Below are 69640 nucleotides of genomic sequence, written 5' to 3'. Positions count from 1 at the left end.
AATTCAGAAACAAGTTCTAAAAGTGATCAGGAGGAACACCATCAAATACAAAGGAAAGGAAATTCAAATAATGCAAGTCTATTTTGCACCCAGTAGAAAACATAAGGGGAAATAGAATAATGTGTTCCAAAGAGCACTGGGTCTCAGGATGAAGCTTATGATGACCTACTCTGTAAATCTGACTTTAAATTATACACATACATAGGGGGTAAAAAGGTGGACATTCAATAGTAAAGAGGCTTTTGAAATATTCCTGGAAAGAAAACAAGAACTGAAGAGATTATTTGCTTTTCAGACACCTACAGAAATGCAGAAGTAAAGAAATGCAGTTGTTGGGGGGAGGGTGGCAGCGGTGGCCAGGCAGCTAGGTGGCGCAGTGGATAGAGCACCAGCCCTGAATTCAGGAGGACCTGAGTTCAAGTGTGGTCTCAGACATATAACACTCACTAGCTGTGTGACCCTGGGCAAGTCACTTAACCCCAATTGCCTCACCAAAAAAAAAAAAAAAAAGATAATAGCAAAGAAGCAGGCATGGTGCATTATGGACAGAACCTGGTTAACACTGTCTAGAGGTGAATCAAAGTTTTGTTTTCTCTTTTTTTGTGGGACTACATTACATTACATTGGTGGGATGGAAGTGGGGAACAGAGAGGAAGCAGGAGGACAGAGATGGGGACTTTGCACTGGGGAGATACTGAAGAATCTGGTGCTTGAAAAAGTCCTCTCATCTTGTAAATGCTTGTTCCCTTTCCCTTTCTAGTCCGGGGGTTCCCAGCTAGAGTACACACACCCCAAGGGGTATGAGAAGCTTGTCAATGGGAATATTTGGCAAACAACTATATTATTCGATTGTGATTATTCTCATTTTACCTCTTATGTGCATATGCAAGGCAAATTCTAGAATTTCTACTCTAGAAATAAATTCTAGCATTTATTCTAAAATAAATACTAGATTTTATTTTCTTTAATATTAAATAATGGATATAAGAAGGTATACCAAAAGCCAAAAGGTATAGGGACCAAAAAAAAAAAGACTTTTATAAGCATCAAATGATGTGTATTTGTAGCTTGCCTTGCTTGAAGTAGAGAGATTTAGGGGACAGACTGACCTAGATTCCCAAGCAAGAAGGGAAGACTCAAACCAAGTAAGCAGGAAGGAATTTGTTCATCTGTGTAGGAGCAAGCAGCATGCTGAGAGATAAAATGTGAGAGAGCCCATCAGAAGATATGGGCTGACCCTTCCATAGCCAGGACAACCTCGACAGAGAGACATGGATCTGAGGCAGTGATAGCCTGTCCAAGGGACCTCACTAATACAGGAGCATCATTTAATCCCTAGCAAAGCCTTTTTACCCCTCTTCCAGCTAGCCAAGTGTGCTAGGTTCTGTTCTGTATCTGTTATTTTCAACTTATATCTTATTTATGTAAATGGGCTCACTTTCTACTTGATTACTATATTCACTCCCACCATCCTGAGTTCTAGGGTAATCCAAAGGTATGTTTGAGTATTTCCCCATTAAGTATTCATTCACTTCTCATTAATTAATCAGTTAGTTAATTAATTAATTAGTTAATCAGTGACCCCACTTCAATTTATCAAATATTATTTAATAAATTATAGAAACCTCTTTGGCCATAAGCAGCTCCTCATACCGAGATATCAAAATCTCTGATCTCCTAGCATTAAATCAATATTAAAGTTGCTAACTATACAATCCATTAACAAGGTAACAAATGATACTTCAAAGACAAAAGAATTGTTTAAAATATTTTTAATCATAAGCAATATCACAGAGTCACCTAAAATCATCATTGAAACTTCTGATGATTCTCCTTTCTTCTGAAAATATGATCCATCAATTTAATTAACTAAAGATACCAAAATCTTTTCTTAAAAATTCTGTTCACTGCGCAAGTCACTTAACCCCAATTGCCTCACAAAAAAAAAAAAAAGAATTCTCTTCATCCTCTTCACAAGCTAAAGGTTAAAACAGTTTTGTAAGGAAAGAAAGTCTCTCTACCTTCTTTCTCTATCTTCTAAGATCTCTCTTACACTGCCTCCATTAACTTCTCAGTCTCTCAAAAACTATAGAAATTTATAGAATTCTCCTTATAATGTTTCTTCATAAAATAGCAGCTAAGATTGGACATAGTGGTGAATACCTGTAGTACCAGGGAAGCTCAGACTGATGGATCACTTGAGCTCAGGAGTTCTGAGTTGTAGTGGGCCTAGAAGTTAACTTGATATCTAAACTGAGATTGGTACCAATTGTGGAGGAGGGGATTGAAAGAAGGGAGGAACAGGTTGCCTAAAGAGAGCTTAACCAGCCCCTCTCCCTCCAGATACAGAACCAATCAAAACTACCATGTCAATCAGCAGAAGGATGAGGTCTATGAGTGGCTAGAGCTAGACAGAGAGAGACAGTATCAAAAAAAGAAAAAAAGTTTTAATAACAACAGTTAAGGCAGTTTCCCCTAGAAATGAGTTTTGCCTCATTCTATTTCTGTCTTCCCTACCATATTTTTCAAACCATCTCCATTAACCCTCTATTTTCAGTTTCTGCCAAATCCTCAACATTCTTCTATTTAAGTCTTGTTTCCCTGAGCCTCAGGCTGAAGTAGGAATGTTTCTTTCTCCCTACTCAAATCCAAGCTTTCCCCCAAATCATTATCAATGCCATCATTGACCACACAACAAGGATTAGTGACCACAAGGATATACACACATACACACATATAGATAGATAGATGGATAGATAGATAGATAGATAGATGATGGATGAATGGATGGCTGAGTAGGTAGATAGATAGATGGATGGATGATGGATGGATAGATGGCTGAGTAGGTAGATAGGTAGGTAGATAGTTAGATAGATAGATAGATAGATAGATAGATGATGGATGGATGGATGGATGGATGGCTGAGTAGATAGGTAGATAGATGGATAGATTGATTGATAGATAGTATAAAAAGAAATGGCAGTTAACAATGAGAGGAAACAACTAAATCATTTGGAGATAAATCCACCATTGGTTCCTAATGCCTTGGGTAGAATCTGATTCCTCTGCTTTTAACTCCTTGCCCATGTTGCATATGTGGAGAATATACTTAAACTTCACTATGATGGGGAAACATTTGTCATTCTCAAAACAGAAAAAAAAATCTTTTCTTCTGTTATTATTGGTTCTGGATGTTAGGAGGAGGAAGAAACAAAAGTCAGAGGTGTTGGTCAGTAATAAGAGTTGTTCCCTTCCTGTCATGGAGGCAAGGATAAAGAGTGTTGTCCAGAGAAACTTGAATTATCTCACCAACTATTACTCTGAGTTCTCCAGTCCCACTTCAAGAGACCAACCGGAGTAACAGCTTTACTGTGGATAGCATCACCGACATCCTCTCAAAGTCTCAGAATGTAAAAGCAATGGAATACATACCCAATGATGTGACTCCGTACTCAACTTGCCTGCTCATATGGTCCCAAGATGCAGAATGGTATCCTCTCTACCAGAAATCTCCAAAAACAAAAACATGGCTCCAGAAGTCCAAAATCCACAACAAAAACAATTGAATTCTGGGATAAATGTAGGCCAGGGCTGGGGAACCTGCAGCCTTGAGAAACATGTGGTCTTCTAAGGTCCTTGGGTGAGACCTTTTGACTGAGTCCATGTTTTACAAACAAATCCTTTTATTAAGGGGATTTCTGTGAAGTTTGGATTCCGTCAAAGGGTGGCACTTGAGGAACTAGAGGGCCACATGTAGCCTCAAGGCCACCCTGGTGTAGGCACTTCTCTACTATAAAATCCTGTTAACCAAAAGAAATGCTCAACTTTGTGTGTGTGTGTGTGTGTCTGTGTGTGTGTGTGTGTGTATGTGTGCTATTCAAAGTTTACAAACAGGGAAAGGGTAAGGTAAGAAGAGTTCCTTACTTTAATGAGACAAAAGGTTTGGTCAAGGGCTGCTCTGGGAACTTGAGGCTATTAGGACAAAATAAAAGAAAGCTTCTGAAAGACCACCCAGGTCTGATATGAATTTGGGATGTAGCTACCCTGAGAAATAAATCACAGACTGGTGAGAGCAACTGGCTAAAAGGAAGCAATGCTCTCTTTAGTCTCCTAACCTACAGTCACCATTCTCGGTGGGCTGGACTCTCCCCCTACTCACTCCACCTCAAGGAGGAGCACAAAGAAAGAAGGATATAACTCCCCCAGTGTAGCCTGCCTCCCTCACCAGCATCTCTTGCTGCCTGTATGTGTAAAACTCTTCATAAAACATTCTGCTATTTGTTTGCTTTTGGTCTAGACCTAAGATTTCATTGGTCTAGGGTGTGGAAATGTCCCCTACCCATGTAGCTTGGTAACTCACCTGTACTTTAGAGTCTTAAAGGGTCACCCAGGGCATTAAAAAGTGACTGTGTACCAAGTTCCAAGGCTGGTCTCCTAACCACTGTGACATCCATCCTCTCTGATAAACCTTAAGGTTCTAATATGGCATGGGGAAAAGAAGATGGCACCTGTGGGTATTAATATGGGGAAACTCCGTTACTTACCACTTCAGATCAACCAATACCTACTCTGCAACTTGTAGTCTTAGAGAATTATCTGGGACAGAGAGAGGTTAAGTGACTTGCTGAGAGTCATACAGCCAGTATGTGATTTAGGCAGGATTCAAACTTGGGCCTTCCTGACTTCAAGACTAGTCCTCCATCCACTATGGCAAGATCCATTTTAATATAAAGTGAAAACCTTAGAGGACTATAATATATGCATACATATTAGTTATTATTCATTAACAAACATTCAAAAATTTATTAACATCAAATTCATCAAAAACAAAAATTCATTAACAATTTAGAGGTTATGATTTTTAAGGATGCTCTTATTTTGCTTGTTTGAGTTTTTGTGTTCAATAGTAGTTACTATTTAGAATAAAAATCTTTTTTTAAAGGAAATCATGTGTTATTATTACTCTGTATTTAACTTATTGCTTTGATACTTTAGTGGATCTGTTACTTCATGAGTCAATCACTAAGCATTCATTAAACACCTAATATGTACCTACTATGAGTCAGTCACTGAGCATTTATTAATCACCTACTATGTGACTATGCCAAGCCCTAGGAATACAAAGAAAGATAATAGATAGTCCCTGATCTCAAGGAGCTCACAGTCTAATGAGAGTAGACAACATGCAAAAAACTATGCACAAACGAACTATATACAGGATAGATTGGAAATAACAAACTGAGAGAAGGCATAAGAATTAAGGATCAGGAAAGACTTCTTGTAATGGTGGGATTTTAGCTGGAACTTCAAAGAAGCCAGGGAAGCCAGGAGGCAAAAAGGAGAAGGGAGGACATTCTAGGCATGGAAGATAGTCAGTGAAAATGTCTGGAGTCAGGAGATGGAATGTCTTGTTGGAAGAAGCCAGTATCACTTGATCAAAGACTATGTGAGGGCTGGGGGAAAGAAGGGGAAGACATAAGAAGGCTAGAAAGTGACGTGGGAGGGGGAGGTTAGGAAGAGCTTTGAGAGCCAAAAAGAGAATTTTATATTTGATCTGGGAAGTGATAGAGAGTCACTGAAGTTTATTGAGTAGGTAGATAATGTGATCAGACCTTTCCTTTAAGAAGATAAGTGTGAGCCTTTTCTCCACCAATAAAGATCACAACTGATCACCAGTTCAAGTCACAGATCCATGCCTTCTCTCTATCATCATGCTACTTTTAGACTGCCCATAAATGTTAATTTAATTATGGATGCTCTTAATGTAAAAACCTTGTCCAATGACTGGTGAATCGATATGCATCTGAAGGAACCACACCACAATCATACCAACAGTCTTGCTATAAATGAAGCCATAACATATAAGAAGTTACAGCTAAATGACAGAAGGGTGAAATGTTTTGAAAGCAGGGCCCTTCCCACACTCACGAATAAGGGTGAAAGATCTATGATTTCCATAGAGAAATCTATGGAACAGAGCCTGAGAGCTAAGTCAATAAGGACTTTGATACCAGGTGACTTCAATACTAAGGTGTGCCCAGGGCAGAATGCCAAAAGAAAGAAAGAAAAATATGGTTTGGGACTAAAAAAAGAAAGAACACAAAGGCTGCATCAGTATATATGTATGTGTATATATATATATATATATATATATATATATACACACACATATATTTATATATTTGCAAAAAGAGTAGGATGATGTTGGATATGGAAGCACCAGAAAACATAATTTTTTAATCTCACTTAATCAACAGGACATGACTGATTATTGCCACAGAAACCACTTCAGAATCACCTATCTGTGTGCAACCAAACCATTGACTAAGTAAAGCGAAGGCTGTTTCCTAAAGACAAGAAGGACCAGCATGGTTACAACTCCAACCCAATGTATTTATACACAACAAATAATAGAAAATGAATAAAAATAAAGACCTTGATTCTGCCTGGCACACAGTAAGTGTTTAATGAATGCTTGTTAATTGGTTAGTGGATTACCATTTCTTATAAAGGTCAAGCCTCAACTGGGCTCTCACTCACAGTATCACAGATTTAAAGGCTGAAAAGTGCCTTTAAAATAATCTAACCCAATCCCTTGATTTTACCCATTAAATTTTCTTTTTTTAGTTTGTTCTTATTCTGAACTTAACAAACACCAAATAAAATGGGGATTTCTATAACCTCTTCATTTTGAAGAAGAAGCAACTGTAGCCAAGAGAGGTTGAGTGATTTGCCCAGGGTTACATAGTTAGCAACTAGCAGAACAGGAATTCAAATCCATATTTTCTGACTCCTTATTCTTTCCCTATTAGATTCTTTCCTTAGGACATACAATCCTCAGTTGTTGTTCCAAGCCTTCTCCTCAAATCCCCATATCTCTCAGTAGATGACTTTGTCTTCTACTTTTACATTTCCATTGCTACTCACTTCTCTATCTTCCTTTCCTCTTTTCATCTCATCCCTGAGGAAAAGGTCACCTTTCTCCTTGTCAAAACTAATGACTCTACTTATGCCCTTGATCCTATCCCATATGGTCTTCTCTGGATGCTTGCCCCTTCCACAATTATCATTCTCTTTCTCTTTCATCTTCAATCTCTAAATATCTTTCCCAACAAATAAGCTCGGGTGACCCTATCCACATGTAATACTGTAGATAGCATACCCCTCTGTTTTGCTCCAGCTAAAGCCCATCCCATGGAATTCTAAACCTGATCCCTAACACTTCCAGGGAAATATGTTTCTCAACCCTGAAAGGCTTGGTTACTTTGGATTCTTGGTCCCCCAACACCATGAAAGCTGGAGGACGGTAGGAAGTTATGTCAAAGCTTCATCAGAAAGAACTGGTCACTAAACCAGAAGACTCATTCACTTATAAGGAGTAATAACTCTCTCTCTCTATCTATCTATCTATCTATCTCTCACTGTCTCTCTCTCTTTGTCTCTCTCCATGTATGTGTCTGTGTGTGTCTCTGTCTCTCTGTCTCTGTCTCTGTCTCTGTCTCTATCTCTTTGTCTGTCTCTGTCTCTCTGTTTCTCTGTCTCTGTCTCTCTGTCTCTCTCTCTCCCTCTGTCTCTCTCCACCCATGTCAATCAATTTTTGGAGGTTCTCCTTAGACGGTTAAGGGAGAAACTGATGCCCTTGCCCACTATAATAGCAGCATGTTGGCTGTAAGCACGTGCCAACTAAAGCACATGTCCTACCTAAGCAAACCTGAAACTCGGACTTGAGCCACTTCTCCTGTTTTGTTTTTACCCTAAGTATAAGTGATGAGCAAAAATCTTAATATGGACTTTTCCAGCCTTGGCGGCCACCTTGTGAACTAGAGAGGTTGGGAGTTCTTGGGTCCTCAGTCAATGCAGGTTGCTTTTTGGGAGGAGACTGATTCTTCTTAGTTAAAATAATTACAAGCAGAAGATCAACCCTGATCTGGCTTACCAGAAGACATGGATCTGTAGGGATTTGTTTAGACCGTGCAAAGTCAAGGTGAAGGTGAAATGTTGATTCAGCAGTCACACAAAACGCTCCATATTTGGTGTTTTATTACTGCTGCTTATTTAAGTATCCTACACCTATAATAATAAATGAGCACTGCTCACTTACTCAGGAGTTCATAAACTATCTCAATTTTCCCCTAATTAATTTTCTTAAAGCATCACCATTAGTTACTCTCAGATTCAGCATGTTTTTTCTTGAATGATAATAATTTAAACAGCTTGAGCCACAAGAAAAGCATAAAGCCAAAAGCAAAATTTCCCATTACAGAAAGAGCTACTATAAATATTTTTGTACAAATAGATTAAAGAAAAGGGAAAAGGAACCATGTGTACAATAATATATACAGCAGTTCTTTTTTGTAGTGCCAAAGAACTAGAAACTAAGGGGGTGCCTATCACTTGGGGAGTGACTGAACAAATTATGGTATATAATGATTATAATGGAAAATTATTGCATCATAAGAAATTATAAAAGAAACATTTCAGAAAAAAATTGGGAAGAGGAATATAAACTGATACAGAGTGAAGTGAGCTGAACTCAGAGAACAATTTATACAATAACAACAACGTAAAGAAAGACAACTTTGAAAAATGTGAGAACTCTGATCAGTGAAATGACCATCCATGATTCCAGAGTGCCAATGATGATGAAGCATGCTACATACCTCTCAACAGAGAGTGATGGATTCAAGATGCACACACACACATACACACACACACACACACACACACACACAAAATCAAAAGTGAATGCTTCAAATTATAGAAAACAATAATGCTTGAAAGAATCGATATGAGAAGACAGCCCAAACCCACTCCTTTGAAGAAGTAGGAGGTCCACAAGCATGGTATATTGCATATATTTTCAGACTTTTTCAAGTTATTGATAAATTATGCTGATTTTTCCTCCCCTTTAGTCTTTTAAAAAATATATTTGTTACATGGTCTAGCTCTCTGGGAGGAGGAGATAGAATGATTTGGGAGAAATTATAAGAATAAAAAACTTAATAAGAAAATTATTTTTTTTAAATCTAATTCCTCTTCAGTACGTAATATATGACTATATATGCTTACACACACACATAGATAGGTAGATAGGTAGATAGATAGGTCAGGAAGTGGGACCTAGTCATTCTGCAATCATAGTCCAGTGGGTAAACCCAGCATATGGCTGCAGGCTGCCTCTGGTGTCTTTCTCAGGAGACCTAAAGGACAAAATGAAGAGCAGCTGACAGCTGTCATCATAGTCATCATCATGATCCAATGGATTTGGGTTTCCAGGGTCTAGGAGACCATGCCCATTGCCCCATATTCTCATCCACTCTTACTTTCTCCCAAGACCACAGCTCTACATATTGCTATAGTCTACCTCTCAGGTCTCAAAAATACCCATTTTCAATGTCCCACCTTCTAGAGCTTCCTTGGGCAGCTATGTGGGACAGTGGATAGAGTGCTGGGCCTGGAGCCAGGAAGACTCATTTTCCTGAGTTCAAATCCAGCCTCAGACACTTCCTAGCTATGTGACCCTGAGCACATCACTTAATTCTATTTGCTTCAGTTTCCTCATCTGTAAAACAAGCTGGAGAAGGAAATGGTAAACCACTCTAGTATCTTTGCCAAGAAAACCCCAAATGGGGTCACAGAGAGTCAGACACAACTGAAAAATGACTGAACAACAGAGCCTCCTTGCCAATCAGAATTCTTGCTTGGTGATATCACCATGCTACTGGTTCCACACACATACCAAGCATTATGGGAAATGTCTCTTAAATCATCACTGAAGAATCTTCTTTACACTAGATGGTGGGTAGTCAAAGTGTTAGCAATACCTGCTGGTTACCAATTATATCTAAAATAAAAGGGACTGATAGGGAGAGCTTATGTTTTCCAAGTATTCTAGCATGCATTCTTCTCAAGTGAAACTATTTTTTCTTAAGGGCAGCTAGGTGGGTGCAGTGAATAGAGCACTGGCCCTGGAGCCAGGAGAACCTGAGTTCAAATCTGGCCTCAGACACTGGATACTTACTAGCTGTGCGACCCTGGGTAAGTCACTTAACGCCATTGCCTAGCCAAAAAAAAACAACTATTTTTTTCTTTTGTGTTTAGGGAAAGAAAAAAGTACTAGCATTTAAAAACATCTTTGCTAGAATGGCATATCTACGGATAGAGAAAATCATTGATGAAACCATGAAAAACACCAATTGCCAAGTTTTCTACGGCAAACTACAACTTCACAGTGACACTGTTGATTAAGTCATAAAGAATATAAAATTTTTCTGTGATTACTGTTTGTAGATTGCCCCAAAAAAGCATTTGATTGAATGGAGAAAAATTCAGTCTTTAGGTCTTTCAAACTACTTGTTTTCCAAGTCCACAATGAGATCATACAAGAGTTCATGATAGCTGCAAACACAAAGACAATTTTGTCTCTGAGAATTGAGATCAAGCTGGTAATAAAATATGGAAACATATAGACACATGAGTATAGGAGTACACCAGGTGTTCACCAGCATCATGGAAGATGTCCTGTGCAAAATCCACTTGAAAAATGGATCTTCCATATATGATGAGTTTCTCTAGATGCTTCTATTTATGGATAACATTTCTATGATTACATCAAACCCCAGAACACTATATGATAACTCAAAAGAGAACTGCCTAGGCATCCACATAAGTACTACCAAGGGGAAGAAGAAAGGATATGGCCTAGATTGTGGCATACAATTGGATGGGTAGCCCATCATATGAGTCAATCAATATGCATTTTTTAGATTTACACACTGCATAGACAATAAATGGCACCCATATAATTATGCAGTGCTTTCAGTGATTGCAAACATTTTCCTACTGCAAACACCTTTATTTCTCTAGTGATGTTATATGATCCAAACCATGGAAATCATCTTAGAGAAAAAAAAAAATTGGAATTGACTCAAAAGGCCATGGAAAAATGCATTGTGGGGGAATGCCGAGAGCTTTACAAATATTATCTCATTTGATCCTCACAGCAAACCTTTCAGGTAGGTACTGTTATTATCCTCATGTTGCAGTTGAGGAAACTGAGGCAAAAGGCGAACAGAGGTTAAGTGACTTGCCCAAGGTCACAACGTCAGTAAGACTAGTGTGGAGTTAGATTTGAACTCAAGTCTTTCTGACTTCCAGACCTAGCACTCTATCCACTGCACCAATTAGCTGCCTCTGAGGATAGGAAAGCTTCCAATGTTTTGGGTAGATCCCCTACAGAAAATGAATAGGGAAATGTGGAAAAGAATCTCATAGGATAAAGCAGCTTTAGGTTTAAAGAATAGATCTAAAGTACTGTGTTATAAAACTTTCAAGACTAGGCTATAGATGAACTACTAAGTACGGGTAGGGGGTGCCCGTGGAGAGGAATCACTCTACAAATGAGAACATAGGTAAACCACCCAGCACACCTAGGCTAGCACGAGTGTGAAATGGACATTAGACCCATCTAGTTTTAATTACTTCAATTTTCCATGGTGGGGAGAGAATGGAAGCGAAATTTGATAAGTTAAAATCTCCTCAATTAAAAATTAAACCATGGGTTCTGAGTACTGAGCCAGTTGAAGAACTGGCTTTCAAGGATGAAAATAGCCAAGATGCATAGCAAAAAATGTAGTGAGTCCCTCTTAGACTAAGGCAATAACGCGAGACAAAGAAAATAAGCTTCATCTAAGTACCAACCATAGGTACACCCAAGGAGTGTGACAGACTACTAATCCACAAATAAAGGGTCAGAGGCAAGAATGGGCTATAGAAATAGGGCCACCAGGGTTTAACAAAAGACTAATAACTAAAGATTTGACTTTGTAACAAAAACAGTTCTATGCTTCTGGACGTTATTTTGTATTGCCCCCCATGGTTCCCTAGTGTGACCTCGTTACTACTAGTAACTACTACTAGTTAGTTCCCATATATGACATTGTTATATGAGGTAAACTCATAGACACAAGAATAGTAAATGCCTGTGATGTTGTATTCTGTTGAAGTATTGGCTCATATTTGCTGTTAACATAGGCTTTAAAAAAAAAAGCTAACAGGTTTGAATTATCTCAGAATGCAATAGCTGAGTAATTCACCAAAGTGGAACTCTCCTCAAACTGTTCCCCTAGGCCTGCCATGCTTACAACAGTCTTGTTGGCTCACAACACTTGCTGGCAGGCTAAAAACCTGAACAAGCCCGGAAGACTTTCCTCATTCACAACATGGCATCTCCCTGGCATTCCCACCCCACCCCCATTCCCAGGTTCCACTGTAATCTAAGAGATGAAATGTTGATTAAATATTAAAATATGACATCTGCTATTTGCAGTTGAGGCTCATTGTCTCCAACCCTTAATGATAGTTCACTCTCTCAGCTCTCTTCTCTCATCACCCATAGACTTAGACACTTAGGATGTTGTGACCACATTGTTTTTAATAAAAGGAATTGAAATGCAAAAGACAATATAAATTCTTCTTTTCACACTCTGTCCTTTTAAGATCTTTGGTGTGGATGGAAAATTCCCCCTTCATTCATACCTGGCTCATAAAGAAGAAAGATTGGAGAGATATTCACTCCACCATTTTAGGTTCCCAGATTAAAGAAAAAGAAGAAAGATGAAATCCCCCATTCCTAGTTCATCAATAAAATATGTACATCTATAAGATATGTAATATCTGTGAGTCCTTAGCCAATCTTGGGCAATTCTGGTTGTGCTAATCAAATACCTTAATATTTGTAAAGCACTTAATAAGTGCCTGGTACATAGTAGGTGCTAGATAAATGCTTATTCCCTCCTCTCCCTCCTTGCTGCATCATCTGCTCTCCCTGCTCTCACTCACAGGTCAGCCTCTGGCTGCTGTAACATTCCTCACCAAGCTCGTCACTGATGCTACTTCTGCTTGTCTCCCAAACACTGTCAACTCCTCTACAGAAGTCTGAATCAGAATGATGAAAGAAAGAAGAGAAATGTGAAAGAGAGAACATATAGGAGTGATGGATTGATCAAGGTTGTTCAACCACTTCTATTTGCTCTACACCTAAGTACTTTTTAAAATTATTTTCTTCAATTAAGAATCACTCATTTTTTCTCCCTCCCAGCTCCCACTAACCCCTGAAAAAAGAAAAGCTTTATAACAAACAGCAAAACAAATCCCCCCATTGTTGTTGTGTTGTTTTAGTTGTGTTCGACTCTTTAAGACCCGTTAGGGGTTTTCTTGGTAAAGATCCTGGAGTGGTTTGCCATTTTCTTCTCCAGATCATTTGACAGATGAGGAAACTGAGGCAAATAAGGTTAAGTGACTTGCCCAGGGTCACCTAGCTAGGAAATGTCTGAGGCCAGATTTGAACTCAGGTCTTCCTGATTCAAGGCTCAGCATTCTATTCACTGTACTACCTAGCTACTCCATAATGAATTTTTACTGAATTTTTACTGAAATTTTAACAATTGGTTGTCATGAACCAGTGTGAGCTGATTCCAGCACGCCCTTGATTCTAAATATCTGTACAACATCAGGCCACTGAACAGTGTTCAAGGCCTCAGACCAGGCCCCCTTCCCCCAATGTGGAAAAGTATTATTTTTTTAAAAAGGGGGGGGAAGGAGGGGAGCCTATTGCCTTCTGGAAGAATTCCAACTAAACTCCACCTCTTTCCCCATCTCACTCCCATGGTCCATTTAGTTCTGTTGTTTAGGGAATGAGGCCCTGTAAACAGAGAGTAAAGTTCAAACCATAAACAAACATTATAGTGGAAATAGAGACAAGAGTTTAGGAGTTTAAATAGTGCCAGGCTGAAAGAAGAAATCTACTCACAGAGCAACAGAGAGCTCACACAGGACCCCACTATGGGTATCCTGATTTTTGTTCTCCAGACGGTCCTGTGTATTCTGACTCTGCCCCTTCACCTGCTTGCCCTATTCGGCTACTGGCAACCTATATGGAGTAAGTACTTTCCCTATTTCATGGCGACGCTGACTCCCAGGGCCAACCAGAAGATAGGGGGTAAGAAACGGGAACTCTTTAGCCAGATAAAGAAGTTGGCTGGAGCCTCTAGGAAGGTGACTTTGCTAGAACTCGGCTGCGGCACGGGTGCCAACTTTGAGTTCTACCCAGCCGGCTGCAGGGTCACCTGCATAGATCCCAACCCCCACTTTAAGAAGTTCCTGATGGAGAGTATGACCAAAAACAAGCACCTTCAATATGAAGAGTTTCTAGTGGCTCCAGGAGAGGACATGAGGCAAGTGGCTGATGAATCCATGGATGTGGTGGTCTGCACCCTGGTCCTGTGCACAGTCCAGAGCCCAAAGAAGGTCCTACAGGAAGTCCAGAGGGTGCTAAGGCCGGTGAGTAAGATGGCTACGGGCATGGGTGTGAGGGCCATGAAGTGAGTGATGAGAAAAGGCCCTGAGACTGCAGAGGTGCAGGGAAATTAGGTCAATGATAACAAAGTCCTTATTTCTAGAGATAATGGAATCAGAGGAGCAAGGCCATCTTGAAGGAAGCAGGGTAGTTACCCAGTCCTGTGCTATCATGAGATCCTTGTGCTTTGGGGACCAGAAACTACAAAGGTCAGGGAGGAGGTCCTTACTTGGTGTTTTGAAAAACCCAAAATATTTATTTGAATACAATTTTCCAGGAGTGGTGAGGTAAGGCCCTAAAGACTAGGTTGGATGTCCTGATATCAACTCTTAGAAAATAATGGGGATGGGGCACACAGTCCGGTGTGCTTAGGGCATAAGAGCTTACATGTCCTCAGATCCAACTCCCTCGTTTTACAGAAGGGGAAGCCGATATAGAGAGATTAAGTGACTTACTCCTGGTCAAGCCAGGCTACTCACTGTCTCTCATTAGGTCAGCTGGAACAAAGGATGGGGTAAGCCTGAACAAAAGGAAACCTTTCATCCTACGACAATCCCCACCGCCCATCAAGGGTTCCTACAACCTCCTCTTCCCAGCCCCAATAGTCCAAATCCCAATTACAAGGGGACCAAACGGCTTCACTGCTGAGAAGGACTGGGTGTCACTCTGAGTATCATCATAAGATGAAAGATTTAGAGTTGAAAAATACCTTATTGATGAGTGAGTCAATCCTCTCATTTTATAGACTGAGAATCAAAGTGACTTGCATAATAAAATAATAATAATAATAATAGCTCATATTTAAAAAGAGTTTTAAGGTTTTCAGTGTTTTCCACACAAGCCCACAAAATAGATTTACAAGTACAGTGATGCCCTTTTTACAGACAAGGAAACTGAGTTTCAGAGAGAGTGATTTGTTCAGTTACACAGGTAACTGTGTTACTGAACGGGTTTGAGTCAACACTCAAACACAGGTCTCCTGACTCTAGGTCCTGAGTTCTTTTCATATCCTGGTAAGCCCCTGAGGAATTAGAGGAATATAATGTGGGTCCCAGGTACCAGACTCCCACAGAACTGAAGGGATTGTCACTGAACTAAAGGGGGAGATGGGGGCAGAGGAAAGAAAAAGAACATCTGCCCCAAGGGTCTGTGTGGAAGAAATAGTACCTCAATAAACTTAACTATAATTAAAAACTTGGCCCCTCTGTCATAAGCTCTCGCATTTGCATAACTCTTAATCTGCCAAAGTACTTTCTGAATTATGAGCTTATTTGACCTTCCCGACAGCCTGCAAAGAGGGTAGGGTGGATGTTATAATCACAAAATCTCAGTGTTAAAAGGGACCTGAGTGTTTCAGGATTTCTACCAATCCTGGTTCCTCAGGTGTTCATTAAACATGACATTTTGAGGAAATGACCACACACCCCCTCCCCATCCAAGGCACAAATAACTTTAAAATATCCTCAACAAGTATTCATACAGTTTCTACTTCCGGGGATGAGCAACTCAGTAACTCACAAGAAAGTCCAAATATCTGGGGAGAGTTCTGGGGATTAGCAAGTTTTTCCTTATATAGAACCTTTCCATAACTTTCACCTATTTTCACCTATTAGTTTGGTCTTCTGAAGTCACACAAATTAAGCCTAATAATATTAATCTCGTGTTCATATATCATTGTGAGGTTTGCAAAGTCTACTCCTCACAACCACCCCTGTGAGGAGATAGTATAAACATTTTGATTCCTCTTTTACAGATAAGGAAAATTAAGTCCTGAGAAGTGTCTTGTCCACCTTCACACAAACTAATAAATTTCTGAGGCTTTGAACCCAGGTATTTGAACCCAGGAGGTGGTGCAGCACATAGAGTGCTAGGCCTGGAGTCAGGAAGACTCATCTTCCCAAGTTCAAATCTGGCCCCAGACACTTACTGGTTCTGTGTCCCTGGGCAAGTCACTTAACCCTGTTTGCTTCAGTTTCCTAGTCTGTCAAATGAGCTAGATAAGGAAATGGCAAACCACTCCAGTATATTTGCCAAGAAAACCCCAAATGGGGGCACAAAGAGTCAGACATGACTGAAAAACGACTGAATAACAATAATTTGAATCAAAATATCCTGACCCCAACCCTAGCAGTCTGTCTCCCGTGCATTTCTACCTCTCTAATGCATCTTAGGCAAGATGGCCCTTCAAATATTTGAAAACAGCTATGTCACCTCCTACCCACACCCCACAAGTATCTTCTGCAGGTTAAGCATCCCTACAGCCCAGTTTCTTCAATTGACAAGGTTTTGAATCCTTCCTAAAATGTGGAGATCTGAACCAAACACAATACACCAGATGAGGTTGAACCATTATCCCAGCTATTCTACCAAACTCAACACACCATCTCCAGCCCGATAACCTCCACAAACTGACCCCTCCCTCCCCCATCATGCTTGACCTTATTCCCTCCTCCTCCTCTTCCAAATCCTTATCATTCTTTGAGAATGTTAAGGCACTTAGGTCATGGGCTGCCATTTCCATGGTCTCCTCTGGTTCCCCCCAATTCCTGATGCTCTCTTCCTCCTCAGATTTTCATAGAACTCTTTGTCAGATCTCTCCCTTTATTCCTTCACCCTCTGTCTTGTATTTGCTCATCTGCGAACGTATTGTATGGGGTTGTTTTCATTGGCTCCTACCACTACAGTACCTTGTACGTGGTAGGCACTTAGTAAATATTTGAAGAATCAGAATTCTTGGATGAAAAAACTAAGACACCAAGTGGTTAAGAAATTTACTCAAGCGAATTCATGGCAGAACCAAGATTACAAACTAAGACCTCTGGCTGGGCAGAGGCAGGGGCCTTCCCACTATGTCCGCAGATATACCTACCATTCAAATATTTGTGAATTACAAGGAGCAAGGACTTTGACTCAGGGGAGGGAGGTGGGTGGAGGAGGAGGAGGACTAGAAAGGACTAAAGGGAAAAAAAGTCTCTGACTCTACCCTATCTTTCCCAAAGGTTATAGTCCTCATTTTAAAAAACACCTGGGGTTGGGGGGGTGGAGGAGTTGAAAAAGGCCCACCCCTGAGTGACTTTGTAACTATTCCCCTCCCTGACAAAGGGAGGCATCTTCTTTTTTTGGGAACATGTGGCTGAGCCCCCTGGAAGTTGGGCCTTGATGTGGCAGCAGGTGGCCGAGCCCACTTGGAAGCACATTGGCGATGGCTGCTATCTCACCAGGGAGACCTGGAAAGAGCTGGAGAGAGCCAAGTTTTCTGAACTACAACTAGAATGGCAACCCCCTCCCACCAAGTGGCTACCGATTGGTCCCCACATCATGGGACTGGCTGTGAAATGATCTTAGGGCACCAAGCGACCAACTGGATTATTCTGTGCCTCTCTTTGCCCACCTGGCCTGTTCTCTGTCTTACAGAGAGGACCCCACAGAAGGAGATGCCATGACCTTTCATTCTCTATGCTCACTTCCCGTTTCTCCTTCCTTAACTGGGCCTCCTCACTTCTCCTTCCCTCTCTGCTGCTATCTCACCAAGCCCCCTGGTCCTCTTCAACACCCCCTCCCAATAATCCCTCCTGCGGCTCGACCTCAAGACCTCTGCGCCTCTTCATCTGATCAGTTCTTCAGGAACTGATCCCTATAATGAAGTGTAGACCTATCTATACATATCTCTCTCCTTTCTTCTTCTCTCCCCTCTCTCTCCTCTCTTTCATCTTCCTCTCCTCTCTCCAGGCTGCTATTTCAATCTTCCTTCCTCCCACCCAGATTTCCTCTCCTCTCCCCAGCCCCAACCTTACTCATGTCATCTCTCCCCTATCTCCCTAATAAAGCCTGTGTCCAGAAATCGCTGGATTGATCTGTCAATTCCACCCCACACCCAGGGTGATGTGGAAAATATAGGAGCAAAGAACTAGGCCAACAATATCGGGGGGCATGGGGCAAGTAAAGGGGGCCCTTTGTATGGTACTTAAATATTTTTTAATAAATAGACAAAAGCCACTGAGACAGCCCAGAAAAGTGGGATCTAGGGTTTAGGGGTGAGTCCCAGAGGCAGCCTCTCCCCCTCCTTCCTACTAGGGCTAAGGCACTTCCAGGGAGGCACTAGGGATTTGGTTTTTCAAGAATTATCAGAAGTAAAGAGAACCATGATTCTTTCTCTCTCCCCATCTAAGTCAAGATATCCTTGACAAGGTGGTCCTGCTTCCTCTCTCCTGGATACTGCCTCCATAAGTTCCCAGAACCAAGGAGGATAGGATGATGAAGGGAGAGAAGGGAGAGAGATCAGCAAGGCAGGGGGAGAGTCAGTGATCCTGGACCCCTTGGGTAAGCCTGCTCTGTGGACAACCACTCTCTCTGCATCCATACTCCCCACGTTAAGGAGGCATCTCTAGGAAGATGGAGGGAGGCAGACTGGCTTTAGGATCAGAGAGAAGGTAAGTGGCAGAGCCATGCCAGGGAGAAGTGAAGAGCTGAGCTAGGCACTTCCCAGGTCCGGATGTCCACTGGTTCTCAGTTCCGAGTGTCCATCAGGACCCAGGATAGGATGTCCATCAGTACTCTCTCTCCGGGGGCTGCCCCAGTTGTTCCTCAAGATGGTTCCTGTCTTCTCCTCCTTGAATTGCTGCCGGTCCTCACGGGGTATCTTTACCGCGTGGTATTGGGGTACTGTGGCCTCGGGGTACCGTGCCCGCTTGAAGAATCCCACCTAAAGGAAGATCCCCAGAAGTAAAAGGTTAGAAAAACCATGGCCCCAGGGGCATAGACACCCTGCTCCAGTGGGCAGCACCCCCTCTCCTTCCTCAGGGCAGAGGAAAGGTACACGTGTTTCAATTATAGCAGGAGCAAGAGAGGACAGACCACAATCAATACAGGCCCACAAATATTAACTGGCAAAACAGATATAAGTACTGTCTGGTCTGAGTATACATGGGCCAAGGAAGCATTCTCTCAGAGTTCTTCCTTCTCCATGGGTCAAAGGGATCTGAGATTAGGGTGAGGAGCCAGAGATAGAGAAAGAAAGGTGAGGTTAGGGAAGTTCCTGTGCTATAGCCATAGGAAGCTAAGTAGCTGAGTGCACAGAGCTCTAGGCCTAGAGTCAGGAAGATGAGAGTTCAAATTCAGCCTCAGACACTAACTATGTGTGACCCTGGACAAGCTACTTCGCCTCTATTTGCCTATTTTTCCATCTGTAAAATGGGGATGATAATAGCACCTACCTCCCAGGATTGTTATTATGGATAAAACGAGAGAATATTTGTAAGGCGTTTTACAAACCTTAAAGTGCTGTATAAATGCTAGTTATTATAATAATTAGAATTCTCACCTTCCTCGACACCAGGGGCCCCATGGTAAGACATCATGATCCTCTTTCCTCTGCCAGTGGCTGAGGCTATTTCTCACACAGACTGACTCCTGTCTACTTCTCCGGCTGGGGTGTCCCACTCAGGAATTTCCCATCACTTGTATACTTACCCCTCTATGCCTCCTACTGAGGCTGGCCCATTATACCTGCACTTGGGCCCCTTACATGTGCCTGAATGGCTCCACTGGACCCCTTTTCAGGCTCGCTGGTACACTCATACTTCTATAGCACATTAAGGTTACAAGGTTATTTTCTCTCCACTAGCCAATGAAGAAGGGAGTGTCAATCTTGTACCCGCATTTTACAGATGGAGAGGTTGAGACTCAAAAAGATACAGTGGTCACACTGGTCTTAAAACTAGACCTCCTGACTCCAAGCCTAACACTGCCCACTACACCATACCACGTGGGCTTATATGCAGCACATTTGTAGACCCTACACGTTCTCAGACTTGCAAATGGGACAGAGAATCCTGAGACTAACCAGAATCGTGACCCTTGTATACAGCAGCTGGGGACCAAACCACATGCTCAAACTCCCACAATCCTGTGCCACCCCTCCACAGGCTAGCTCACACTCACCCCTATACACTCATGCCTCCTGGAACATACATGCATGTTATCTCCCAAATCTCCCACATGCTCACACTTTCCAGGTTTATGCACACTTATTCCACCATCCCCAAAGCTGTATATACTCACCCTTCCACACTCAGGCAAGGTCCTTCCCTCCCAACTCTTGCAGGCTCACACACACACTCCTGCCTCCTCGTTTCCCTTTGCACACTCGTGGCCCCTGAATGCTGAAGGGACCGCCCTCCCCCCAGGGATATGTGCACACATACACACAAAGTTCTATTACCCCACAGTGCCTGGGCCCCCTTGGTCTGCGGCTGAAGGCTGCACAGCCAGATGGGCCTGGTGATAATTGGTGGTAAAGTACAGGCCTTGGCTGCTCCGATGAAAGAAACCACACTGGAGTATTGGAGGAGGAGAGGGTCAAGAGAGAAAAGGGATGGGAAGGTCCAAGGGTGGGGAGGGGGATGGAGGGAGCAAGGGGGCTGGCATTTCTAGAATCCCTGGAATATTCTGTTTGTCTGAGAGAGTCACATAGTTCCATAGGATTCCTGCAAGTTTCAATGGGAACAGGGGGTAGAAGTCCCAGGGTTGACTTTATGAGGGGTCACCCTCATCAGACAAGTTTTATCTTCTCCAAAAAGTTCCAGACCATTCCAAAAGCCCATCAGAGCTTTAGTGTGGATGAGGTCAGACAGGCATGAGTCTTCATCAACATGTGTGTCTCTTTTACCTTCATACGTGTGATTCTGTGTTCAGTCCCTCCTACAGAGGATTCTCTGTCCGTCCCTTGACTGGGCGGGGGGGCGGGGGGGGGAGTTCTAAGCTCATTTTCCATGTGTGCCTCATGTGTTTCTAAGTACCCTCAGACTTCCCCGGGGTCTGGGAGCCCATCAGGGCCACCAGGCTTGCTGACCTGTCCCCAGCCTCATTCTCACCTTCCACATGAGAAGAACCAGCAGAGCCAGCACCAGGATGCCAGCCAGCACAGCCAGGAAGATGACCCACCAAGGGACCCCGCCAGCCACCACAGCCATGGGGTCTAGGTACACAGCCACAGGGATCTGCAAAGAGAACAGTTAACCAAATGGCAGGGGGAAGAAGGGGAGAGGTAAAGACAGGAAGCAAGAAACTGTTCTCCTCCCACTTCCAAGCCCTGGGCATCACCTCTGTAGAGAAATCTCTGAACTTCAGATTCTGTACAGATGACTTGACAGTGATATTGGCTCGGACAATCAGATCCAGGGACTTCACTTCTGTGTATTCCTGGAATTGGAGGACAGAGAGGACAGAGTCCAATGACACCTCTCCCTACACACACACACACACACACACACACATACACACACACACACACACACACACACACACACTGTATCTAAACTCCCATGCCTCTCTAGGGTCCCATCTCCTAATCTCCCAGAAGTTCCATACAATTCAACAATGGTAGTTATTAAAATACCTACTATGTTCAAGGTAGGATGTGCACAGACGAAAAATAAACAGTTTTCCAAGGTTTCAGAGGTCTTTAAATTAATCCACAGTTCAAGTGAAAGCCAGCCCAGTGAAAACAACTGTCTGAGTTTCTAACAGAGCAGGAAAAAATGAGGTAGCCTCTGGTAGAGGAAAGTAGCTTTGCTGCTCTAAGGTCACCTGTTCCTACCCCTGCTCTTATCCTGAGCTGTAACAGTGTTTGGGGCTGAGATGAGGAAGGCAGAGAAGGCAGGCCCAGAGGTGCAGAAGTACCAAACAACTTGGGAGGTTCAAAGATGCCACAGAGAGAGGGGAAGCTCGGGTACCCTTGACACCCAGTACCCTTTACCTCCAGGAAAGTGCTGTTCCATAGGCGGCCCCAGACATGGAGCACAGCCTCCCGGTCAAAGCTGTAGAGTGGACAGCTGTAAACAATACAGTTGGCAGTGCCGTCCTTACAGTCCTAGGGACAAATACAGAAAGGCTCTATTGTCTGACCTCACTACACACACAGATATCCAAAACCACCAGATCACCTTCTTCCCACCACGTTATTTGCTCCAGGCTCAGAGTTTCCCATAGGCCACCCCCACCCCACCCTCCACTGCTGTTTCCAACACTTCACATTTTTCCCTTTCCCCTGTGCAGGGAAGGGAGGACTGTTCTCAGGCATAACAGATCACTTTGGCAGTCTGATGACGCCTATGGATCCTTTCTCATGAATAGTGTTTTTAAATGCACAAAATAAAATACACAGGATTCCAAAAATAAACCAACCATAATGAAATATAGCTATCAAAATGTTTTTTAAAAATAAATTCAGAGGGGGCAGCTAGATGGCACAGTGGATAGAGCACCAGCCTGGATTCAGGAAGACCCGAGTTCAAATCTGGCCTCAGACACTTGACACTTACTAACTGTGTAACCCCGGGCAAGTCACTTCACCCCATCGCCTAACCAAAAAAAAATTCATAGACCCCAGATTAAGACCCCCCCAAAAAAATCCAAGGTAATAATTGACTTGCTCGTTTAGCCCCAAAGAAGAAAACCAAGAGCAATATGGATGAAAGTTGCAAGGTTTGATGTCATTAAAAAAAACCCTTCTTAACAATTTATAAATATGTGGTGGGAAGCTTCAAAAGTAGCGGGTTTGGGGGAGTCTACCTGCCAAGACAAACCCAGGAACTATATGAACACAATTACAAAACACTTTTCATACAAATAAAGTCAGATCTAAACAACTGGAGAAATATTAATTGCTCACGGGTAGGCTGAGTCAATATAACAAAAATGACAATTCGACCTAAATTAATGTACTTTTTCAGTGTCACACCAATCAAGCTACCAAAAAATTATTTTATAGAGCAGAAAAAAAACAATAAAATTCATCTGGAAGAACAAAAGGTCAAAGAATATCAAGGGATTCAACGAAAAAAAAAATATGAAGGAAGGTGGATTAGTAGTACCAGATCTCAAACTGTATTTTTTTTGGGGGGTGAGGCAATGGGGTTAAGTGACTCGCCCAAGGTCACACAGCTAGTAAGTGTTATGTGTCTAAGGCCAGATTTGAACTCAGGTCCTCCTGAATCCAGGGCTGGTGCTCTATCCACTGCACCACCTAGCTGCCCCTCAAACTTAATCATCAAAACCATCTGGTATTGGCTCAGAAATAGAGTGATGGATCAGTGGAACAGATTAGGTACACAATACACAGTAGTAAGTGAACATAGTAATCTAGTATTTGACAAACACAAAGATCCAGGCTTCGGGGACAAGAACTCACTACCTGACAAAAACTGCTAGGAAAACTGGAAAACAATATGCCAGAAACCAGGTATAGACAAACATCTCACACCATACACCAAGATAATGGCAAAATGGGTACATGAGTAGGACATAAAAGGTGATATCACAAGCAAATTAGGGGAGCATGGAAAATTTTACCTGTCAGATCTATGGATAAAGGAAAAATTTATGACCAATCATGGGAAGTAAAATGGATCATTTTGATTACATGAAATTAAAAGAGAGGTTGTACAAACAAAACTAATGCAGGGAAAACTGGAGGGGAAATTTTACAGCAAGTTTTTATGATAAAGGCCTCATTTCTCAACTATATAGAGAATTTAGTCAAATTTATAAGAATACAAGTCATTCCCCAATTGATAAATGCTCAAAGGATGTGAACAGGCAATTTTCAGAAAAGGAAATCAAAGCTATCTCTAGTCATGTTAAAAAATGTTCTAAATCATTATTGGTTAGGGAAATGCAAATTAAAACAACTCTGTGGCATCAACTCATACCTACCAGATTGGCTAGGACAGAAAAAGGAAACGACAGATGTTGGAGGGGATGTGGAAAAATTGGGACACTAGTGCACTATTGGTGGAGTTGTGAATTGATCCAACCATTCTGAAGAGCAATTCGGAACTATGCCCACAGGGCTATCAAACTTTGACCCAGCAATACCACTACCAGGTCTGTATCCCAAAGAGATCAAAGGAAAAGGAAAAGGACCTATATGCACAAAAATATTTATATTTTATATATTTATTTTTTTGTGGTGGCAAAGAATTGGAAATTGAGGGCACACCCATAAATTGGGGAATGGCTGAATAAGTTGGGGTATATGATTATGATGGAATACTGTTATGCTTTAAGAACTGACAAACAAGGGCCAGTTAGGTTGGCACAGTGGATAGAGCACCAGCCCTGGAGTCAGGAGGACCTGAGTTCAAATTCAGCTTTAGACACTTACTAGCTGTGTGACACCCTGAGTACCTCCAAAAGGAAAAAAAAAGAAAAAGAAAATGATGAGCAAGATGTTTTCAGAAAAACCTGGGAAGACTTATATGAACTCATGCAAAGTGAAATGAGTAGAACCAGAACATCCTACACAGTAATAGCAATATTACAATATTATATGATGATTGACTGTAAATAATATAGCTATTCTGATCAACACAATGATCCAAAGTAATTCCAAAGGACCCATGATGAAAAATGCTATCCACCTCCAGAGAAAGAACTGATGGAGTTGGAATACAAAGGGATCCAGGATACCAAAAATATTAAAAACCCTACTCTGTATCATCCATGTGTTGCCCAAAATGGAAAAAATTTAAACAATTAGAACTCAAGTCAAGAAGACCTAAGTTCAAATCCAGCCATCGGCACTTACTAGCAGTCTGACCCTAGGTAATAATAATAATAATAATAATAATAACAATAACAATAATAGCTAACATTTATATAGCACTTACTATGCACTAAGCACTTTATAAATATTATTTCATTTGATCCTCACAACAACCCTGGGAGGTAGGTATTATTATTATCTCCAGAAGAAACTAAGGCAAACAGAGTATAAGTGACTTGCCCTGGGTCACAAAGCTAATAAGTGTCTAAAGCCGAACATGAACTCAGATCTTACTGACTACAAGCTTGGCATTCTATCCACTGCACCTAGCGGCCTTACTCTCTGATTCACTTCCCTTATCTATAGAATGGGAATAATAATGGCACCTATCTTGAGGATCAAATGAGATAATATTTGTAAAGCACTTTGCAAACCAAAGCATTACATCAATGCTAGCTATTATCATTAGAGACCGCTAGGTGGCGTAGTGGAGAAAGCACCACGCCTGGAGTCAGGAAGACCTGAATTCAAACGTGAAACGCTCAAACATGAAAATGCCTCAGACATTTACTAGCTGTGTGACCCTGGGCAAGTCACTTAACTTCTATTTGGCTCAGTTTCGTCATCTGTAAAATGGGTTGTCGTGAGGATCAAATGAGATAATATTTGTAAAGCGCTTAGCACAGTGCCTGACACATAGTAAGCACTATATACATGTTAGCTATTGTTATGATTAAGTAGTTGCAGCTTCTGGACGAGTTGCAAATTCTGATCCCTCAGAGCCTGAAGAATTATTGCAAAGTCTCCACAAATGCATATCCACACCAAGCATGGTTATTCTTATCTTTCTTTAATACCAACAAAATATGCAGCATTATTCAATACAACAAATGAGCAAACATACCTTCTGCGGACAGAATAATGCCTCTCAAATAATCATCTTACTATTTTTCAAATGTATATGTGGTCGTGAAGAGAATATACATTTATTTAAAAGCATTATTGAATTCATTTATTTTCTCAATCAACAAATACTGATATAACCCAATTGCTATCACGTAGTGATCCTGGAAATTTTTTTTTTTACATTAAAAAGAGTCCCTCATTGTTCCAAACGCTGAACTTCTACCAATGGACCCTAAGATTTCATTAGTAATTTTGGCCACCATGATGACTCTTACTGAGTTTGAAGTCTACAGGTCTTTTTTCATAACTAACTACTGTCCAACTGCATCTTCCCCATCCTATACTGGAACAGTTGATTTTGCTTTGACCTAAACGCAGGATTTTGTATTTATTCCTACTACATTTCATCTTGTTTCCTCAAGCCAATGGTCCAGCAAAAAATATATGTGTGCCATTGTTGCCCTCATCCAAATCACTGTCAAAAATGAGACAGAGAAAGAGAGAAAGAGACAGAGACAGAGAGACAGAGAGACAGAGAGAGAGCCAAAGGATAGAGTCCTGTGAAATCCTACTAGAGACATCCATCCCAATTTACATTGATCCATTAATTAGTACTCTGGATCCAGACATTCAGCTGGCAGTGCAACCTAACTGTACTAAATAATCCAGCCTACAACACTCCATCTTGTCCACCTCCCTTCAACATTTATATGCAGTTAGCTTTCAATTATCTAAAACAAAAAAAGGAAAAATCTTCCTTGATTTTTTTCCTTGATATGATTTTTTTTTTAAATATATATTGACCTTCCTAATTCAGGTAACTATTAAATGAGTCTACAGTCTCTGAGCTCAAAATGGCAGGGTCATGGGAGGTTGCCTAAGATACTGAGGAGGCTAGAGAAAAATCAGCTCAAATTAAAACCTTACTTGCACAAATAAATCAGAACTAGCTAATCAGCTATCATCAAATATATATTCACTCGTCCATGCATGCTTAGTAAGCCTCACTGAATCATTCTGTGGGCATATGTTGCTTCTTCTAATCTCAACACCCAACCTCCTGGGAGCTCTCCCAGGACGAGAAAGCTGTCATCTCCTGCCTCTGGACATCCTTCTCATCTCTACCCACCATAAGGCTCTGTCCACATCATGGTGCTGATTTTCACTACCAGGTTATGCTGGGCACCTGCCCACTACAGGCTCATAAGATTTAGAGCTAGAAGAGATCTTAGAAATCATCCATCCCAGCATCTTGTTTTACAGATGAAAAAACCGAGAACCAGAGAGGCAAAATAATTTGCCCAAGGTCGCACCTGTAGAAAGTACTAAAAGCAGCCTTGAGCAAAGATCCCGTGATTCATAATTCAAAACTCTTTACCTGTGGCATTCACCCAGCTCTCGCGTCTTTCCTGCATTGTCCTTACCAGGGTGATCTTTTTCTTCTTCTCTGCAGAGGCCACAGGCCACCAGAGGCCTGAACTACTGGATGTGGGCTCTAGCTGTTCCAGCTCACGCCTCTTTCGATCTCCACTATCCCAGGCCTAGAGAAGGAACACAAGGAGTCCCAAACTCAGGGCCTCAGGGGAATGCTCACTCTTTTTCCTTTCCCAGGTTAGATGAACACTGGGAGGGACCAAGATTAAAAGTGTTGTCTTCTCCACCCCTAGACCTATAAGATATCCTCCCCAAGAGTTTAAGCTCCATCTACTTAGCTCCAGCTACCACCAATCCCAAGCCTCTTCCCTCAACCCTAGCCCCAACTATACCAGTCCAAGGATGTTGGCTTTGGGGATACAGTTCCCCTGCTGCCCAGGTGCTCGACCACCCTCCAATTCCACTCGCATTGGATATAGAAGCCACTTCCCATTGGCAATCTCGTGTGGCCACATGATATTCAGGAAAGCTGAGCCCAGAGTGTTCAGTGACTGGCCCTGGTTAGAGACCTGTGGGGACAAAGTAGAACATGGAAGAGGGATTCAGTGACTATGCAGGACCTGGCACTGCCTGCAGAGTATACAAATATGTGTGATTGTAAAAAGGTAGAGAACTGGGAAGAGAGGCCCAAAGTGAATGGGAGGACAGTGAGAGGTGGGCCAAGAAGGGGAGAAAGGGGTCAGGGCAGCGATTCCATTGAAGATTCAAGAACCAAGCCTGTGTACCGAGTACTATGACCTGGAGGGAAGGCTGGAGATCACAGCAGGGCAGGAAGAGAGATCCAACCTTGATAAGGACAAAAGTCTGGGAGGCGAAACAGACATCCCCTCCTCCCACTCCAGTCCCCCACCTAAGGGATCAGGGGAAATGCATGTCTCTTCACTGTTCAAGGGCCACCATTCCTCTAGAGCAGGAATTCTTAACCTGAGGTCTGTGAATCTGGCTTTTTGAAAATATATTTTTGATAACTATTTCAATAAAATTGGTTTCCTTTGTAATCTGATGTAACTTTATTTCATGCCTTTAAAAACACATTTCTGAGAAGTTGCCTATAAGCTTTATAACACCATGGCCAAAGGGGTCCATGACACCCACAAATAGGTTAAGAATCTCAGGGGCAGCTAGGTGGCACAGTGGATAGAGCACCGGCCCTGAAGTCAGGAGGACCTGAGTTCAAATCTGGCCTCAGACCAAACACTTGACACTTACTAGCTGTGTGACCCTGGGCAAGTCACTTAACCCCAAATGCCTACCAAAAAAAAAAAAGAATCCCCGAGGGGTGAGATCGATTCAATCCAACTGAATGAATATTTATCAAGCACTTGCCCCATACAAAATACTATGCTAGGCCCAAGTCTAAGCCACCTCAATCAGGCCCTTTTCCTGGAGAGAATCCCCTCCCTTTACAGGTGAGGAAATGGAAAGCCCAGACCAGTTAAGTGATGTGCCCAAGGTACACAGGTGGTTAAGAGGGAAAGTCAAGATTCAAGATTCCTCCAACTCTCCTGCATCATTCTCCTTACAAGGAGTCTGGGGTGAGTAGAGCAGCGCTGGGCCTAGCCCTGGCCCAACCAAGTTCGTGAATAGAAACGGACAGAGTGGGAGAGGATGGGTCTGAGGATCACTCACCATGATCTCATATTTGACCTTGCTGCCCACGTCCCTCTCCGACTGCATGGCCCTCTCACCCCTCACCACACCAGAGAAGAAGAGTTTCTCAGGGATTACTTTCCTAGGGAGAGAGAGGGGAGGTGGACACAGGACATGGAAGAGGAGAATAAGCAGAGAAATTAGGAGGAGCTAAGTATGGCAGTGAGGGAGCAGTGAGCACTCGGTTAAGGTTGAGGGCCCAAGGGGAGGAGAATTAGACGAAGTCAGAGCATAGAAGCCCGTAGAGTGTGCCCCACCCCCATCATACTTCCCACTCAGCAAGATATCCTCCGAGAACACTGGAAGTACTCACCCGGCTATGGACAGTGGTAACTCAATGACTACTCGGGCACGGGCAGTGACGGGATGCAGCTCCTGCTCGCTGATTCTGGGGGGGTGGCAGTGGAGACAGGGTTGCTGGAGGTGAAAGTATAAACAACACAGGCTTCCAAGCCCTGTCCACCCTAGAAATGGCAGGTAACCCTTTCCACTTCTCTGTGACTTCTCCCAGCCCCCACATGGCAATGCCCCTGGTCTTACGTGGCCAGCAATATCTCCACCTCTAGTTTAGTGGTTTCAATTGTGATGCCTGAAGTTCCAAGGATAAGGTAGAAGGTAACCTTAAGGGCGTGGGGAAGGGAGAGTGAAGAAAAAGGACTGAGTTTTGAGCAGTCCCCATACATGAGTACAGGGGGCAAAGAAGTAGTCAGAGATACTAACCTGGGCTCCTCTCTTCATGGGGTTCCCCAGCTCACACTCCACTCGAGAAGCATTCTCATTAGACAGACAAAGAGGCTTTTCCTAAAAGGTAGACAGAGTCATGTTAAACTGTCGGACATCCCAATCCCTCTACTCCTTCCCAAGTGTCTATCATGGGGCCCTTACCGCAGGCTCCAGAGCCCGCACCCCCACATAGTGCAGAGAGGTGGGAAGGGAAATTAGGAGCTGAGCTTCATGGGCATCATCTCCATCAGCCTCAGGGTGGGCCGGGTCTGAGGGCAGATTGGTGACAGTCAGCTCCAGACCAATGACTGGCTGACCACTCAGGGCAAACTCAGCCGTTCCATCTTTATCCCTGGAAGAGTTAGAGACGACCTTCACTGCAGAAGCCATTCTCCATATCTCTGTCTGTCTCTGATCTCACCCCACCCAACCCCAGTCTTTCTCTGGTCTCCTCCCTTCAGACTCCTACCCCCAGTTCATCCCTCTTTCTGCCTCCTTTTCTTCCACCCTATCTTTTCCCTCAATTCACCACATACTCCCTGCTACAAACTCACAACCCAGACCCAAAATATGGGATCAGCATTTGCTCTGGAGGAAAGCCCATCAGCACCCTTTACTCTGGCTCACTTAAGGCTTTACCCTATGAATGAGAACCTCCTGGTTAACCGCTCTCCATTCTGCTGCTGTCTTAGTCCCTCTCATCTCAGTCTGTCTTATTTGGGAAAAGGAATGGCAGGTCTTTCTTCTTCAAAGACTTCACATGTAACCCTACCACCTCTGAGGCTTCTATTCTGTGACCCAGACACCCTGGCCTCTTCACTTCTCCCATCCCCTCCCTCCCCCACTTTCTCACATTGGCAGTGGCTGGAACTCTGTGTCCCCAACCCGGGCACAGAATCGGGCACGGGTGAGCTGCAAGTTGCTCTGGCAGATCTTATCTTCTCCGCAACCTTGCTTGAGGAAGTGAATCTAAGGAAGATAAAGTAGAGAAAGAGGGGAAAATCACTAGAAAACGCTCCTTCTAGCGATGGGTCTTCCCACCCAAACACACAGAGCCCCATTCAGGGCAATGATCACACACACACACACACACACACACCTCTGCCCTATGGGTACTGGGCTGGTGGGCATTAAGGATGGGCGCCAGTGGAAGCAACTCTTGTCCGGAGACCTGACGCTGGACTCGGGAAGGCTGGAGGCTGTAGGATAGGGTCACTATGACAGCCCGAAGCTTGTCCTTGACATTCTCCTGGGAAGGCAGATGACAACAGGGAAGAAAACAGGTTCAAATGGGGCATACATGCAGTCCCCAAGTCTTCAGTCTTCCTCATGTCCCAGCCAAAGGCCCAGTTCTGACGCAACTTGGGCTAAAGGAAGCTGAGAGACGCAAGAATGAGGCAGGCTGAAGCTAGAGAATGTCCAGTCTACAGAAAGGAGGACTGGAATGCTCTGGACATTGCCCTGGATGAAAGGTTCTTAAAAAAAAAAAAAAAGAGTTTGGACAAACTGTGTATAACAAAAATTCACAACTGCAGACACGTCCCTTTTCTATTCTTCTTTGCATATTGTCAAGTTCATAATAAAACAAAAGAATGAGTCTATGGAAGGAGCACAGCCTATTAATCCTCTGGAGAAAGATCAAGAAATAATTTTCTAAATTTCCAAGAGGTCCATGGATGAAGATACCACTACCAGTAATAACTATATATATATATATATATATATATAATTATATATTAGTATTAATAATAGTAATAAAATTAGGATGTATCAAGAGATACATGTAACTAGAATAGTCTTTCAAGGTTTGCAATATACCTTCCTCACAACAACCTGACGAGGTAGGCATTGCAAGTATTATCATCCCCCATTTGGCAGATGAAGAAACTGAGGCTCAGAGGTTAAGTTTACAGCTGAAAATGATACTCAAGGGCAGCTGGGTGGCGCAGTGGATAGAGTACTGGCCCTGGAGTCAGGAGGACCTGAGTTCAAATCTGGCCTCAGACACTTCACACTTACTAGTTGTGTGACCCTGGGCAAGTCACTTAACCCCAATTGCCTCACCAAAAACAAAAAAAAAATGATACTCAGGTTTTCTGACTCTACCAGTAGGCCTCTGGGAGAGAGACAGAAAAGAAGCAAAGGGAAGGGAATAAGCATTTATGTAGTACCTACAATGTTCCAAGCACTGTGCTAAGCACTTTTTGCAAATATTATTTCATTTGACCTTCACAACAACTCTGCAAGGTAGATGCTATTATTAACTCCATTTTGCAGTTGAGAAAACTGAGGCAAGCAGAAGTTGAGTGACTTGCTTAGGGTCACATAGCCAGTAAGTGTCTGAGGCTGGATTTGAACTTGGGTACTCCAGGCCCAGCACTCCATCCACTAGACCTCCAACTGTCAAGAAAGGGGAGTGTCTCTATATCTCCTAGCATGGGAGAAAATCTCATCCATATGGACCTGGGGCACAGACGCAGAAGGGAAATGGAATGATCCTAGGAGAGGATCTGGGGACATTTTTTGAGTATTGGATAATAAACAGAGAGATAGGGATGACTGGAAGAGGAGGGAGCTAAAGGGGAAACAGGAGGAAGGGATGGGTGGAGGGCCTGCTCACCTGCAGCTGGAATGTGGCACTCCCACAGGCTCGGTCATTCTGGTGCCTAAGCCACACAGTGCCCGAGCTCTCGTGTTTCGAGTCAGCAGGGTTTCGATTCAGGAAAGACACACGGGGAACCTGACCCCGTAGCCGCCGATCTGTGTCCCCATCCAATATGTAATTCAGGCCTGGTAGACCGGGAGAAAGGGCTGAGAAACAATCCCAGCCTGCCCCTGTCCACCGCCCACCCCCTCTGCATCCACCCTCACCCACCCAGCCCAGAAAAAAAAAAAAAGCAATGGTCTTCACTCACCAATACTGGGATTGTAGCTGCTGGGATTGGCAATATAGCTGAAGCAGACACTGAGGTCCACGCTACGGGCAGAGGGAAAAGTTCCCTAGGTCAAGTATTGTGAGGACTCAGAAATCCAGATCCTGCCCAGCTCCTTTCTAGGGATCGGCCAGCCATGTACTTGATGAACCAAGTCAAGGTGAGGGAAACCACATTTGGGAAGCAGGGTTAAGGGAGGGAGGAACTGAAACCCAGAGTGTCCAGAGCCACTGGCGCTAGGACCTAACTCTCTTAGGATTTAGAGCTAGGTGGATTAGAGGTTATCTCATTCAACCTCCTGGTTTTAAAGTAAGGTCCCTGGAGATGAAGAGGGACCTTTCACAAGGTCTCTCAGTTTGTAAACATCAGGCAGGGTCTGGACTCCTACCTAGATCTTCTGACTTTCACACTCAGCGCTATTGCTCTGACACCAGCTGTCTCCCTCAGTTGAGCCTGTCCCTCCCAACTCCTCCAGGGGCCCAGCCTCACCAGACCATGTGGCCATCAGCACAGTTAGGCAGGTCTAGATCAATGGCTCGAGGTGAGATAGAGATGTCATGGGAGACATGGAGAACTGGATGGGACCTAGGGATTGGCATGATGGTGCAAGGTGGAGGAGAGTTACATAATTAAAAAGCAGGGAGAGCATAAGGAATACGATATTAAGAAAAGTTACATTATTGCCATAAGAAATGAAGAAAGGAACTGCCACTTTCTGCAGATGATACGATGGTATACATAGAGAACCCTAGAGAATCAACTAAAAAACTGGTTGAAACAATTAACAACTTTAGCAAAGTTGCAGGATATAAAATAAATCCACATAAATCATCAGCACTTCTATATACTACCAACAAAACCCAGCAGCAAGCAATAGAAAGAGAAATTTCATTTAAAGTAACTACAGACAATACAAAATACTTGAGAATCTACCCACCAAGACAAACCCAGGGACTACATGAACACAATTATAAAACACTTTTCACATTACAAAAGACAGGTCTAAACAAGTGGAGACATATTAACTGTTCATAAGTAGGCTGAGTTAATATATTAAAAATGACAATTTCTACCTAAATTAATTTACTTATTCAAAGCCATACCAGTCAAACTACCAAAAAGTAATTTTATAGAGCTAGAAAAAGTAATAATAAAATTCATCTGGAGGAATAAAAGGTCAAGAATATCAAAGGAATCAATGAAAAAAAAAATTTGAAGGAAGGTGGCCTTAGAAGTACCAGGTCTCAAACTGTATTATAAAGCAATAATCATCAAAACTATCTGGTACTGGATCAGAAATAGAGTGGAGTTCAATGGAATAGATTAGGTACACAATACACAGTAGTAAATGAACATAGTAATCTAGTGTTTGACAAACACAAAGATGCAAGCTTTTGGGACAAGAACTCACTATTTGACAAAAATTGTCAGAAAGACTGGAAAGCAGTTTGGCAGAAACTAGGTATAGATCAATAGCTCACACCACATGCCAAGATAAGGTCAAAATAGATACATGATTTAGACATAAAGAGTAATATCAATAGCAAATTAGAAGAACGTGGAAAATTTTCTTTGTCAGATCTGTAGATGAAAAAAGAATTTGTGACCAAACAAGAGATAAAGAAGATCACAGGAAGTAAAATGGATCATTTTGATTACATTAAATTAAATAGGGGTTTTTATAAACAAAACTAATGCAGCCAAGATGAGAAGGAAAGCAGGAAACTGGGGAAACATCTTTACGGCAAATTTCTCTAATAAAGACCTCATTTTTAAATATATAGAAAACTGAGTCAAATTTATAAGACTACAAGGCATTCCCCAACTGATAAATGCTCAAAGGATATGAACAGGCAGTTTTCAGAAAAAACCAAAGCTCCCTATAGTCATACAAAAAAATGCTCTAAATGACTATTGGTTAGAGAAATGCAAATTAAAACAACTTTAGGGTACCACTTCATACCTATCAGATTAGCTAATAGGACAAAAAAGGAAAATGACAAATATTGGAGTGGATGTGGGAAAATTGGGACATTAATGCGCTGTTAGTGGAGTTGTGAATTAATCCAAACGTTCTAGAGAGCAATTTGGAACTATGCCCAAAGAGCTATAAAACTGTGCATACCCTTTGACCCAGAAATACTACTACTTAGTCTGTATCCCAAAAAAATTAAAGAAAAAGGAAAAGGATCTATTTGTACAAAAAATATTTATAGCGTTCTTTTTGTGGTGGCAAAGAATTAGAAATTGAGGGTGCGCCCATCAGTCGAGGATTGGCTGAACAAGTTATGGCATATGATTATGACCAAATATTATTATGACAAGCAGGATGCTTTCAGAAAAATCTGGGAAGACTTATATGAACTCATGTAAAGTGAAGTGAGCAGAACCAAGAGAACATTGTACACAGTAACAGCAATAGAGAAGAATTTGGATCTCAAAAAAGTTTTAAATGAACGTTAAATATTGTTATGTTTAATTGGAAATATTTAAAGAAATATACTAAAATATATTTTTAAAATTATGAAAGAAGTGGTTTCAGAGAAATTTGGATGGATTTCTATGGACTGATGTAAAGTAGGAACCAGAAGAACAATTTATACTATACCATCAACATTGTAAAAACTTATAATTTTGAAAGACTTAAGAATTCTAGTCAACACAATAATCAACAATGATTCCAGAAGACCAATGATGAACCATGCTACCAACCTCTTGACAGAGTGGCAATGAATGATGCCAAACTAGGAATCTATTTTATTTAGCTATCCTTACTGATTACAAGGGTTTTCTTTTTCTTTCCCCAGTGGGGAGAAGAGGTGAGAAGAAGAAAAAATGAATTAGTGATAATTGAAAAAAAATTAATTTAAAAAAGAGAGTAGGGGGGAAGACAGTGGAATTGGGGCCCAAGTCAGTGATCAAAGATATAGTCAGATCCTTACCTGAAGAGGGCAACAGTGTCAGCCAGTGACCCCACCAACAGGTCAGGATAAGCATTCCCGTCCACATCCAGGCCCCCGGACAGTGAATAACCAAAGCTCTCTATGCCAACAGCCTCACCCTCCAGAACCTGGGAACCAAAGACAGAATACTACCCTTGCTTCAGCCTCCCATCTTTTCAAAACTTCTCCAATCACCTCTTCCCACCCTTTTCAGGCCCCTACGCACCCTCACCCCTCCCTCTGAAGCCTGATCCTCATTCCTCTGGACAACCCCATCCTCACCTGAGCAGGTTTGGGGACAACCCCCAGGCTGCTCCCGTGATAGATGAAGACCTTCCCTTGTCCATCAAAGGGGGCACCTACAGCTACATCTGAGAGGAACAAGCAGGGATGGGGAGGCTCAGGCAGGAAAGACAGTCTAGGCCCCCAAATTTCCCTGACCCAACTTGAGTGTCTCTCATCCCCTGACCCAGCCCCTCCCATCCCATCCTCCATTCCTCTGGCCTCTTTATTTTATTATGTCACTCTCTGCTCACTCATGGACCTACCTGGAAAGCCATCCTGGTTGAGGTCCCCCAAGGTGACCACACTGACCCCAAACATGGAGCCAGGAGATCCAAAGAGCCGAAGGGGAGAAATCCCTGCCCAGCGCCCTGCCTGGTTCACATACACATACACAGCACCCCCCAGCTCCTCCTGGCGCTCGAAGAAATAAGGGGCACCAACCACCAAATCTGCCCATCTGGGAAAGGACAGAGAAGAGAGAGTCAAGCTTGGAAAATCCTGCCCAGAACCTTTCCCAGTCCAGGAGGAAGTGGCCAGAGCAAAGAAACAGCAGTCAGAGGCCTGTGCCCTGAACCCTTCCCAGCTAAGTCCTTAAACTCTCCCTGCCCTTAAACCACTACCAGCTAACTAAAATCCCAGAGCCTGCCTTCCCAGTGCCCAGCTGTGCGAAGTGGGCACCTGAAGCCCTTCCGACTAACTCTGGCAGTGCCCCTTATATGCCTGACCCCTCGATATGCCCCGTCTTACCCATCATTGTTGAGGTCAGCCACAGCTAGGGAATAGCCAAAGCCAGATGTCAGGCGATCCCCAGGCAGCACAGCCTCGGGCACCAGACGGCTGGCGCTGTCCCTTCGAAGAATCACCACAGCACCTGTGTGGTTGGCCCTCGGGGCCCCTGCCACAAAGCTCAGCTCATCTGCCCTCATCAGGCCCTTCCCCGAGTCAATGGAAAAGCCTGGGGGTAGGGATCAGAAGCAGGAGAAAAGCTGACAGATAAGCACCTTCACTACCCCCCAGCCTCCATGCACTTCTCAATGCCAGATGTAAGGAAACACCAAGGGAGCGGTGGCCCACCCACTGCTCCCAGGCTTCTGTCCTAGATTCATCTTCCCATCCCTCCTCCAATTGCAAGAGTACAACCACACACTCTCTCCTCCCAACTCTAAAAGGCAAGAGAACTGGGACTCAGGGCTGCCTTCAGCTGCATTGTCGGGGGAAACATCACAGTGGGTGTGGTGGGGACAATTCCAGGGTTCCAAAAAACCCAGATCCCACAAGGCCAAACGGAGTAGGCAACAGAAAAAGTACACGGGGTGAGGGGCAGAGGAGTCAGTTCTACCCCAATTTTTAGATGGATGGGGGGAGAAAAGCCCCTCTCCCCATTCCATACAATGCCCCAAACTCCACGCAGCCCTGAGTATGAATCAGTGCTTTATCTTTCCTGACACCGTCCCCAACTCTTCCTTCTATCGCCCTGAGTAGGAAGCCCTCCAGAGGTTGAAACGCCGTTAGGCAAGGCAGATCTCCCTTCATTCCCACAGCTCCTCATTCCCTCCCCACTGGAGGAGGTGTGGAGATAAAACAGGAAGAATAACTTACCAAAACCCAGGGTGATTCAACCGCATTTTTTTTTCCTTTCTCCCTTTGCCCCCTTCCCATAGGGTCAGGGAACTTTCCTGTGACCTCTAAGGAATGAGCTACCCCACCTCTCCTTACATCTTTGAGTCACCCAGATTACCAGAGAGTTACCCGTGTTGGCCAACCCTCCTCGAGCCTGCTAAACACAGCACTTGCTCTGTTCATAGCAGGGATGGGGAATGGTAGCTCTCCCCTTTTGGACACACCTATAGAATGTTTCCTGAGTCTCCATTCTCCCCTCAGCCTTGTCTTCTCCAAATGCCCCCACACACACACACACCCCCACCAGCTCCATTTCTGTCTCAGAGCCCAAAGTTGGCATCATCTTGGTAAATGGGGAGAAAGGAGTGAAGACCAGTGTCACCCAGGAGGAAGAGGGAATCCTATATGGGTGAAGGCCTCAACAGACCAACAGATGGGTGGGGTGAGGGGCTTACAAACCTAAGTAGCTATTGAGGGCCAAGTCTCCAGCTGGTCCCGTGAGCCGGTCAGCGGGTTCCAGGGTTTTATACACCAGCTGGTCAGGATCTGAGCTATCAATGTTGGTCATAAAGAGTAACCCTGCGGGAGGAGGAGCGGAGGGGGAGAACACCAGGGAGAGGAGGAGAGGACATCCAAAGGCAGGAGGGAGGGACATCGATATGGGGATGAGAGATGGGGACAGAGAGACCAAGAGGCGAGGTAAAGGAAGATAGAAAATGAGAGAAAAGGGGTAACAGAAAGAGAAGTATAAAATGAAGGACAGGAAAAGACAAAAGAGAGAGACCAGTACAGAGACAGAAGGAGGGGAGCATAGAGGGGAGGAAGAGAAAGGAAAGCAAAGGGTTAGAGCAGCCCTGGGCTAGAGAGCCCCATACCAAAGTAGCTGTTGGCAGGGACAGGGATAAGGCGGGGGTCCTGCTCCTTTTCTCCCCCCGCCTCGTAGGGCCCGTCGTCCAAGTGGGCCAGGTCCATGGAGCCCTGGGCACAGAGTTCCACCCGGGCAGTGCCTGTAACAACATTCCCATTTAGTGCCAAGGAGGAGCCACTCAGTCTGAACCCTGAGCAGACCAAACAACTCCCCACAGTCCACCCAACCACCCTCATCCTTACTTCAGCCCCGAGCCTCCTGAAACCCTGCAAACTCAGCATTGCACTCACCAGGCCTCAGCTCAGCCAGGAGCAGCGTGCAGAGAGAGCGTGGGCTGGAGTGTTCATGCATTTGATGCTGGCTTGTGCATGTGTCTGACCGTAAGTGGACTTATCCATGCATTCAAGTACTCATGCTGGGACATTTATTCGTGTGTGTGCTTGTAGGTCCGGGTGTATTTGGCCAGAGGAGGGCACGTCACATGTGCATACATGTGCTGGCCCATATATGCACACACATGTGGCCCGTGCCACCAGGACACATGATTGTGTACATACTGGCTTGTCTGGCCATGGACTGGCCCTTGGCTCTCTCTCTAGAGCAGTAAAGGGTGCAGGCATCCCAAGATCCCAAGGGTAGGAGAGAAGAGTTAGAAGAGGGAGACTGGGGACAGCTTCTCCCCCCTCCATAAGGAGAGACTCACCCTTCCAATTGTAGGTGCCAGGCGCCCCAAAGAGAAGGTAATGGTTGTCAGGAGAGAAAGCAGCTGAAGTTCCCTGCTGACAGAACCCAAACTGGTCGTGGCCCTGGGGACGCCCCTCGCAGAATTTCCACTCCCCTCCATCCAGCTCATCCCGAATTGTCAGGTCCTCACTCAGCACGAAGCATCGGCCAATCACATCTCGAGTCTCCAGGGTCTGGGCCACGCGTTGCCTTGCCTCATACAAGTGGGCACAGGTCTGCAGAATATGGGGAGTCAAGGGTGTCAAGGCTCCTCACACCCCAACACTGCCAAGGGTACACAGATACAGACAGGGCCTCCTCATACCAACACACTAAAGTGCCAACCAAAAACTGGTCACAAGCTACGTCCTGACCAGTACTAGACGCCCTGACCCACCTCGTGACACATAGCCAAGCATCATGCCTATATGAGGTGCTTGCATGCACACACGGCTTGGTGCATCCCAGAGGCTTACATGTTCCAGACTGCCCCAGACATCCACATGCACAAAAAAAACCCCACACAATCAACTGGCTAGGTACACACACATGCAGCTGTAGACATATTAATAACTACATTTGCCCTTGCTGTCAATAATCATACAGAAGTCATAGATTCAGAGCTGGAAGAGAAGTTATCTAGTTCAACTAATCAGTAAGCACTTAAAAAAGTGTTTACCAATGTGCTAGGCAGTGGGCTCTGTGCCGAGATACAAATACAAAAGGGAGACAGTACCTGCCCTCAGGAAGCTTACATCTTACTAGCTAATACAACACGTTTACAGATCAGTAAACACAGTATACTTACAAAATAAATATGCTGTGCATATAGAATGCATATGCAGTGCATGTTACAAAATAAATATGCAGGAGGTGGATTAGGAAAGACACCTTGAAGGAGGTAGCGCTTGAACTAAGCTTTGAAAGGAGCCAAGGGTTCCAAGACAGAGGCAGAGGTGAGGTTCCAGGCATGGAAGACAGATAGCCTGTGCAAGGCATGGAGGTGGGAAGGTGGGAAATGTCTTGTACGTGGAAAGAACAAATAGGCTATCCTGTCTACAGCATAGAGTGAATGTGAAGTGGTTACATGTAATCAGCTTGAAAAAAAAAAAAAAAACGGGCTGGAACCAGATTGTAAAAAGGCTTAAAATGCCAGGAGTTTGTACTTTATTCCAAAGGTAATAGAGGTACTAAAACTTTTTGAGCATTAGAATGACATAGTCAGGCTTGTGCTTTAGGAAAATCAATGTGGCAGCCTTCTGGAGGGTGCACCATATAGGGGAGAGAATGAATAAGTAAATTCAGAGAGACCTGCCTCTATATCATTCCTACCCTCTCTTCTCTGCTTGCGCAAATCACACCCGTCCTTCAAGGCTCCGTTCATGTTCTGCAATCTCCTTCATGAAACCTTCCAGGAAAAATCCAGCCTGCCCTTTCCTGTCCCTCTCTAGCAATTTACTGTCCCTTATTCATCCATTAACCACAACCTACCTGGTGGTGTTAGCACAGTTTGCAGAAAAAAAAAGTAGGGTCCTTGAGGGCTGCCCACCTCTTAAAGCCCCAGGGTCCAGGACAGCACCTCGCATATATTAGGGGATCAATAAACACTTGTTGAATTAATAAATGATCTGGTACTATTACATAATCTTGGTACTGTTAGTTAACTTTTCCCACCCCTCCTCCACTAAAGCCCAACTTCATTGCTTCCCCCTGGCATGGATACGATCCCTGGATGCCATCAGCAGAGCGGAGTCCCTGCCAGGTCCCCCAAGCTGGAAGGATTCACAATGCAGCACTCAGGACAGGCTGTCTGTCAACAGGGCACCAGCCTAGCTAAGTTTGGAGAGGCTCAACAGGAGAAACTAGGCCAGGAGGTTAGGCTTTTTTTCCCCACCTTGACAACTCACAAAGATCAACTGTCTAAAATGTCCATAGTTGGGGCAGCTGAGTGGCGCAGTGGACAGAGCACCGGCCCTGGATTCAGGAGGACCTGAGTTCAAATCCGGCCTCAGACATATCACACTTACTAGCTGTGACTCTGGGCAAGTCACTTAACCCCATTGCCTAGCCAAAAAAAAAAAAAAAGTCCATCGTGAAACAGTGGATGAAATATCCACATCCAATCATGTATTCTTGAAAAACTCAGCTGGGTGATACAGTGGATAGAGTGCTGGATTTGGAGCCAGGAAGATGAAAGTTCAAATACTGCCTTAGATACTTACTACCTATGTGACCCTGGGCAAGTCATTTAACCTCTTATCTTAGGCTCATCACTCAGCCTTAGTTTCCTCAATCTGTAAAATGAGGATAATAACAGCTCCTCCCTCACAACTTTGCTATAAAGTTCTCAATATAAATGGTAGCCCTTAGGTATGACTATCATCAAAATTTCAAAGTATTCCAGTGTTTCTCCTGTTTTATCTCTTGCATCAACCCTGTATTCCAAGAAGAGGGGCAGCTAGGTGGTGAAGTGGATAGAGCACAGGCCCTGAAGTCTGGAGGACCTGAGTTCAAATCCAGCCTCAGACCAAATACTTGACACTTACTAGCTGTATGACCCTGGGCAAGTCACTTAACCCCAATTGCCTAAAAAAAAAAAGAAGAAGAAGAAGAAGAAGAACGTAAGATCCTTCAGGGCAAGGGTTGAGTACATTTGTGTTTGTATCTCCAGCACCTAGGATAGTACTTTACAATACTGAGCGATAGATTATAAATTTCTCAAGAGTTTTTGTGTAAGAAGCAGCCCCATGCAGTGTTAAGTCAGAGCTCAGAGAACACTTGCAGAATTGATGCAGAGCCACTCACACACAGCAAACACTCACCACAACCTTGCCCCCAGGGCCCTGGCTCCGAAGGCTGACACCCAACCACTGATTCTCTTTGCTCTCCTTCTGCACTTCAGCTGTGGACAGGACAGCAGGGAATGAGGGGGAGAGAAGCCAGGCTCAATATTCCCACTCTCCCCCCTTCTCCCTCCAACCCACGTGCCCTCCCAGCCTCAAACCTCCTTGGTCAATGTCCACTCGGTAGCAATCATTCTCATCACGAGTCAGAGGGCAGGCATAAAGACCTCCAGTGCGGTTAGCTGCCTGGCCTGGGAGGGCTACTGCTTGGGGGGCACCTACCAGAAGCCTGCAGAATGGGAGGAAGGAAGGGAGGGAGTTAGAAGAGTCTCGTTTATCCTCCTGACAACTCACTATGGAATGAACGTCCAGGGTGACAGGCCCTTGGACCCCAGGTGGCAGCCTGACATTGAACACAGCTGAGCACTGGATCTGGAGTCAAATCCTTCCTCAGACACCTGTGAGACCTCAGAAAAGTCCCTTGTGCCTTAGTTTCTCTCGATGTAATATGACTATAACAACAGTTATCATTTATTGAGCACTTTAAGTTTCACAAAACGTTTTACATAGACACTGAACAACCCTGAGTGGTAGATGCCATTTTACAGATGAGGAGCAGGAATCAAGCAGAGGTTAAGTGGCTGGCCCAGGGACACAATTAGCAAGTGTATAAGGCTAGATTCACTTCACCACCTAACCACCTCTAGACACACAGATGTGTCCAGAAACACCAGAGATGCCTGCAAGAAGCCCCACACACCCTGACCCAATTCTTCCCACAGCAACTTCACCCACAAATATCTCCACTCAAAGGGCACAGGACACATGTGTTCCCTCTCCACTCAATACTGTTAATTTGAAAGAACCGCTTATTCCTAGCACCTGTTCCTAAACGCCCCACCCCCTCCACAGGCCGGGACTCCTTTGCCAAGTTTGCCCCCTCTCTCTGACCTAATTTGTTCCCTACCAGATGCCAAGAATGCAGAGGGCGAAGACAACAGGTGACCACAGCTGGCATAGAGAGGCGGTCCGGATGCCCCATTCCAGGAGAAGCAATAACCACCATCCCCCCAGTTCCCCAGGATTCTACCAGTCATCTCTATTGTTTAGAGTTAGGCTGAGGGTGAAGTGAGAAAAGAAACAGAATGGTTTCCCTGCCTCTCAATAAGGTTCATTCTCCAGCCTCCACTCTCCCTCCTCATGCCCCTTCCCCTCTCTCACTCTTCTCCTCATTCCAATGGTTCCCCCCCCATTCTAACACGATTCCCTTTCCACATCCCTCTATATTCTCCCTATTTTCCCTTATCCCCTTCCCCATTCTTTCTCTGTCCCCTTTCTTCATCTCCACATTTCCCCTCCCTCCTTTTACCCTCAAACTCTCCACCACCACCACTCCTGCTTTCCCAGCTACAATTTTTTTGGCCCAACAATTTTCCATAGTCACAGCCAAGGCTCTGGCCCCAAGGGTGAGTTATGCTGGGAATGGAGGATGACTGGGCCCCCTGGGGCAAAGTAGCAAAGAGGCCAAGAGTGGGAGTGTGGGGGTTTGCTTGGGAGCTAGGGGGAGATTGAGAGGGAAAAATAAAATGTGCCCATTGAACCACATAAACTTTCCAGGGCTCAGAACAAGGAAGCAAAGGCAGGATTGGGGGGAAAGAGTTTTCTTCGACACTCTTAGGGTCTTCTGACTCCTTACTCCACCTCCCATACCAGTAGTGATCACTAACCACCCACTCACTCTCTCTTTCCAGGAGCAAGGTCGGTGGCAATGGTGAGCTGTGTGACAACCATTTGAAGAGAAGACACTGTCTCTTCAGGGGAGCCGGAGGAAGAGAGAGATAATTCAGGAGCTGTCAACCTGTCAAAGTCCGTATCTTTAAGGCCTTTGGACAGGGCAGTGAAAATTCTAAGGCAAAGCCTGTACCTTTAAGACTCCAGACTGGGCAGTAAAACTTTTAAGGTAACTGAGGGTCAAGAAAAGGGAGCCAGTATGACACTTCCCTCCAAGAGGGCCCTGGGTCCTAAAGGACCGTGTGGCTCTGTGTCAGTGAGTACAGATCCACTCTAGTAAACATGCACACCAAGACTGAAAGCCCCTCCAGTGTTTAGAATGCTAACATAGTAATAATGATAATTAGCATTTATGTAGTGCTTTATGGTGAGGAGGCCCAGTTTTGCATTACCTGCAGCATTTAGCACAGTACTTTGCACACAGGGCTCAATATACATTTGTGGAATGGATGGATGGACAGACACGTGGTCAAGTCAATACAGATGAAAGACTCAGCTGCCTCAGAATAGTGTGCAAATGTACCCAGCAAACACCTGGGAGCCCTTTAACTGCACACATATGCCAAGCCCTGGTTGCTGGAACTAAAACCTGGATTTGCAAAGGGCAGGGGTTGTGTGGAGGGGGCTGGAAAAAGTCTGTCCCTTAGGCTCCTCTGGGGACAGAAAAACTAAGTGTACAGATGGGCCCAGTCCCATGGGAGAAGGGGGAAAAGGGAGGAGTCTAAGTAATGGAGAAGAGACTCTTCCAAGGACACAGGCATAGACACACACAAACTTGGGCCTTAACACTCTCTCACCTTCCTTGGCAACCCTCCACCCTTCACTCCCCAATCTTGACTCAGGCTTTCTGGGCTCTTGTCAGCTCCTAGCTCACAAATTCCCCAGCCCCTGGCTCGCTCCAGCCTCTGGATGGGACAGTAGCTGCAGAGGCGGCCACTGCCGGGAGAAAAAAAAAAAAAAAGAAAGAAAGATTCTCAGCGTTTGGGAAGGATAGGAAGGCCAGGGGCAGCATGAACATGAAGACATTTGTCCATGTCACCCTCCATTCCTCCAGGACACCACCACAGAGGAGCCTGGATTGACAGGTCCTGAAGTATACAGGTCTCTCCCTGGGGATGGAGGGGGAGGGCAAAGAGAAGTGTCTTTCTGTGTATTCTCATGCTTAGGGCACCCCCTATATGGGGGTCTTTCAGTCTGAGGGGAGCTTCTCCTGGACCCTTCTCTGTGGATTCTGCTGGAGGAAACACTATGAGATCTCTCAGCCTGGTGAGGACTTACTTCTTTGGGGTCTCCTCTGTGGGTTTTCTCAGTATAGGGGGGTTTCTTCTGTGAAGTCTCCTCTGTAGGATCTCTCAAGCTAAAACTTCCATCAATCTGGGGGCTTTTTTCTGTGGGGTCTTCTCCATAGGTTCTCTCAATCAAAGGATTCTCTTGGTCTGAGGGGGCTCCCCTCTATGAGGTCTCTTCTGTATGTTTCCTCTGTAAAGCCTCTGTAAGGTCTTTCAATCTAGGAATTCCATCCATCTGGGGGCTCCCTTCTGCGGGGTATCTCTGTAGGTTCTCTTAGTCTTGAAATGCTTTCCCTCTGTGGGGGGGGGGGGGTCTTCTCTCTAGATCTCTCAATCTAAGAATTGTTTTAGTCTGGGGGGCCTCCCCTCTGAGGGATCTCTTCTGGATAAGAGGGTCTCCTAGTCCAACAGCTCCACTCAAGCATTCCTCTGTGAGCATCTCTCAGTCCAGGCACCCCTCTAAAGTGCTGGGCAGCTTTTTTCCCCTAACAGGGGAAAGGGATAGAGAGAATATTTGGGGTGCATAGAGAAGAACAGCAAATATGAAACTGCAAAAGGAAGAATTTCTGGTGTCTTCCTATCTTGCCACTCAACAATAGGTGTCTAGAAACCTCCCCTGAAAAAATCTTTCTGTCATTCTAGAATGAGGAGGGGGCCCTGCAGCTTAAGCAGAAGAATAGCAAAGATAATCTTGGAGGTGTATGCTCATCCACCAAATTCCCACCATCCAGGGCCAGCATAACCTAGGGAAGAGGAAGGATCAGGCTCTACCTTCTAAATCAGTCCTCAGAATGGCAATGGGGGGAGGGGGCTAGGAAAGTTGGGATGGGGTGGGGGGAAACTAAGCTGGTAAAAATAACAGAATTTCCCTCAAAATAACAGTGTTCATCATGTCCTAAAAAGGCCTCTAAGTCTGGAAGACTTGGGAATCTGGCAGACAGAGGGCTCCATGCGGGAGAATGGGAGGGACTCCAAAAGAGGACAGCCACTCCTCACACACACACCCTTACACAAGTTTTAGGGACCCCTGGATCCATACCCTACTCTCATGTGACAGGGAGCAAAGAAAGAGATAGGAGCCAGCTTTCTCTCTCTAAGGAAAAAAGATGAGAGGACAGCATCTCCTGGTACTCTTGCCCCAGCCTCTTCCAGAAAGATTGATTGACATGAGGGAGGAGGTCCCAGAGGGCTGGCACTGATCATAGTAATGGACTCTATATGACTTGGGGGAGGCTCTGGAGTGGTGAGCTGGGGTAAGCTAAGACCCCAGCCTTGGGGCAATCAGGGTAACAAACCACATGAAAGAAAAAGGAAGGAGGATCCTGGTGCCGGTAGATTTTTTTCCCCCTTCTTATCTTTATCCCTCACAAAACAACCCCCACTCACACAAGTAGCTAAAGAAATGTCCATAATATACACAAATTACACAGGAGTCCACCCTGCACCCGATGGAGGCACTGCAACTGGTCCGAGGGGATTCAAAACTACCCCCTTTCCCACCCCCAATCTTCCTACAGAGAAGATTCTATGATGCTAAAAGTTTGGAGTGAGAGGAGGGAGGAATAGGAACATAGCATCCTTCCTGGGGTCTAAAGGGAAGCTGAGGTTCGAATTACTTGGATCCTTTTTTATAGCTCCTTCTTTTGAGACCCTGTTTGCCTGGACTACTGCCCACCCCCAGCCAGAACAGTGAATCATAGCTCCCAAAGCCCATTCCATCCCTCTGCCTGCCGTACCCTAGCCAACAGAGGTGCCAGGTCTCTATCTCATTTTTTAAAAATTAAAACAAAACAAAAAAAAAAAAAAACAGACTCCTGGAAAGGTGCCTCCATCAGCCTTCCTCCCCTCCAGACAGCCTACCTCTCACCACTCTGATTGCTGGGAAGTTATTTCTGGTGTCTAACCTCCATGCCTTCCACTGGAGTCTCAGCCCCTTCCCCCTCTTCGGAACAGCCTGAGAATGGTATGTCTCCTCCCTCTATGGAACCTTTTCTGGTGAGAACTGGGTACTCTCAGTTACTGAGTCAACCCAAATAACACGTCCTAATACTATTAAGGTTGCTACTAGAATAACACCCAGTCTCAGGGCTGAGGGAGGCAGATTAGGACAGGAGGCTAACTAGCACGTCATAGGAAGACTCAAGATTCCAGATTCCCAGTCCTCAGATAATGTAGAAGTTGGGTATCGTAAGAATATAGGAAAGGAGGGTGGGGCTCTGTGAAGAACACAAGAGCTGAGGTAGGAGGGGAAGAGCAGGAGCAGATGGGGGAAATGAAGGTAGGGAGATAAAGATGGGTTTAGGGCTGGGGGCAACCCAAGACCACTAGAACTGAGTGACTCACCAGCTCTGGGGATGGGGCCGAAGCTGCTGATGCAGGGCCACGGAGAAGCCAAACAAGCTGCCAGGGTCTCCCTCCTTGCGCTGCGCACCCATCACGTCTAAGTTGAAGGCACCGGCCTCTGAAAGCAGCCACCCCAAGAGCAGGGAGACCCAAAGGCAACAGAACCGCGGGGGGCGAGTTCCGGCCATGGGGACCGTGGACCGTCGAGCCCCTCTCCAAGGACCCAGATCCGCGTTCTCCCCTCTCGTTTCACCGAATCTCTCCTGAATTCTCTGATCTTCAGAGCTCTGCCTGATCGCGCTGTCCTATGCTCAAGTACCCCTCTTGCACTCTCTGTCCCTCATTCCTTTATACCCCGGCTCCTTCTCCAGCTCTCAGTGTCCGGCCCAGACTGCTGACCTGCTGAGCTCTGGCTCGGGCTCCCACTCCTGTCCTATCCCCCGGGGGCACCGCCCCTGGCCCCTCCCCTGGCTCCTCCCTCAGTCCTAGCAGGTGGAAGGAGCCGGTAAGGAGTCAGTGTGAGAGGGTACCCTCTTAGTTCTACTTCAGGACTCAGCCACGCCTTCCCCACCCCACCCCATCCCACCCCCGCACAAAGCATCGGCGGCCCGGGCCTCCCCGCTACCCACCCCTTGGTGAGAGCTGTGCAGCGGCTGCCGGCCTGGGGTGGAAGCGGCGCGCAAGAGCCCGCGGGGAAGAGGAAATTTAGAAAGGAGAGAGGGCTAGCCAAATTTGGGAGGGAGAAACAGAGAGGGAGAAAGAAGACTGAAAGGAAAGAGGGGGTTGGGGAAGAGGAGGGGCAAAGAGAATGTAAGATAGACTCACAGGAAAACCAGAGGGAAGATAGACAGGGAGTGAGACAGGCAAAAGGATAAGGAGCCTCTATGCCTGAACATAATTTGGCCTAATACCTTGGCTTGTAAAGGGATTCCTTAGCATCTAGTGCCTTCTCTTTGTCCCTCTCAATCATACCACCCCTACCCCCACAAGAACCCAACCTGGGCAAAGGCTGAATTGGCTACAACTTCTGCCTCCTAGGTTTTGGGGGAGCTGGAGAAGAAAAAGAAAAATGAAGGGAAGATATAAGGACATGGGCTGGCTGAAAGAGAAGAAAATAGGAAGGAAAAGGAAATGTGGAGAAAGAAAGGGAGAAAGCCAAGCAGACAGAAGGAGAAAAAGTCACTGGGTGAAAGAAGGAAGATTTTTTTAAAGGGTTCTAAGAGCGTGGAGAGAATGATCAGAGGAGGCAGAAGGTTAAGAAGGGAGAGGACTGGGGTCTGTGCCCTTCATTCTCTACCCCCTCTTCAGTGCCTGGCTTTATCCATTTGAATTCAAGGGCAGAGGGAGGAAAGGTGGAGAGTGCCAGGCTAACTCCCGCAGGCTCTTGGGTGGGGCTGACTAGGGATTCCAAATGGGACCAGCATGTCTGTCCTTCTACACACTTTTACACTATTGGGACAAAGGCCCAGGCATACACTCCTGGAAAAGGCCAGGAGAAGAAAAGGGGTGGGGAAGAGAGACCAGGGAACATTTTCCAACTTCCATGCTATTTATAACTCCAGCTAAGCACCAGGGCCAGGATAAGAGATAGGAAACAACTTAGAAGTCCCCAAACCTCCCCTCTCCCCTTTTGGGGTTCCCTCTCTCTCATCTGATATGTTTCCTTGTGTCAGTCTGCCTTTTTCCTTTCCTTCATCTTTCTAATTGTCTCTACCGTCTCCTCTTTCTCTGCATTTGTCTCTTGTCTCTGTGACTGCTATGACCTTTCTTGTGTTTTCTTCATCTCTGTATCCAGCTCTGTCTCTTACTCTAAGACTTTCATCCTTCATCAGTCTTGCCTGTTCTCACCTCTTTTCCTAAGGTTCAACCTCTAACCTGTATCTTCTCTAACTCTAACCACCACCCCCTTCTATGTCTCCTTCGGTTTCTCTGCATGATGTTCACCAGAGACCATGTTTTAACTTCTTCATCCTTGAAACCAAGAGAATGGATTAACTGCTTTAAGGACAAGTTTCCAGGTCTCCTGAATCTCAGGCCAGACCCCTAGCTCCTAGAGCATTCAACCACCTTCCAGTCCTTCCTGTAGCACCAGCCATTCCCCTGATCAGCACCTTCATGATTTCTATTTACTCTCATCCCCACTCCACCCAGCTGGTTTCACCAAATCCCAGGGTTCAAGCAGATGCCAAGAATCTTCTGACTTCCCAAGTTCAAATATTTGGGAAGTCACCTGACCTAGCATAGTAGGACACGAAGACAGAGACAGAAGAGAGAAGCCTCCCAGAATTAGCCTGGCTATAAATAACCTTCAGACAGTCAGAGGAGGGAAGGCAAGGGGTGGAAGAGAGAATGGGGGGGGAAAAACAGCATGTCAGACCAAGCTAGATACAAAATTAGACCCATAAATCTGTGCCTCTGAAGGGAAGTAAAGGGCCCTTAAACATCAGCTGGGAGGAGTCACTGGGGAAGCAGTAAAAGGAGAGAAGAGAGTAAGGGGAGGCTGGGAACAGTGGGAGTTCATTTTGGACAGATGACCTGTCCATAAGATGCCATCAAGTTGCTTATGTTTGAGTAAAGACCATAGGACTTTGTAGAACAGTAAACCAGTGTGGAACCAACCAGTTCCATACAGAGACTTTGGTCCTTCCCGGGGAAGGGAGGGAGGGAGGGAGATAGGGAGAGAGAGGGGAAATGGGAATGGGAGTTTTCTCAAATCCACCTCCTACCCTTACAGCCTTCATACCCCTTCCTGTGTTGGACTCTCTATTATTCTCTTCCAGATAATCTTATTCTGCCCCAAACCATCTTGAATAAAGACTACAGAATTAACTTTTCCCTCTACATCACCTGAGAAGACAACCTTGGAGTCTTTGTGCTAAAGGCCATTTCTTCCTTCTGAGTCCCTAACATATAAAACACATTTTCACCTCAAGTACCTCCCCAGAAATGGAATCCTTCTACTTCCGACTCCTAGACAAAACTAAGGCCCATGCCACAGCTGGGAGTGATAGAGAGCAAAGGTAGCCAATGGAAAGCCAGTTTGGCCATTCTGATGACTGGGGAGCTGAAGGAAACTTTAAACTTTGGAGAGAAGGCTTATGAGGTCACTTCTTACTTTATGAGAGAGGTTAAATCTCAAGATTTGCTTCTCTTTGAGTTCTGGTCCTCATCTTGAACTTAACTAGCCTATTCCTCAGTACCCTCCACTTTGGTCTCCCAGTTTGTAAGGGGCTTCTCTATGCCTCTAATGCTCTGCCTGAACTCCCAATACCTGCTACCCTCTTAATCTTGCCATCCTTATAAGTTAAACACCTTTCCCTCTAGCTCCAAGCATTTGTTCAGTCACTTTGGAGCCCAATAATCCAGTTTAGGACTCTGCATTTAAGAATAGGTAAAATGAATCTCAGAAAGAAAAAGAAATGAATGAAAGGAAGGGGGTTAGAGTCAGGGTCATTCATTTATTCTTAAAAAGAAAGGCTGGGGTCAGGGGGAATGAGATGGGGTAAAGATAATTAATAGGCTAGAAGTATCATTCTACAGAAGGTGATAACAGGCGTGTCTCTATGTCTCCCAAGGACTGAATAAAGAAAATTGCACTTTGGCTATAGCAGGAGGAACTTACATTAGAATGGAAAGTCAAAACAGAGAGGAAGATACAATTATTATGTAAGATGACCTGAGGGAGAACAGGGAGGTGTCAGAAGTATCCCCACCTTCTCGGCCCTTTTCTCAACCAAAGGAAAGCCAGTGTATATCTGAGAACAAAAAGCAGAGCTGATATGGTTCTCAGACTCAGGGGAGTTTGCTCACCCAATTGTGAAACTGACAAAGTCAGGCCAAGTAGGGATAAGGAGGTTAAAATAAAAAATGAGCCTGGCACTTCTCCCTGTCATGTGCCACTAGACCCTCTCCTCTGAAAGCACATCAATCCATGTGAAAACATTGATCCCTTTCTCTTACCTTCTGCCTTGCCCCTCCCTCCCATCCCCACTCTCACTCTTGTCTGGGGAGCACCTGGCACTGCCCATCCTACCCAACATTTTGCTGGCTCATTGTGGATGAGAGCTTGGGGGAAAGGCTGAGAGTGGGGGAGGGAAGGCTGAGTAAGGCTGCTGTAAAATAGTCATCTCTGTCATGCTCTCACTCTTCCTGTTTCTATTGATCATTCCCTCTCTGGAACTAAGCCCCAGGCTGCTCCTTTTCCCAAATGCTACTCTCCTGCCAGGATCTGCCTGTGGCTACCGTCCAACAAGTTAAAAGGGTAGAGTCATGAGTGGCAGAAACAGAAAACCTCAAAGCTGCCCTCCCCCAGACTCCTCAAGCATATCTGTCTAAGGAAATTTCTCCTGTGGTCACAGCCTTCCAGGATGGGAGAGTCCACAGCTTGGGCACACAGAAACACTTTACCACTTAACTCTCTTTATCACTTCACCTGACACTTATGTAATATAGCCTTATATTTTTACCCAATTTTTTGAATGTAGCTAAGTCAGTGTAGAGTAGTCAAAATGCCTTGGATTTCAGAGTCAGGACAATGGACTTTCAAATCCTGTCTCTGACACCTTACTTCATTCACTCTGTAACTATGAGCCAACATATACCAAATTTTTCTGATCTTGTTTACTCATGTGTAAAATGAGGGGAAAAAAAACCATTTCTATGTGGAAGGACATGAACAAGCCATAGGGTGACCGAGGGGATTCCTGTCCATGCCATGAGATAAGCTAAAGAAAGTAGAGATGTTTAGCCTGGAGAAGACATAATAGCTGTCTTCTAGTAACTTAAGAGCTATTTTTTTCTATTCTTTTCTATTTTTTGTTATAAGAGATGGCTCTTTGGGTAGAAAGGAGGGACAGGCTTGGAAATGAAGGTCATGTAAAAAGTACAAAATATAGCAATAAAAAATTAAAATAGAATTTATAAAAATATCTTTCAATATTTCACAATTCATACTCAGTTTTCTCCCCCTCATATCTAACCTCAATCTATCTATTGCAGCCACACCGTTTCTCCTTTTGTTCTGTATGTATAACAGAGTCAATTTTCAATCATCTGTGCTAGGGGAGAGGAGAGAGTAGCAAGTGTCATCTAAAAGAGCTAACGATGAAATAGTGAACAATGCAAAAAAAAAATTTCTCTTTAGTTTGGAGACACACAATCTTTTTGGCAGTAGTTACTTATATTTTGCTTCTGCTAAGACTGAAATGAGTTTGCATTCCCTGAGCACCAATCTATCCGGTAGGAGGGGAGGACGGGAAGTACAGATTTTTAGTTCCTACATATAGTTTATCAAATTAACAGACTACCTCTAGATAAGCAAGAGGTTGATTAATTAACTATTTACATTATCAAGGACAAGGAAATGAACCAGGGCATTGAGTGAGACAGTAAGAGGAAGTAGAGGAAGAAAGGGAAAAGTACCTGACATTATGAAGGAGTTTGTAGAACATGGAGGGACAGTGCAAAGCCAGGAATCAATCTGGGAATATGCCAGCAACTTGGAAGGGAAGGAAAGGGAAGGGAGAGAATTTCAATGAGACCAGGGCGCCTCTAATCCCCAAAATGTCCCAGAAAGAGGGAGCTATCATGGATAGTCTAATGACCTCAACTGTCTCAGGAGCCTCAGAACCTTCAGAGGTTTGCAGGAAGTCAGTCCCTTAATAAACATTTATTAAGTACCTACTATGTTCCAGACACTGTGCTAACGACTGGGAATACGAAAGGGGGGGGGGGTGGAACAAAAAATAGTCCCTGCTCTCAGAGTTCATAGTCTAACAGAGGAAATAACATGCAAATAACAATGTACAAACAAGCTATATACTGGATAAATTGGAAGTAATCAACAGAGTTGAGGCACTAGAATTAAGGATTGAGAAAGGCTTCCTGTAGAAAGTAAGATTTTGGTTGGGACATAAAGTCAGGGAAGTCAGGAGATAGAAATGAGGAGGTAGAGCATTCCAGGCATGGGAGACTGCCACTGACAGTGCCCAGAGTGGGGAGATGGAATGTCTTGTTCAAGGAACAGCAATGAGGCCTGTGTCACTGAATCACATGTGGGATGTAGAGGATGAGAAAGACTGGGGGATGGGAAGTCAGGTTTTCTCAACACTTTCCAAAAAAAACCTCCAAAATAAGTTCATAATGGTCATAAACACTTCCTCCTGGCTCTACTGCCTCCAACACACCCATCATTCTCTCCTCCTCTCCCAAAATACCCCAAATATCTCCATTTCTCCTCTACTCCCTTTTTCTCCTCCATCCTTCCACATTTTCCCCAATGACCCCATCATCTCCCCTTCTCTCCCTCAATACCACCACTTCTGCTCTCCCAAAAAAACCCTAATATCCTCCTTTTTCTTCTACTTTTATCTCCCTCATATCTGCACCCTTCCCTAATTATATCCATCATCTAGAACCCTTCCCCTTCTCTCATGCTCCAATGCTACTTGGTCTTCCTCTTCCAATCTTTCCACTTCCCAACTCCCCCTTCTTCCCAGACACCCATAACCCCCTTTCCCACCCGTCTTCCAATTCTCATACTCCCTCATCCTCCATCCCAATGCTCCCTCCCACAGTGTTCCTGCCATCTCTCTTACCTGTCCTCTACCCAATGTCTCCTAAATCTTCCTTCTCTCTTTTCCTATAATATCTCCACCATCCTTCTTCCCTTCCCCTTCTCCAAAATCTCCACCATCCTCCATTACCCTCTCCCCTCCATCTCACAGAATCACAGAATTCAGAGTTGGAAGAGATTTCATCAGTCATCTAGACCCAAAAATAATTTCTACTATAAGATTTTTAATGAATCCAGCCTCTGCTGGAAGACCTCCAAGAAGGAAAAACCCACCCCCTCCAGAGGCAGTCCATTCCACTTTTGGACAGCTCTAATTGTTGAGTTTTTCCTGACATCAAGCCTAAATCTGCCACTTTGGAACTTCCACCCACTGTTTCTGGCCCCTTTCACTGGAGCCAAATAGAAAAGATCTGATTCCTCTTCCTCATAAAAGACCTTCAAAATCCTTGAAAATCCTTCTGTTTCTCTTATTCCCCATGAGTCCTGTTATCTAGAATAAGAATCCCCATTTCCTTCACCTTCTCATATAACATGAAATTAAGGCCTTTCATCCTTTATGACGAAATCCTAGTTCCTCTCCTCTGGACTGTCTCCAGCTTAACAATATCCTTCTTAAACTGTGGCACCTAGAACTGAGCTCAATATTTTAGCCCTGAGGAGGGCAGAGTGCAGCCTTATTCCTGTAAGCTGTACTTCTCCTAATGCAACCCACGAGCATGTTAGCTTTTTGGCTTCTCACATCATACTGCTGACTCATAATGAGCCTGCAGTCCACTAAGACCCTCATATTTTTTCATACAAACTGCTTCCTAGCCACGTCTCCCACCATCCTATATTTGTGGAGTTAGCTTTCCATTTGTCCCTATTGAATATTTTTTATTACATTCAGCCAAATGACCTGTCAAGACTTTTTGGGATCCTGACTGTCACCCAACATATTAGTTCTCCCTCCAGATATCATCTACAAATTTGATGAGCTTGCCATCTGTGCTTTTATTCATGCCATGGATAATTAATCAATCAATAAATACTTATTAAATACCTGCTGTGTGTTAAGCTAGGGATACCAGGAAATAGTCCCTGTGCTCACAGAACTTAATTCTATCCAGGAGACATATATATACATATATATATACATATATATACATATATACACACATATATATAACATATATATACATATATATAACATATATATAATAATTACCACTGTCACTATCATTATTATTATTATACATCACTTACCATATGCCTGCCACTGTGCTCAGTGCTTTACAATTATTATCTCATTCGATCCTTACAACAAGCCTACAACGTAGGTGCTATTATTATCACCACTTTACAGATGAGGAAACTGAGGTGAGATTAAGTGACTTTTCCATAGCTAATGTCTGAGTTCAGATTCAAACTCAGGTCTTTCTCACTCCAGGCCCAGTGCTCTATCCATTGTGTCACCTAGCTGCCCAAAATATTATATATATATACATTATATATATATGTATGTGTGTGTATGTATATGTTTATTCATATATATGTGTATATATATATATATATACACACACACACCCAAAATATATATATACAAGTGAATTTTTCAGGAGAAACACTAGCAGTTTGGGGATCAGGAAGGCACTCCATATTGGCTGGCTTTTGAGCTGAGCTTTGAAGGAAATCTCCTTTCTATATACAAACAAGCTACATACAGGACAAAGTGGAGACAACCTCAGAGGGAAGGCACCTACATTAAGAGGGACCACAAAGGCTTTTTGCAGCAGGTGGGACATTGGCTGAGATTTGATGAGAAAAGATAAAGGATGCTTAAAATCACCGGGCCAAACGGAGGTCCCTGGGCAGTCCACTGGAGACGTGCCAGCCAAGCAGAAGGTGAACCATTAAGGGTTACTCTTGGAAGTCCCTCCCCACCCCCCCCACCCCCGCCATCCCTCAAATCCCCCAAGCCCCGCCTTCCTTTTCTCCATCCCAATGACCCAACCCCGCCCCTCCACAAGGGGACGGGGCGGGGACTCCGAGTGACGTTAGGCCACGTGACGCGGGTGCCGCAGAGGCCGAGGTCGTCGCTGCAGAAGCCGGAGAGACCCCGGCGAGCCCCGACCCCGGCCTGGCCATGCTGTCCCGCCTGCTGAAGGAGCACCAAGCGAAGCAGAACGAGCGCAAGGAGCTGCAGGGTGAGCCCGGGGCCCGCCCCGCGCGCGTTCCCGTCACCGAGGCCCTGGGGGAGCTGGACGCGCAGGGCTCGCAGACCCGGTTCTGGTCCCCATGGCGACGTCCTCCCCTACCCCCGCCTCCCGGCCTGGCTCCGCCCCCACGCCTGGTTCCGCCCCCCCTTGGAGGAGAGCGCCTCCCATTGGTCCTGGGCGATGGCGCCCCTGGAGTGGGAGGGGCTTGGGCGAGGGGCGCGGGAACTGCGGGGGAGGAAATCACTCTTAGAGATCGACCCCAGAATTCCCCGATCCCTGGGAAACCGAAGGAGCTCGGTTGTCATTGTATCCCCGGCTCCTGGCACTATGCCTGGTGCTAAGTAAATGAAGCATGGTAGACAGAGCGAACGACTTGGAGTCAGAAAGATCTGGGTTCAAGTCCTCCCCTTGACATGTAACTGATTGTGTGTCCCTGGGCAGGTCACTCTCAGTGCTCTAGTTGATCAATCTAGGCCACTGCCCGGGGGAGGGGGGTGGGGGCGGTTGGCAGCTAGGTGGCTCAGTGGATAGAACATAGGCCCTAGAGTCAGGAAGACTTGAGTTCAAATTTAGCCTCAGACTCTTACTAGCCATGTGACCCTGAGCAAGTCGCTTAACCTCTTTCTGCTCAGTTTGCTCAACTGTAAAATGAGGATAGTAATAGCGCCTATTTCCTAGAGTTGTGACGATCAAATAAGACAATAATTGTAAAGCACCGAGCTCAGTGCCTGCCATATACTAAGTTTGACATAAATGTCAACTTTTATCAGCAGTATTGAGACTGAAAGTTTCACATCCTCATTAGTAAAAGCAGTTCCTCACCCAGGACTTGGTATGCCAATGAAATCATGTCCGGTCCCAATCTCACTGGGTGGTTTTCAGAATCAAATGCAATAACATTTGATAGAAATTGATTTTTCAATGTAATATTAATTGATTTTTAAAATAGAAATTGATTTTTCAAATGAGATAACATATAAATTGATTTTTCAAATCTTAACGCACCATATAAACGATAGCTATTATCATCAAGATGATCATCATCCTTATTACTTTAATTGAACACAGTGGGAGGGAATGGGAAGGGGGAAACCCTAAGCTCCACTCTGGACAAAAAGCCCTCTCATTAAATTCTTCCTCTGTGGGAAGAGCCTTGGGTTTGGAATATTGGGAACCAGGTTTGAATCCCACAGACCTCCACACTTCTAGCTGGGTGTCCTTGGACGAGTCACATAACTTCTCCATGCCTCGGTTCCCTCATTAAAAAAAAATTAAGAGAATTGGATGTCTAAGGCATCTTCCCGTTCTAAATCTCTGATTTTCCTATTCCCAGAGAAGAGGAGGAGAGAAGCCATCGCTGCTGCTACCTGCCTGACAGAAGCCTTGGTGGACCACCTCAATGTTGGGTATGCTCCTTACCTGGGCCCCTCAGACTGGGCATGGCATGTTTAGCCACCCCTCCTATTCCCCCTCTTCATCCCAAGCTAAGACTTCATTATGAAGTCTGAGGTGGGGGTCTGCTGGGGAAACCAGATTGTCCACATCTCTGTGGCCTAGCATCATTGATGCCACCTGCCCACCTTCTGTTTCCCCCTTACCATGTCCAGCTGTCTTTTCAGTGAGAAGGCAACATTTCTCCTCTTAACCACAACTCCCCCCGCCCCAACCTTCTGGCAGGCCCAGAGGGCAGCTAGCAGGACAGGCACAGCTGAGCATATAGCAAGCCTGTGCCAGGAGTGGCACACTGCCAGGCTTCTTCTTTCCTTTCTCTCTCTCTGGGTCCTTAACTCTCCATGTTCCTCCAAGATTGGAACCAGGGGATGGAGACGGGGCAAAGGATTGGATGCAGGACCTGAGCTACTATAGAGGAGGGCATGGCTTTCTGCCCTTTTTGACCAAAGCAGAAAGCTGGTACTTTCTCCCTGGGCAGAGGAGAGAATAGTGTGATCTCTTCTACCCTGTGGGAACAGCCTGGATGTGGTTGTGAGGCCTGAGTCACCTAAGTGTCAGCCATTTGTGCTCTGGGGTCAGACTCAGCTCAAATTAGCTCATTTCCCTTAAGTGGAAAGAGCTATTGATTGGGGGATGGGAAGGCCCCTGGAGGGAAAGACAAGCGAGTGGTCCTTAGCTTGGGGGGTTGGAACAGATTGGGAATGGTGGGTATCAGAAATTTCCCACCAGCTCAAATCCCAGACCTGGAGGCTCTACTTTGGAAGGAAGTGAAGGGGAGCACTCCCTTCTTGCTTCTTGACCCTGTCTTTCTGCCGCTCTGGCCTCCCCCACCCCAGCTGTGGCTCAGCTGTCTCTCAAAGAACAGGAGCTGTCTGCCCCAATTTTTTTTCCCTCCTACATTGGCGCCTTCTGGGCTGACAGTGCCCACAGCCTGTGAGACTCAACTAGCTTCTCCCCCTCTGCCATGCCCCCCTCTCCTCACCGTGGGTGGGGAGGGGGCAAGGAGGGGGGCAGCTGCCCCACTTCCCAATGCACAGGGCAGTTTAGCTAGAGCTGGATTTGAAAGGGTTTTGTGTGGCTGCCCACAGCCCCTCTCACTCCCCGGAAGAGAGAACAAAGACCCAGTCTGTCCCAGCCCTGGTCAGGTGTCCTGCCCGCTCTCCCAACCCTTCCCCCTTCAACTTCTCTGATCCCCTGACTCCTTCAGCCCCCGCAGATTCCACCCATGGAGGCCCAGAAGGGTGCCGGCAATGGGGAAGTGGGAACTCGATGTGAGGTCTCCAGCGCTTACTGTGGGACAGGGAGAAGAAATACAAGTATCCCAACTCATGGGAGGGGGCTGGGGGCAGAGATGTGTCCTATCCTGTATCATTTCCCTGACCCTTTACACACAGCCACCTTGTTTGGGAAGGGTGCTTCACAGGGGTGAAGAGAAAAGCTGCCCTGCTCTTAGGCCTCTGTGTATGTCCACACAGGATGGGGAAAGGAGAAGGAGGAAATGACAGTCCCTCGGGGGCTCCTCCTCTCTTGACCCAGCATTCCTGGGGTGGGGGACGCTCCCCCATCCCACCCCCAATTCAGGGAGGGGTCCAGCTTTCCCTCCCCATCAGGCCCAACTCAGCTTCTTTCTCTGATCCCCAGGGCTCCCAATCACTGCCAGATGTTTTCCTACTGCTAAATTTTCCCAGCATCCCCCCACCCCACTCCCTCTTCCTACCCTTGATTAACCCACCCTTCCCCCATATCCTACTTCCCAGTTGCACAAAAGCCCACCGAGATAGGGAGGAAGCGGATGAGGTATGCTGGTTGAAAGCCAGCATGGAATTGAATGTATTAGAGAGAAAAGAGGTTTTTTTTTTCTTTTATATATGTTTGTATTTTATTTGCATAGTATGAATTGACCATTCAGAAGTGTGAAGAGTTCTCTGTCTAGTTCTCTCTTCTGCCTTTCTTCCCTGCGTTAGGAAGCTAGGTTGGGCTGGGCTGGGCCGGGCTGGGCCAGAGAGTCCCCCCAGAATAGGCAGAGCTGACACCCTTTCTGACCCCTTCGCCTCCCATGCCGTCCCCCTCCAGCGTGGCCCAGGCCTATGTCAATCAGAGGAAGCTAGACCATGAGGTGAAGACTCTCCAGGTCCAGGCCACACAGTTTGCCAAGCAGACAGGCCAGTGGATTGGGATGGTGGAAAACTTCAACCAGGCACTCAAGGTAGGTCCCGTCAGGCTTCTTCCTCTCTGTGCCAGCGCCTCGTGTGGTCCCTTCCGTTCCATTGCTCTCTGGTCCTCAGCGGGACTTTCAGGCCCCAGCAATAGGGACAGGGAACTAGAAGAAGCCAAACCAGAGTCCTCCCTCCTACTCTCCAACTTCCTTCCCTCAGGGTTGGCTAAGCAGCAATACCTTACATCTGTATGTGGCTATCAACTAGTGCTCTCACATCACCCTGTGGGACGGGCAGGGTGGATGTTGGCCCATTTTATGAATGGTGAAACTGGCTCAGCCAGTTAGCTAATCATATTATAATTAGCTGGTAGTTAACTAAGTCTCCTGATTCCTCGCTCAGTTCTTTAAAGTGAATCCAAAGCTTACTTAGTTTAGAGCCCAGGTTTTTAACTTGGGGTCTCTGAACTTGTTTATTTTTAAATAAGTATCTTTTGGTAACTATATTTTAATATACTTATGTGTAAAATGAGCTGGAGAAGGAAATGGCAAACCATTCCAGTGTCTTTGACAAGAAAAACTCAAATGGGGGTGTCAGACTTGACTGAAAACACTAAGCAACAACAAAATTCTAATATAATTGGTGTCCTTTGTGATCCTATGCGTTTTACTTTTGTGTATTTAAAAACACTTTTCTGAGAAGGGTCCCTGAGAAGAGCTTCCAAAGGGCACAAAAAGGCTTAGGAACCCCTGGTTTCAAGGTTACAAAGGGCCATTCGTTGTGGAGAGGGGGGAGAAGAGCAATTGGTCTAGTCGGAAGTAGGTGGGCAAAGGGGCCTCTTCTTGGGCGGTGGACGATGGGAAGATTCTGAGGCTTTGTGGTAGTCCCTAACTCTTCCCTCCCTTTTTTCTGTGTCCTCGTCAGGAAATTGGAGATGTGGAGAACTGGGCTAGGAGCATCGAACTGGACATGAGGACAATCGCCACAGCTCTGGAATATGTCTACAAGGGGCAGCTGCAGTCGGCCCCCTCCTAGCTTCGTCCTTTTTCCTCCACAGCTCCTCAGCTGTCTGCTCAGTCACTGAGCTCTCTGGCATTTCTTCTGTCTCACTTATTCTCAGCTAACCAGGGGAAGAGGAGGTCAGCAAGACCCTCAATAAAGCATGAGTGTCTGGCCACGTGTAGCGTGTGTTTGGACGGGCAGCCGGTTGCAAGGAAAAAGTGGTTTAGGGGGCTTTGGGAGTAAAACCAGCTTGCCCCCAGTGCCTGGCCAAGCACATAAAGGAAGGAAGGATGTTACGCTGACCCCATCTATGAGTACCAGTTGGCCACCCAACCTGATTGAGGGTAGACCCTAGCCCCTAAACACAGGAGAAAGTGAGACATGAAGCATCTCAGGACCCCCGGATTCTGCTTGTCTTCCATCCCATTCATACAAGTGTTCCTTGCTGAGGCTGGTGCACAGCAGTCATGAGCCTGAGGTGGGCCAGGGCATAAGGCGGATGAGGCACCAAACTAAGTAGCAGGATAAAGAGGGAACATGGGGAGGGGGTCTAGGGTAGCGTTCATAGGGGAGAAGAGTGTCTGACAGGTCCACCCCGAGGCCCACTCACCACTCCCTGATGGTAGGGAGAGAACATTGGGGTGGGAGGTATGTAGAGAAAACAGATCCCAGGAGAGAGTCCAAGCAACCCTAGCCGCTGCCAAGGATTAGGTTCAGCCCATCGGGTTGGGTTTACCCAGTCCTTAATGCCCCAGCTGCCTGGAGCGTCCACCCCTTCTGGACTTTGTACTCCAATGCCAATAAGAGCCAGGCAGGGCAAGGGGTAGAGGGTCAGAATTCCTGAGAAACAACAGGAGAAAGAGCTGGGACGCTGCACCGCGAAAGCTGGTCCCTGAGGTAAGCCATGGGCAGATGAGGGGCCTCCAGTTGGGGATCACAGAGCAGGGTTTTTGGGACAAGTAGGTACAAATAGTAGCAATTCTTTGTTACTGTGCAACTTTTAGCTTCTCAAAGTGCTTCGGTGTACATCAGCTCATTTGCTCTTCAGCCACCATGAAAGGCCAGCAGGATGGACAAAAGATGGGGAAACTGAGGCTGGGGGGGGGTGCTGCCAAAAGTCACATGGTAACAGCTTCAACTAGAACCTAGGTCTCCTGACCCCTAAAGTAAGGCCCAGCTAAATTTCAATATAAGGCCTAGGTTAAATTTAAAGACTATGGAAGGGCTGGATAGGGAGGGGAGGAGAGCACATCCCTGCCACACAAAACGGTGCTAAGTGAGAGATTTCTACCCCCCATCCCTCTCATGTAGATCCACAATAAATGGCAGGGCTCTGAGGGCTTCTACTGTAAACTCTCTCTGCATAGATCTGTCTTTCTCCTTGCTTACGCCACCCCTGGATTCACCTGAGATACAGCCTGGGTCTGCCCAGACTATGGGTATCAAGCCGGAGAGGGTGGCAGAATCCAGAGAAAGAAAAGCAGATTTCAAAATGTGAAGTGTAGAAACTCCAGTAGGACAGCCTAGACCATCTTTTGCGATTGAATCCTTAATTCAGAGGTATTGGGGCTCTCTCTCCTACCATGTGGCTGCTCCTATTTCTTGGGACCCTGCTTTGGGGAGTACTGTGGTTCCTGCGAGACCGGCAAGTGCTACCCCCCAGAGATGCCTTCATATTCATCACCGGCTGTGACTCAGGCTTTGGCCGGCACCTGGCACTGCGGCTGGACAGACGAGGCTTCCGAGTTTTGGCTGGTTGCCTGACATCCACAGGGGCAGAAAACTTGAAGCGGGCTGCTTCTCCTCGACTCTGCACCACACTCCTGGATGTCACCGACCCCCAAAACATCCAGCAAGTGGCTGAGTGGGTGGGGACGATCGTGGGAGAGAGAGGTGAGTGGGGAGAGAGGGAAGCAGCCTTAAAGCTGCCAGTAGCACGTCACCAACATTACACCTGGAAGCAAACTTGGCAGGGACTCTGAAGGGAGAAAAGGACTTCTCAGCCCCACGCGCTACCTAGATGTGTGTATGACTACCTCTGTACTTCAAATTTGAGCCCACGCTCTCCAGGAACCTCGTATATGCGAGGGAAGAGTGAATCCCCACTTGGAAGATGTTTCTATAAATTCTGTCCTTTATACCTCCTCAATAAATATCCCTTTGTAAACTCTAAAAAATATATATATATATCTCAGTGGCACAGGAAGGTGGATGTTCCCACTCCTTGCAATCCTCTCCCCATTCCTCCAGCCCTGGGCATCTGATCAAATCCTCACTAGGAGTAACAGAATAACTCACATCCCACATTTTCTGTGAAATCTTCCCTGATTCTCCCATGTCAGTAACAACTACTGGTCCATTTCATGAGCATTTTTTTGACCTGTCCTATTTACTTATACATCTCTTATATATCTTATATATAATCATGCACACATGTATTATTGTATGTTTTAATACCCCTAACTAGACTCCCTTAAAAGCAGGGACCATATCTTATTTAAACTTTGTAGTTCCCCCAATAGGTAACCTAATGCTTGTCCCACAGGCATTTAATATTTATCTAATTGGATCAGGGTGCTTCCGGCTTTCAGGGGGGTCAGTGAGTCCTGTTTTTTTCCCCTACCCAACCGCCGATTCCAACAGGGCTCTTTGGCCTGGTGAATAACGCAGGCATCACTGGGATCATCGGCCCTACCCCGTGGCTGAATCTGGAGGATTATCGGAGAGTGCTGGAAGTGAACACGCTGGGTCCCATCGGAGTGACCCTTGCCCTGCTGCCCTTGCTACAACAGTCACAGGGTCGAATCATCAACATCACCTCCGTCCTGGGCCGTCTGGCTGCCAATGGTGGGGGCTACTGTGTCTCCAAATATGGTCTGGAGGCCTTTTCTGACAGCCTACGGTGAGGGGGCAGAGGGGACCAACATAACACCCTGAGATGCAGGCATCACGAGGGTCACATCCAGGACACTTGAATGTTTTGCCCCAACTGTGATTCCTTTATTCCAAGTCTCCCCTCACCCCTCCATTCAGTCTGCATCGCTCACTTGCCTAGGTCTTTGTAGTCATCTCTGTGCCCATCTCTTACATTCAGGTCCTTTCTCTTCCATCAGACTAAGAGTACCCAGACAGGAAGAACCATGTATCTCTTTCCTACTCATTCCAGTGCCAGAACAGGGTGCAGTCTAGGATGAAGGGAAATGAACCCCAAAGGTCTCTAACCCTATCTCCAATGGTGTAGGATGCACCATTCACAGAATTCAAGTTGCCTGGGCCCACCATGGCTTCCTACCCTAGTTTTTAGATGGGGGAGATCCCTCCAGTTCTATCTCCCATCCTATCCATCACTTGTAGCTTTTAGGGGACTACCCTCATGTGGCAAGAACCCAGGGGGAAAAATCTCTTCTATTTTCTGATATTCCACATTCCAGACGGGACATAGCTCCCTTCGGGGTACGGGTCTCTATCGTGGAACCAGGCTTCTTCCACACAGCAGTGACCAACTTGGAGTGTATAGAAGGGATGCTTTGGGCCTCCTGGAAACGGTTATCTCCTGCCACTCAGGCCAGCTATGGGGACAGCTTCCTTCCTAAGTGTGAGTAGCTAGAGCTGAGGATGCCAAGAACCCATTCTGAACAAGAGAGATGAAGAGGATGGGGCACAGCACCTCCTTCAGTCTGTCCAGGGGGTATGGTGTCCCCTATCCAAATAAACTGGAGGGATGAGGGAGGTAGTATATTGGCTACTTACAATAGGGGAAGGAGGAAGGAGCTGGTAAGAGCATGGCTCCTGTTCCAGCCTGCCTCATGATGGACAGGAAAGGCAAAGGAGAGGCCCTTGAAGAAACAGGGCCCTCAGGGTCTGGTAGGAATAATAATGCTAATGTGCTGGTGCCCACCCAAACCTGGAGCATGTGGCCGTCCTACTGCACAAATAACCCTGGGAGCTCTGAATGTCCTGGAGCAAACCAGACTGGTGAAGAAAATGAATACTGGGCAGGGGAGGTTGGGTGAAGGAAGATCTGACTTCTGCTTCTCTTCCCAGACCTGAAGGTACAACGGTTCATCATGAACCTGATCTGTGATGGGGACTTGGGCAAGGTGAGCAGCTGCCTGGAGCATGCACTGACTGCCCGCTACCCCCGCACAAGATACAGTGCTGGATGGGATGCCAAACTTCTCTGGTTGCCTGCCTCCTACCTACCTGCCAGCCTGGTAGATGCTATACTTACTTGCGTTCTTCCCAAACCTGCCCAGACTGTCTGCTGAACCCATTAGCCTGCAGGAAACTGAGGCACAGAATGGAAAGCAAACACTATAAACTATAATCACCACCCAAACTGAGCTGCCCCATCCCGACCTTTATTCTTTTTCTGAGGATCAAGATGTTTTTAAAAATAATCCCTCCAGTTTTGCAAATTTCCTTTTGAAAAAAGGCTGCCACAAAACAAGTGGCCACCAGAGGGAGTGCCAGATACACTCTCCCCAGGTTGGAAGCCTTTATTCTGGGCTCAGTAAGGGTGCACTTCACTAGATCATCACTAGATGTCACTCTTCATTCCCAGTCAGGTCTTAGCCCTTCTTCACTGGTACCCATCCCCTAGTTGAAGCTGGACACCCGTCAAGACTGGCATGGTAGGGGGAGGAGCTCCGTAGCATCAATGATGCTCCCTGCACAGGAAGCTCCCCCTAAGGGGCACGTCCAGAATTTTTGCAGATCAGGTCATCAGTATCTCAGCACAGGGCACAGCCTAACCATGATGCCACAGGCTCAGAGGGGAGAAGCTGGGCATCACTGATACCAGGCCCTAGGCTCCCATGGTGTCATTTCCCTCTTCCATTCTCAGCTGCCACCACTCCCAAAATTAAATTCCTGGCTTCCTCCATATCCACTCTCCCATAGCTACCAAGAGAGCAAAAGGTCTGGAGGGCTGTGGGGACATGAGTGCAGGAAAATGAAACACAGGACTGTGAGGGGAGACAAACACCAGGCATGGACACACCAGAAAAAGGCCATGGGAACAGACTTGGAGATGAAAGAAAAGGCATCATGTTCCAGGGGAAAAACCACTGGATTTGGAAATAAAGGACCCAGGTTCAAATTTGGCAATTTTGCAATTACATGATGACAGACAAGCCACTTCCCCATTCTGGGCCTCAGATTAAATTACCTCTAAATTTTCCCCCAATACTAAATAATTTTATGAGTCTAAGGGTGCATGGGAGAGGGGGCAAAGAAGCAAGGCCAGGTATTGAGAGGAAAAAAAGGCCAGGAGCCATGGATCTGAAGGACAAATTGACACTTTGTTTCTTTTCAGAGTGAAAAAAAAAATCCATTTATTAACTGAAAAACCCAGGACATACTAGCCCACTCCCTTATTGCCATGAGACGGTGGTGAGGGGCAGAGAGCGCCCCTACATCACCTCATAGCCACTCCTGATACTCTTCATGAGGCAGCAGGCAAAGATAACTCCCAGAATCTGGAAGGAAAGAAGTATGTGTGTGTAAGTGGGTGGGGCAGGCATAATCAGGAATATGGACATGGGAAGAAAAGTACACATTAGGGGAATGAGTCCAAGCCCAGGCTGATTGGCACTAGGGATGGTAGTATACTTAGTACACAGTGGGCTCTGCACCACCCCACCCCCTCCCACCCCAGGGACCCCCTCACCTCCACGAATGTGACGCCCAGTGCTACACCCGCCAGCACCAAAGCTCTGTGCTTTAGCCAATTTCCAATCTTCTCCACACAGCCCTGGGAAGATGCAAGGGACTTTCACAAACTCACCTTGCTCATTTATACCCTGTCCCCAAGCCTGGCTTCCCTAAGCCCCACCAGTCCCAAGTCTGTCCTAATTCTCATTCTCCCATCCCTGCTGGCTCTCTTCAACCCTATACCAGACCCAACCTTTAGTTTCTTCAGATCACCAGTTCCCTGGGCTTCCCTAACCTCTAGACCCTCCTTGAGGAAAAGATCCTACCCCCATTCCTAGGTTCCCTCAGGCTCTTAACTTTCCAGAGATCTCTAACTCCTCCAGTCCCCCTAATCTCCAATCCTTTTCTCTCTCTCTCCAATCTTTTAGCTATGCCTAGCCCCTAATCACCACCCACCCCACATACTTCCTGGTTAATGTCCGAAGGTTTGAAGTTAGTTCCACAGCTTTGGGTGACATTGATGCAGCAAGAGTCAGGGACCCTGTTCTTGGGTATTTGGGGCACTTGCTCCCAGTCTGTATAGTTCATTGCCCCACAGCATTTAAACTAGAATGAGAGAAAAGTTGGTGAGGAGATTGGCAAAATAAGGGGGGAGGAAGATAAATAAATAAATAAATAAGGGGGAAGGTCCTCTAGGCCTAAGGCTCATGGGCCAAGCTAAAGTACTCCCAATGCAAAATGTGACTCTACAAGGCAACCAGGTGTTGGGGGATTGGAATCGAGGTGAAGAAAAAGAAGCCATAAAGCTTTTTCCAAAAGGCTGGAAAAAATTGGATTGGTAGATGTTGTGCTCAAAAGCTTCCTGGGTCATCCTATCCCCCACAACTATTCCTCTAGAGTGGCCTATCTCTAGGGAATTACCACTACCCCGAAAATTTACATTAAAAAAAATTTACTGATGCTTTTTGTTTTTCTATCACAGTCATTTCTGGATATAGTCCTCTCTCCCATCCCCCCTCTTCTCCCCTTCCCCCCCAACTCACTCCTTCCTGCAACTTATCCAAGAACTGTGCTGTGTTGTTATTTTTCTCATACGCCTTCATCTCATCCCGGAAGCCTTTGTCAAACTCTGACTTCACCTGCAAGACGGGGGAAGAGAAGTATTAAGGCACGCCCCCTTGCCAACCTCCATAATGATCATGGTGAGCTCTCAGGGAACCATAGTCACATCCTACCCTCCTAGGCCAAACTCTTATCCCCTTCATCACAGTCTACTTACCTTGTCCCTGAAGACATATCCAGCAATAGCTGCAGCCACCTCTACTAGGACAATGAGGGTCAGCAAGATGGCAAACTAAAAAAGAGGGGAAGAAATAGGAGGAGAGAAGAGATGGAGTTCCAGATCAGATTAGGGGTTGGCCCTGCCTATATCATCATCATCATCGTCATTACCATCTTTATCTCCCTATAGGGAAATAGGTCCCCTATCCCTCAACTCTCTACCTTTGCTATGGGATGATTCAACATCATTTTCATTCCTCCCTCCTGGTTATAGACCCCTGTTCCTTTTGTCCCCTGGGTCTCCTCCATTACTCCCAATCCACTGTCACCCACTCCCCACAGTCATCCGTCAGACTCTATGCCCCCTCTTACCGTGGTCATAAGACAGTAATTATCCTTACAGGTAGCACAACAGCCCAAGAAGGCCACAAGGAAGAGGAAGGTACCCAGGGCTATGATGACAACAGGTACCACAGAGCCTGCAGTGGACCCAATGGGTATGGTCTGGTTCAAGGTGAAGTGGACTGCCACGCCCACTGCAATCAGCCCCACAGCGCAGGCCTTCAGGAGCAGAGGCAACAAGACAGTTAGTTAGGGTGGGGTGGGGTGGGGCCTAAAGCACAGTCCAGCTTACCCCACCCAACACAAATACACTAGATATACTCCTCCTTACACTAGACAAACAATGAAGCATCCTGAAAAGAGCAAGCACTCAGTGGTCTTAAGACAACCCCGGGTTCAAGATCTGGCTCTGATACTTAGCAACTTGGTAACCCTGGACAAGTTATTGAACCTAATGAAGGAGTCCCCACTGATTAGGGAGTAACTAAACAAATTGTGCTGTAGGGATGTCCGGGAACGTTATCTCAGAACTGATAAACACAAGGAACTCGGAGAATCATGGAAGACTTGTATGAAGTGATGCACGGCTGAAAAAGCCAAAGCAAAAGAACAATAGGTCCCATTACTAGAACAATGTAAATAAAGGCACTATAAAGGGGCAGAAACCTCCATTTCAATGAACAACTTTGCTTACAGGGAACAAGGCATGAGACACCTATGGGTCCTACAGGTTCTGAATGTTGTATATGCCATCAGATGGGGCTGCTCAGTCATTTCTGCTTAGCTACTTTTCTTTGTTTCAAAGGCAGACTCAATGGAAACAGGAGGTAAGATAGATCAGAAAACCTCCATAACCTTTACCAAAAAAGATACACACATATACATATGTGTGTATACATATATAGATAGATACAGATATGTCACTTAACTTCCTTGTGCCTCAGTTTCTTCATCTGTAAAATGAGGATAATATTCTCGCTACCTAACTCACTACAAATTCCAAGGAAAACAATTTTATATGTATAGATATATATGCATACATTATATGTATGTGTATATATATATATATATATATGAATAATCACCCTCCATATCGGAACTCCCCAGAGTTTATAATGCATGATATATTTGTGTGTATATGCATGCATGTATGTGCATGCACAGCTAGATGGCACAGTAGTAACTTAACCCTGCCTGCAAAAAACTAAGAGAAGGAAATGGCAAACCACTTCAGTATCTTTGCCAAGAAAACCATATGGACAATATGGTCCATGGAGTCATGAAGAGTCAAATATGACTTAACAACAAAAACAACAAAATCTGTGTGTGTGTGTGTGTGTGTGTGTGTGTTCCCTTTGATCCCCGAGCACCCTGCCAAGAGGCCGGGCATTGCCCACAATGCCACCTCTCCCCCTTCATTCCTTTTTTTGCTCATCCCTCCACTTGACTCTCTGCTGCTTGCTTCACACATTTCATTCCTCCTTCTACTGCCATGGCTGCTGGCTTGGGGGAGTGAGCCATCCCTGACCTTCCCCACCAGGAAGGTCCTTCATACCCAAAGCCATGTTAGCACAGCTAGGTGATGCTGGGGATAGAACACTAAGCCAGGAATCAGGAAGACTCATCTGCCTCAGTTCAAATTCGGGCTCAGACACTTATATACTATGTGACCCTGGGCATGTCACTAAACCCTGTTTGCCTCAATTTCCTCATCTGTAAAATCAGCTG

At 45.4% G+C, this 69640-nt stretch overlaps 5 protein-coding genes across 11 annotated transcripts in view; 3 read left to right on the top strand and 2 right to left on the bottom strand.

The window, feature by feature from the left end:
• The first annotated feature begins 13717 nt into the window (after window positions 1-13717).
• On the top strand, window positions 13718-18197 carry METTL7B (methyltransferase like 7B). Its single transcript, XM_027855087.1, has 2 exons — window positions 13718-14340; window positions 17459-18197. Exons 1-2 carry the CDS (start codon window positions 13843-13845, stop codon window positions 17693-17695), a joined length of 735 nt encoding a protein of 244 aa, XP_027710888.1. The 5' UTR covers window positions 13718-13842; the 3' UTR covers window positions 17696-18197.
• A 97-nt stretch (window positions 18198-18294) lies between these two features.
• Window positions 18295-47643, bottom strand: ITGA7 (integrin subunit alpha 7). Of its 4 annotated transcripts, XM_027855086.1 has the most exons (26): window positions 47253-47643; window positions 41991-42118; window positions 41809-41888; window positions 38967-39222; window positions 38271-38402; window positions 37855-37974; window positions 36523-36730; window positions 36039-36232; window positions 35773-35861; window positions 35491-35618; window positions 33038-33133; window positions 32531-32592; window positions 32236-32405; window positions 30715-30864; window positions 30469-30584; window positions 29778-29967; window positions 29613-29693; window positions 29433-29512; window positions 29206-29280; window positions 28872-28974; window positions 27575-27751; window positions 27233-27349; window positions 22113-22226; window positions 21458-21556; window positions 21229-21354; window positions 18295-19058 (listed from the first exon to the last, which is right to left on the bottom strand). In XM_027855086.1, the coding sequence occupies exons 1-26, from the start codon at window positions 47438-47440 to the stop codon at window positions 18828-18830; spliced, it is 3510 nt and encodes a 1169-aa protein (XP_027710887.1). In that variant the 5' UTR covers window positions 47441-47643; the 3' UTR covers window positions 18295-18827. The 4 variants fall into 4 exon arrangements, with proteins under 4 accessions (XP_027710887.1, XP_027710884.1, XP_027710885.1 ...); XM_027855083.1 differs by lacking the exon at window positions 37855-37974; XM_027855084.1 differs by lacking the exon at window positions 38271-38402.
• An 8226-nt stretch (window positions 47644-55869) lies between these two features.
• On the top strand, window positions 55870-60809 carry BLOC1S1 (biogenesis of lysosomal organelles complex 1 subunit 1). The gene is made up of 4 exons (XM_027855005.1): window positions 55870-56012; window positions 57358-57430; window positions 59550-59682; window positions 60557-60809. Exons 1-4 carry the CDS (start codon window positions 55952-55954, stop codon window positions 60665-60667), a joined length of 378 nt encoding a protein of 125 aa, XP_027710806.1. The 5' UTR covers window positions 55870-55951; the 3' UTR covers window positions 60668-60809.
• Window positions 60810-60885: 76 nt separating this feature from the next.
• Window positions 60886-65034, top strand: RDH5 (retinol dehydrogenase 5). Of its 4 annotated transcripts, none has more exons than XM_027855003.1 (5): window positions 60886-61531; window positions 62193-62527; window positions 63278-63536; window positions 64066-64229; window positions 64679-65034. In XM_027855003.1, the coding sequence occupies exons 2-5, from the start codon at window positions 62218-62220 to the stop codon at window positions 64900-64902; spliced, it is 957 nt and encodes a 318-aa protein (XP_027710804.1). In that variant the 5' UTR covers window positions 60886-61531; window positions 62193-62217; the 3' UTR covers window positions 64903-65034. The 4 variants fall into 4 exon arrangements, with proteins under 4 accessions (XP_027710804.1, XP_027710803.1, XP_027710805.1 ...); XM_027855002.1 differs by having other exon boundaries at window positions 62002-62527; XM_027855004.1 differs by having other exon boundaries at window positions 60886-62527; window positions 63305-63536.
• A 916-nt stretch (window positions 65035-65950) lies between these two features.
• CD63 (CD63 molecule) overlaps window positions 65951-69640 on the bottom strand; it is a 6558-nt gene continuing 2868 nt past the window's right edge. The window contains exons 3-8 of the mRNA XM_027855006.1: window positions 67943-68131; window positions 67569-67643; window positions 67333-67428; window positions 66755-66895; window positions 66306-66389; window positions 65951-66114 (exon numbers count right to left, since the gene is read on the bottom strand). Coding sequence (XP_027710807.1) covers window positions 66049-66114; window positions 66306-66389; window positions 66755-66895; window positions 67333-67428; window positions 67569-67643; window positions 67943-68131 — 651 coding nt within the window. The 3' untranslated portion in view covers window positions 65951-66048. The remainder of the gene's footprint in view (window positions 66115-66305; window positions 66390-66754; window positions 66896-67332; window positions 67429-67568; window positions 67644-67942; window positions 68132-69640) is intronic.

The sequence above is a fragment of the Vombatus ursinus genome, unplaced genomic scaffold, assembly GCF_900497805.2.
Source record: "Vombatus ursinus unplaced genomic scaffold, bare-nosed wombat genome assembly UNPS02010769.1, whole genome shotgun sequence".
Classification (NCBI taxonomy): domain Eukaryota; kingdom Metazoa; phylum Chordata; class Mammalia; order Diprotodontia; family Vombatidae; genus Vombatus; species Vombatus ursinus.
Note: the sequence above shows the minus strand (reverse complement) of the source record. Positions and strands in the feature narration are given on the sequence as shown.

What these genes read in the sequence shown, in the direction of transcription:
- METTL7B (XM_027855087.1), top strand. Translation starts at nt 13,843, where the DNA reads ATGGGTATCCTGATTTTTGTTCTCCAGACGGTCCTGTGTATTCTGACT. An exon ending in TCCAGAGGGTGCTAAGGCCG is followed by an intron (nt 14,341 to 17,458) that starts GTGAGTAAGATG and finishes TCCCTGACAAAG; the next exon opens with GGAGGCATCTTCTTTTTTTG.
- ITGA7 (XM_027855086.1), bottom strand. Translation starts at nt 47,440, where the DNA reads ATGGCCGGAACTCGCCCCCCGCGGTTCTGTTGCCTTTGGGTCTCCCTG. An exon ending in GCTGATGGCCACATGGTCTG is followed by an intron (nt 32,593 to 33,037) that starts GTGAGGCTGGGC and finishes CTCTGCCCGTAG; the next exon opens with CGTGGACCTCAGTGTCTGCT. An exon ending in GTGCCACATTCCAGCTGCAG is followed by an intron (nt 30,865 to 32,235) that starts GTGAGCAGGCCC and finishes CTGCCTTCCCAG; the next exon opens with GAGAATGTCAAGGACAAGCT.
- BLOC1S1 (XM_027855005.1), top strand. Translation starts at nt 55,952, where the DNA reads ATGCTGTCCCGCCTGCTGAAGGAGCACCAAGCGAAGCAGAACGAGCGC. An exon ending in GTGGACCACCTCAATGTTGG is followed by an intron (nt 57,431 to 59,549) that starts GTATGCTCCTTA and finishes GTCCCCCTCCAG; the next exon opens with CGTGGCCCAGGCCTATGTCA. An exon ending in ACTTCAACCAGGCACTCAAG is followed by an intron (nt 59,683 to 60,556) that starts GTAGGTCCCGTC and finishes TGTCCTCGTCAG; the next exon opens with GAAATTGGAGATGTGGAGAA.
- RDH5 (XM_027855003.1), top strand. Translation starts at nt 62,218, where the DNA reads ATGTGGCTGCTCCTATTTCTTGGGACCCTGCTTTGGGGAGTACTGTGG. An exon ending in GCCTTTTCTGACAGCCTACG is followed by an intron (nt 63,537 to 64,065) that starts GTGAGGGGGCAG and finishes TCCACATTCCAG; the next exon opens with ACGGGACATAGCTCCCTTCG. An exon ending in GGACAGCTTCCTTCCTAAGT is followed by an intron (nt 64,230 to 64,678) that starts GTGAGTAGCTAG and finishes TTCTCTTCCCAG; the next exon opens with ACCTGAAGGTACAACGGTTC.